This window comes from Mercurialis annua, linkage group LG6 (genome assembly GCF_937616625.2).
Source record: "Mercurialis annua linkage group LG6, ddMerAnnu1.2, whole genome shotgun sequence".
NCBI lineage: Eukaryota > Viridiplantae > Streptophyta > Magnoliopsida > Malpighiales > Euphorbiaceae > Mercurialis > Mercurialis annua.
The window spans coordinates 1,965,511-2,036,608 of record NC_065575.1 but is presented as its reverse complement, the minus strand read 5'-3'; the positions used below and the strand labels follow the sequence as shown (position 1 = coordinate 2,036,608).

At 31.0% G+C, this 71,098-nt stretch overlaps 8 protein-coding genes and 1 non-coding gene across 14 annotated transcripts in view; 4 read left to right on the top strand and 5 right to left on the bottom strand.

The window, feature by feature from the left end:
• Window positions 1-17,609: 17,609 nt before the first annotated feature.
• LOC126686836 (uncharacterized) lies at window positions 17,610-23,957 on the bottom strand. Its single transcript, XM_050381097.2, has 4 exons — window positions 23,809-23,957; window positions 21,255-22,528; window positions 19,132-19,248; window positions 17,610-18,635 (listed from the first exon to the last, which is right to left on the bottom strand). Exons 2-4 carry the CDS (start codon window positions 22,518-22,520, stop codon window positions 17,766-17,768), a joined length of 2,253 nt encoding a protein of 750 aa, XP_050237054.1. The 5' UTR covers window positions 22,521-22,528; window positions 23,809-23,957; the 3' UTR covers window positions 17,610-17,765.
• Window positions 23,958-29,171: 5,214 nt separating this feature from the next.
• On the bottom strand, window positions 29,172-33,185 carry LOC126653548 (RHOMBOID-like protein 1). 2 transcript variants are annotated; one of them, XM_050347460.2, is made up of 6 exons: window positions 32,623-33,182; window positions 31,671-31,834; window positions 30,774-30,937; window positions 30,411-30,670; window positions 30,159-30,285; window positions 29,172-29,520 (listed from the first exon to the last, which is right to left on the bottom strand). In XM_050347460.2, exons 1-6 carry the CDS (start codon window positions 33,036-33,038, stop codon window positions 29,392-29,394), a joined length of 1,260 nt encoding a protein of 419 aa, XP_050203417.1. In that variant the 5' UTR covers window positions 33,039-33,182; the 3' UTR covers window positions 29,172-29,391. The 2 variants fall into 2 exon arrangements, with proteins under 2 accessions (XP_050203417.1, XP_050203418.1); XM_050347461.2 differs by lacking the exon at window positions 29,172-29,520 and having other exon boundaries at window positions 30,406-30,670; window positions 32,623-33,185.
• Window positions 33,186-36,947: 3,762 nt separating this feature from the next.
• LOC126688077 (probable xyloglucan galactosyltransferase GT11) lies at window positions 36,948-38,973 on the top strand. The gene has a single exon (XM_050382651.2). It carries the CDS (start codon window positions 37,179-37,181, stop codon window positions 38,877-38,879), a length of 1,701 nt encoding a protein of 566 aa, XP_050238608.1. The 5' UTR covers window positions 36,948-37,178; the 3' UTR covers window positions 38,880-38,973.
• Window positions 38,974-39,904: 931 nt separating this feature from the next.
• TRNAG-UCC (transfer RNA glycine (anticodon UCC)) lies at window positions 39,905-39,976 on the top strand. The gene has a single exon. It is a non-coding gene; the product is annotated as a tRNA-Gly (tRNA).
• Window positions 39,977-40,540: 564 nt separating this feature from the next.
• LOC126654044 (PGR5-like protein 1A, chloroplastic) lies at window positions 40,541-43,378 on the top strand. The gene is made up of 7 exons (XM_050348084.2): window positions 40,541-40,912; window positions 41,001-41,063; window positions 41,161-41,247; window positions 41,671-41,908; window positions 42,478-42,551; window positions 42,755-42,853; window positions 43,003-43,378. Exons 1-7 carry the CDS (start codon window positions 40,664-40,666, stop codon window positions 43,081-43,083), a joined length of 891 nt encoding a protein of 296 aa, XP_050204041.1. The 5' UTR covers window positions 40,541-40,663; the 3' UTR covers window positions 43,084-43,378.
• Window positions 43,379-44,044: 666 nt separating this feature from the next.
• Window positions 44,045-47,253, bottom strand: LOC126654109 (uncharacterized). Its single transcript, XM_050348176.2, has 4 exons — window positions 46,844-47,253; window positions 46,431-46,534; window positions 44,782-44,911; window positions 44,045-44,399 (listed from the first exon to the last, which is right to left on the bottom strand). The coding sequence occupies exons 1-4, from the start codon at window positions 46,976-46,978 to the stop codon at window positions 44,361-44,363; spliced, it is 408 nt and encodes a 135-aa protein (XP_050204133.1). The 5' UTR covers window positions 46,979-47,253; the 3' UTR covers window positions 44,045-44,360.
• A 1,054-nt stretch (window positions 47,254-48,307) lies between these two features.
• Window positions 48,308-53,425, bottom strand: LOC126687173 (O-fucosyltransferase 30). 3 transcript variants are annotated; one of them, XM_050381606.2, is made up of 7 exons: window positions 52,985-53,425; window positions 51,242-52,397; window positions 49,971-51,111; window positions 49,748-49,843; window positions 49,223-49,269; window positions 49,069-49,128; window positions 48,308-48,508 (listed from the first exon to the last, which is right to left on the bottom strand). In XM_050381606.2, exons 1-2 carry the CDS (start codon window positions 53,380-53,382, stop codon window positions 51,323-51,325), a joined length of 1,473 nt encoding a protein of 490 aa, XP_050237563.1. In that variant the 5' UTR covers window positions 53,383-53,425; the 3' UTR covers window positions 48,308-48,508; window positions 49,069-49,128; window positions 49,223-49,269; window positions 49,748-49,843; window positions 49,971-51,111; window positions 51,242-51,322. The 3 variants fall into 3 exon arrangements, with proteins under 3 accessions (XP_050237563.1, XP_050237564.1, XP_050237561.1); XM_050381607.2 differs by having other exon boundaries at window positions 49,971-50,052; XM_050381604.2 differs by having other exon boundaries at window positions 49,971-52,397.
• Window positions 48,467-50,446, bottom strand: LOC126686714 (6,7-dimethyl-8-ribityllumazine synthase, chloroplastic-like). The gene is made up of 7 exons (XM_050380913.1): window positions 50,392-50,446; window positions 49,971-50,052; window positions 49,888-49,912; window positions 49,748-49,843; window positions 49,223-49,303; window positions 49,069-49,128; window positions 48,467-48,508 (listed from the first exon to the last, which is right to left on the bottom strand). The coding sequence occupies exons 1-7, from the start codon at window positions 50,444-50,446 to the stop codon at window positions 48,467-48,469; spliced, it is 441 nt and encodes a 146-aa protein (XP_050236870.1).
• Window positions 53,426-67,238: 13,813 nt separating the features above from the next.
• LOC126686813 (telomere repeat-binding protein 5) overlaps window positions 67,239-71,098 on the top strand; it is a 5,186-nt gene continuing 1,326 nt past the window's right edge. For 2 of the 3 annotated variants that reach the window (XM_050381063.1, XM_056106173.1), the window contains exons 1-8: window positions 67,239-67,450; window positions 68,454-68,611; window positions 68,710-69,373; window positions 69,495-69,704; window positions 69,789-69,851; window positions 69,931-70,010; window positions 70,122-70,363; window positions 70,740-71,054. In XM_050381063.1, the coding sequence (XP_050237020.1) occupies window positions 68,531-68,611; window positions 68,710-69,373; window positions 69,495-69,704; window positions 69,789-69,851; window positions 69,931-70,010; window positions 70,122-70,363; window positions 70,740-71,054 (1,655 nt within the window). In that variant the 5' untranslated portion in view covers window positions 67,239-67,450; window positions 68,454-68,530. Of the gene's footprint in view, window positions 67,451-68,288; window positions 68,312-68,453; window positions 68,612-68,709; window positions 69,374-69,494; window positions 69,705-69,788; window positions 69,852-69,930; window positions 70,011-70,121; window positions 70,364-70,739; window positions 71,055-71,098 lie in introns of those variants that run through there. The other variant, XM_056106172.1, reaches the window with a different exon arrangement.

Sequence of the window (71,098 nt, the reverse complement as noted above, 5' to 3'; positions counted from 1 at the left end):
ACCGTTAGCCGATACTTTTGCAAAGCAAATTTGCTTCAATATTAGCCTCATAATAACAAATAACTATGTTATTTTTCAATAATTTCTTCACACCAAAACTACTTATCAAATTTATAAAAAAAATCATTAAGACATGTGTTGATTTATTTAAATTTAATTGTTTTCTAATTCAGTTTTAAATATAGATTTATTTTGATTTGGCATGATTTTGTATTAAAAATATTGCACATTAAATAAATTAAATATAATTAGAATAGATGTTTTTATTTTATTTTTTAAAATTATGCATACATCATTAATGTTTAATTAGGGTTGATTTTTTACACCACTAAATAAAACAAAATAGTTGGTTGTCTTAATTTCTAAATGATTGTGCCCAAATAAATCCATATTATAAACTCGTTGATATGTATAATATTGTACCTAGCTTGTTATATAGGATCAAGGTTCTAACATTTTTGTTTTATTTCTGTGTTTCACTTGATATTCTTTAGTTAATTTTTTTTTGAAATAAGTTAATTAATTAATTATGGTAACACATATTTCAATATTTGGTAAGTTTAGTGAGTTGCTCCTTTTTGTCTTAGCTTCCATAACATACATGCAAGATGATTGATATGATTAGTTGGTCACTCTACACTGTGCCCTATTCATTTGTAATTTAGCTATTTGGATTTTATTTGTTTAACCATTTTCTACATGCATGTTTTCTAATTGGAATGCAAAATTAATTTATTATATTTCTTTTGTCTCCACATATTGGTAGTTTAAATGTGACTGAGACGAGCCTAAACAACATTAAACTCAAACTTGAGTATATTATATAAATTTTTTTTTGGATAAATGATCGGTGTATTAGCACTATCACAAATCAGTGATAGGCAAAAGAGTCAGAAAAAGAACAAATACTAAATGTAATTACAAAAATAGTCCATGGACCGAAAAACATCAGTACCCGAATAAGGGAAACCCGACTTTTGATCTCCATAAAAATCAACTGCTTTGCAAAAGGTTTTAAAAACCAATGTATGGATATCCGTCTTCTTGTCCTGAAAAATCCGATCATTTCTTGCTTTCCACAAATGCCAAACGGCAAAGAACCAAATAAGCTTCCATAGCTTGCGATAACGGCTATTCGCAAGAGAGACCCATGCGATGAAAAAATCCTCAATCGAACCCGGAGAAACCCAGCTGATACTACAGTTTAGATGAATAAGTGACCAAAATTGCCATGCAAAATCACAATGAAGTACAATGTGAATCCCTGTCTCAGGATCCCCGCATAACCCACACTTAGCTTGATCTGGAAGAAGCAAACCACGACTAACCAAGGCAACATTGGACGAAATACGGTTTCTAGCTAACAACCAGATGAAAAACTGAATACGAGGGGGCAAAGACTCCTTCCACACTCGACTGACTAAGAAAGAAGAATGCGCTCGAATGTTACCTGTAGATGCCGCGATCAGATCTGCCATAGAAGCTGCAGTATAATTATTTGAATGTCTCCAAATAAATTTATCTGTTTGGCTAAGAAGCTGCCCAGAAGCCGGAAGCTGCTGAACCATTGACAAGAATTGCTCCTCTTCTCCAATGCGTAACCGACGAGACCAGCTGAAGTTACTAAAACCAGTTCGATTATTGAAAAAAAAAAGAACAGGCTAGAGCATCTTTTTTCCTACATAACCTGTACAGGTCTGGATATTGACAATGCAGCGGACTAGTCAGCCATTTATCCTTCCAGAAGCGGATGCGGGTGCCATCTCCCAAAGCCATTGAAACCGAATCCAAGAAACATCTCCAAATATCAGTATTATTAACACAAGAATAATAAATACCTTTCCATAGGTGAGAAAGTTTCAAAACATTCCTTGTCTCCAAATCAAACCAAGAAAATATAGATGAGCTGTTAGAAATCACTATATACCAAAGAGAATTCCTATCACTCTCCATTAATTTCCACACCCATTTTAAGAGTAAACACTGATTCTTAGTGCGCAGCGAAGTAATATTCAGCCCTCCATATTTGAACGGAATACAGACATCTTCCCAAGCAACTTTACTAAAACCTTGATTGTCCGTATTTCCCGTCCATAAAAAACGCCGCATAATACGCTCAAGAGAGATAACGACCGACTGAGGAATGCTGAACGAACCCATAAAATAAACTGGTAAGCTACATAGAACAGACTTAATGAGAGTAAGCCTTCCCGCTGGAGAAAGTAAACTACCTCTCCAAGTAGAAAGTTGCGAAGTGAAGTTAGAAACCACCGGATCCCACAACTTAGCTCCAACTTTTCTTTCTGACAAGGGCATTCCAAGATAGGTAATTGGCAATTCCTCAATTTTGCAATGCAGAATGTCAGATGCTCGTGACAAAGAAGCTTGATCCACATTAATTCCAACAATGGAAGATTTGTTGTAATTAATCTTGAGACCAGAAATCAACTCGAAACACCTTAAAATACGCAGCAGGTTCTCTATCATCGACAAATCATTAGGAACAAACAAGAGAGTGTCATCCGCGAATTGCAGGATAGAAATCGGATCTGTCAAACCATCAATATGAATACCCGTCAAAAGGCCCAAGGTGGAGGCCTTAACAAGAATAGCTCGCAAGCTTTCAACTGCCAGCACGAACAGCATAGGAGAAATTGGATCCCCCTGTCTCACTCCTTTGCCCATAAAAAAATTTTCGGTAGGGCAGCCATTCAAAAGAACTGAAAGCTGAGCCGAATCGAAAAAAGAAGAGACCCAATCAGTCCATTTCTTGTCAAAATTCATCCTGTGAAGCGTGTGTAAAATAAATTTCCAGGATATAGTGTCAAAAGCCTTCTTAAAGTCAAGTTTAATAAGAAAAACTTGTTCTCTCCTGCGCTTAACAAGATGAATGATCTCAGAAGCTATCATGTGGCAATCATGAATACTTCGCCCTTTAATGAATCCAAATTGGTTCTCAGAAATTACCAATGGAAGAATAGGAGAAAGTCTATTAGCTAGAATCTTGGAGAGCAATTTAAAGACACCATTGATCAAGCTAATTGGACGAAAGTCTTTGATCTCAGAAGCTCCATGAAATTTCGGAATCAAAACCAGGAACGCTGTATTTAAACCAATAGGGAAAGAAGCCGTATCATAAAACTGATAAAACAAAGCGAGAATATCCTTCTTCATAATTTTCCAAGCCTTCTTGTAAAAAAAATAGTTAAATCCATCCGGACCCGGCGCTTTATTATCGTCACAGCCCAAAAGAGTGGCGAAGACTTCCTCCTCTGAAAAAGGGACTGAAATAGAAGCAGATTGAAGATCTGATAGATGCCTAATAGGGAGAGTGTCCAAGGAGAAGCTGATATCTGCAAAGCTGCGGTATAAATCCTTGTAAAACAGATGAACCCGTTGCTTGATCTCCAAAACATTATTATAGCAAAGCCCGTCAATATTAATTTCAGAAATGATATTGCTTTTAGAATGGATCGAAGCAACTGCATGGAAAAATTTGGAATTCTTGTCGCCATGTAAATTCCAATTAACCCTTGATTTTTGATGCCATAGAGATTCTAAGTTCTTTGAGATTTGACAAAACTCAGCATTAAGACTAGCAAGCCTCGAGCTGTCCCCCTCAGAAAGTAAATGAAAATCGGAAATAGATTCCAAAGTTGTGATGTCAGATTGAACCCTCAACAATTTAGCATTCATATCCCCAAAAATCTCACGATTCCAAATTCTGATAGAATTTCTGAGTTGTCTTAGCTTGATCACCAAATTTGCTTCAGGAAGCCTGTTGGAAATAGAGGACCAGGAAGCATCTACAAAAGAATAAAAATCCTTATGACTCCACCAAGCGTTTATCGACTTGAAAGGCTTGGGACCCCAGTCTGTCACCACATCCGAACAAAAAAGAAGAGGAACATGATCTGAATAAGATCTAGGCAAACTTTTCAGGACGCAATTCGGCCAAACCAAAAAGCCAGAGGGAGATATGAAACACCTGTCAATCTTTGATCTTGCAATGCTGTTTTGCCAAGTAAAAAACCTGCCCTGAAGATTGCATTCAACCAAATTGGAAGCTGAAACAAATGCTGAAAATTCGAGCATAGAAGTGGTATAGCTGCTGCCATGAAGCCTCTCAGAAGGCTCTAAAATCTCATTAAAGTCTCCAACTAAAATACAAAGAAAATCAGTTGCAAGCTCCGGAAGAATATCACACCAAAGAGTTGCCCGTTCCCTAGGACAATTACTTGCATAAACAAGAATATATCTGATCTGAATAGTAGACCAACTGAAGTCCAAGCTAATCCATCTATTAGCTTTGACAATTCTAGAAGGAGAAATATGTTTCGGATTCCAAACACAAAGAAGACCACCCGAAGCACCAACCGAAGGGACAAAAGCATAACTGAAATCAAGATTAGGCCATAGAAACCGGACCATAAAGTCATCAAAAGTCTCCTTTTTAGTCTCAACAAGACCTAAAAGGGATAGATTATTCGAAGAAACTAACGAACGAATAAAACGATTCTTACGAGCAAAAGACAAACCACCTCGACAATTCCACGAAATAAAATTAAAAGGGGAAGACATGAAAAATCGATAACCTGAATAAGAAATCCCCCTAGGAGAAGTTCTTGATGCCCTGGGAAATAAGTGATAAAATTTGTTGTTCATTCTCCTCATCAAACAATCCCAATTTAAGGCCAACTGCCCAAGTTTTTCGTGCCTCCAACTCAATATCTGAATGCTTCAAAACGTTACTGTCAGGTGCGCTATCTTTAGATCTGAATGACTGCTCAACCAAGTCTTTTCCCCCGTTACAAGGCTGCTTAGATTTCCTCCTAAGAGTGATATTAGCAAGGACCTGTGTTGATGTGTTTCCTGATTCCTTAGTTGCTGAACCTGCTGGAGGTGAATGTAGGATAAATACTGGACTGTTACTTGAATGTTGCTTAAAGCCAGGAGGGAAATCTGAGGTGACAGAATCCAAATGCTTTTCGCAATCATCCATAGAGCCAGCAGGAAGCTCGGAGGTATTCGAATCTGAGTCTGAACCTGAAATGTCAGCATTATCTAACGACAGAACCATGGGTAAATCTGATTCCCTAGCCTTAATCATAAATTCCTTTCCATTGATGACAGCTGGAAAAGAACAATCAATAAATGGTAAAGATGTAGATACAAGCAAGGAACCAGCATCCATGCGTTCTTTAGATAAGAACAAATTATTAGCTGAAATAACAGTGCCAAAACGATTGCCCATAATAGTGAAAAAGTCCTCATTCCACGCACAAATTGGAATCCCAGTAAACGTAATCCAAGTATAACGTTCCTTAGCCACAAAGAAACCATTCCAGGGCTGAATATCTGAGAAAAAGGACGGCAATAAAACTGCAGAATTCAATTTAAACTCCTCCAAGTGAGCAGACTCATCAAAATTCAGCAATAGATGTTGTCCCCCTAGGTACGAGATAGAAGCAAAGGAAAATCCCTTGTTAATCAGCATAGCTTTCACATGTATCAAGTCTGAAATTTTTGTGAGTGAGACGAATAGACTCAGGTTAACTTCATCAAGCATCGGTGGCGAATTATAAATCACAGGTTTGTTGGTGAGGACATTAACATATGATCTTGAGTCTCTGATGGAATCCTTGTTGGTGTGTCTGGAAACTAAATACTGATTGTTGTGTAGGGCAGTCGGTGATCTAGGGTTTTGCATGGGGACCTTGTTTTCCTTGTTATCGTGAAAAATTGGTTTGGGGAACCTTGAGATGTATGCCCTAATTCTGAAAGACCCAATCGATACTGTATTCATCCGATTAACCACATCACTAATACACTGATTCCTATCAATGTGTAGAAAACCAAATCTCTTGTTCATCCTATTCCTCCTCCTCGTAATAATAACTTTTCCATAAACCCCAAATTTCTCGAAAGCATTCTGCAAATCTGAATAAAACCAATGGTCCGGGTAATTCTCGAAGTAAATAACAGTGGCGTTATCCCAGGTGAATTGCTGGTGATCGGAGCGATTGAGGCTGGCCGGAGTTGGCTTAGGGTTAGGGTTGAAGCTATCGGAAACCATCTCTCCTCGAGATAGTTTGTTGTATCTAAAATATTATTATATTATATAAATTTGAATAGGCTTAAATTTACAACGAGTTCGAGTTTAAACGATATATGAGCTACTCAAGGTGAGTTTGGGTTTGATTTTAAATTCAATTACCAACAAAACAGTTATTATAAAATTATTATATCTACATATTTAATTTTTTACTATAAAATATAGAATTCACCCGATTAATTTGACACACATATAAATCTCAAGGTATAAATATTTAACATAGTAAAAAATAAATTATTATCTTTAAATATATGAAATGCTCGTCTAGGCTCACGGGCTCACGCATCTCTTAATTGATATTTGAGCTTGGATCGAAACTAAACTTGAATAGTTCAAGCTCAATTTTTATTTTCAAATTGATTTTAACTTTTTTTTAATCGATCGATACTCGTTTGCATATCATTTATATAGCTTAAATGTTAGGAATATTTAATAAAATTTCAGTTTAGATTCTTACTTCGGAAAGAAGTATATTATCCTGGGTCTTATTCTGTGCGACTCACATAGAATAAGACCCAATGTGACCCTTATTTAGTGGTATTTTTTTAATTAAAAATAGTCAATTTTCGTGTTAATAACATTTCAAACTATCATTTTATCTACTTGGAATTCCTATGATATAAAAAAAATTTAGAACAAAACAATCTTATTTTTATCTATATATTACTCAAAGAAAAATAATGATATAAAACAAACCTTTATTTCATCTAGAAGTTTGATTGCATAATGTTTATTATTTACATGCTAAGTGTGTACCTAAAGTTTGAATTCATGTCACCTTATGCCAAATTTTGTAAAGCATTTGAAGAAAATGACTACCACATGGGGATATACACCTTATCTTATGGGTCTAATTGCATTACTTATAGGGCAGTATGTGAGCAACTACCCCTCTTAATTGAATTTTGACTTTGAATTTTCTATTTCTTGAAGATTGACTTTCATTTTCAGTATATTAAATTAATCATGAAGGGGAAAATTGATGGTTTGGTCTTATGATTTGCCATCAATTTAGGCATGATTTGTTGAAAATATATATTGGTTTTATTTTATTTTATAGTCAATAAAATTTCATATAGAAAATAAATATTTACTTGATTTTTTTATCATATCATTCATAAATAAAATTAATATTATCTGTATTACATTATATTATTAAATAATATGTTACAAATATAAACCCGGGTTGAATTGAGAGTTTTCCAATTCATATATTTTTCTAAATTATAGATTTTTAAATCTATAAAATATAAAATATATGAATTATCTTAATCTTTTTTTATACTATTGACCCCCTTAATTTGGAAATCGACATTTCACCCCTTTTATTTTAAATTCCTAGCTATAATACTGATCTTAATGCATAATTTTACCCATAAAACTTTTACTTATTTAACCTCTTAAACAACTATTTTAATCTATTGTATATTTAAGTTTTTATTATTTGTCAATTCAACTTTTAATTTCTTTAATTTTATAATAATGAGATACATATCGAGCTAATATGGATGAATTACTATTTACAAACGCTTCTAAACGTATAAATGATGGTTTTATAAGCTAATGCGTAAATAAATAAAACAAATATTTTACCTTTAGACTTTAACATTTTAACCCTCGACACATATAGTCTAAAATTACTACATTACTTAATTTTATTTGATTCAGTTTCATTTTTAAACTTCTTTTATTTTATTTTTTAATAGACATATTACCAACTGAAAATATCATGTTACACTCACGTGTTAGTAGTATTTTAGTTTTTTCGTGTTTATGAAACTAAAATATGTAATATTTTAACTCCATCACTTGCTCTATATTTCCACTAATCTTAATTATTATTATTAATTGCCTGAAATACTTTAAAAATCACGAATTATCGTGTGTATTTAGTAATTAACACAAAATTTTAATTTTGCCATAAAAATACACGAACTATCTGATTGAGTTTAGTTGGATTTGATTTTTTTAAAATTAATTAATAATTTTAGAGGTATTTTGATCATTTTGGAAGAAAAAAAATTTACTGGTCCAATTAATAAAATTTAGGGAATTTTTTTTGTCAAAGTTAAAATTTCCATTAATAATAACGAAAATTATATGAACGGTTTCTCAACTCATTGAGTCAACTATTCTAGAAAAAATGATGAGAGCTGTAAAAATACAGTCATCGAATAGGGCTAAATCAACCAACAAGAGTCACCCAAATATATATGCTAATAACTATATCTAATTAATAGATCTATACGTTTTGAACGTTCTAAGAGAGCCCAAGACCATGAACGTTCCAACATAGAGCTTTAGGGCAGGATCCACTGCATAATCATTTTCTCCACCTGCATAGTTCCTGATTTGAGAGAATGCTTGTGGTCAGTTTCACTAAAAATTCCACTGGCAGTCTGCTTCAAACAAAAGTTTTCTTCCCTTATTTCAAAGACATTAGTTATATTTTTAAATAGTACCGTTCTGGTGGTAGTACTAAACTTGACCTTTTTTGTAGTGGGCTTTCTAACTCTTTTATCTTTAATTTTACGCCCAGAAAAACTTTCTTTCTCCAATTTAATTTGTTTTGTGCAAGCAAATAATTCTCTTTCTTTTGGGTCAATATTATTATCCACCTCAACTACAATCAAATTTGAAATTGTTAGATTTTCCACAAGTTCCCCTGATTTCTCTCCCTGATTATTTTCCTTTCTAGTTGTTACCCGGATTTCCTGGGTGGATGAGGATTTGATTATATTCTTCCCACTTAACCCGCTGTTACCATCTCCATTTCTTTCTTCTCCACCAAACTTTGTCAATGACGGTTTTTTCACAATCCTGTTAACTTCTTTTTTTTTAGAGTTTACTCTTAATCTCTTCCCTCGAGCATTAAACTCTTGAATAGGGCAATGCCCTGATCAAGTTATTGTACTTAAGGATCCAACTATTTTGAAAATTATTGCATTCCAAAATAGAATGTCCTATAATACCACACTTATAACATAACTCAGGTAGTCTTTCATACCTCAAGCAGTTATGATCATTGTTCCTTTATCGTCAACACGGACCTTTAAACTACATTTCAAAGGTGTTGTAATTCTGATCTTAATATGAACCTTTATATATTTTCCCGAGTAGTCCCCAGATGCTCCAGGATCCGCATCTTTTACTATACCGATATGAGCTCCTAACGATAGCCATGTTTCTTTGTTCAAGCGCATTAGAGGAAGGTTATGAATATGTACCCAAAAGGACACAAATTCAAACTTCATTTCAGAGTAATCTCCCAGCCTAGTACGGATCTTCAGAGCAATCAAAATCTCTTGCTACTTCCATAGACCTCCATTCATGATTCTCATCTTGTCTTCTCGGTTATTAAAATGGAAAATAAATGTATTTTTCCCCAATGATTCCACAATCAAAGGTTTTTTTTCGCCAGAGAAAATTCAGAGCAGAGATGACACTTTCTCTATTAACTTTTTTCGTAAAGGAATTCACAACTTTCTTCTCCAACATTCCTTACTTTCTCACCTAGATCGCATACAATAATATCCTCCTCATCACCAGATTATAATAAAAATTGCACAGAGATGCTAACTCCATGATAACAGAAGAATACTGGCAGAAACTAAACACAAGGGCTTAAGAAAAACTATTCTACATAGCAGAAAATCAAAGTGAACTAAACAATTTAGTGATGCTTCTTTTTAGAGTTTTTTTGTGGTAAGAGGCCCTAAATTGAGGTATCATAAGTGATTATTAGCCATTAATATCAGCAGATAAAATAATTGTTTTTTATTTTACTTATTTTATCCTTTCATAAATGAGGATACAATTATTCTTTGTTTCTCTGAACCTTGCAGTTAGTCTTTGGTCAAAAATTTCCAAAAAGACTCATAAATGTTGCAGATTTCAATTTTATTGTCTTTATTCTTTTCTCTTTTGATGCAAAATTTCTGTTACATCTAACAATGGAATGTGTGAGTACCACATGTGTAGTTTTGAAATAGAAATGAGCATTGGTTCAACTGAATCGAACCAACCGGTTCATTTAGTTTTAGATTTAGTTTGATTTTCTTTTTTGACAGTTAAATTTAGTTTGACTGTATCAGAAATAACTGATCTTTTTACAATCAAATTTGAGCCAAACTGAAAATTAAAAATATTATAATTTAAAACTGAATTTGTGAATCGATATTGTACACCCCTAACCTTTGTGGAAGCAATTGATAAAAATATGAAATTACTAAAAGATATTACTAGTTGAGTAGCGGACTAAATCGCTTTTTTTAAAAAACATAACGCGGTTTTGTAAGACAGACTATCAACCACGCCATTAACAAGATAAAACAATCGTATATACAATAACCATTACACTGTGAATTGTCTATATGTATCACTCTTTACTATTGTTTAAAAAATCAGTTTTCTCAGAGAATAAAATATACTCTCATTTTTAGGGTTTTGTAAAATTGTATCAACTGAGAAAGAAGATATATGTATAGATAATATAAAATAAAAATACGACAGTCTATCAATTACGCCGTTCTCAGGACAAAACAATTGTATATAAAGCAACTATTACACTGTGAATTGTCGATTTATATCACTATTATTACTTAAGAAATCAATTTCTCAGAGAATAAAATATAATGTTGTTTTTAAAATTGTAAAATCATATGTATCGACTTAGAGAAGAAGATGAATGTATGTAAAAAATATGATACAAAATGGAAATACGTGTCCAACGATAAAATGGGGAGCAAATCAAGATATTTGTTTTTAACAAAAAATCATTATAAATATTTTACGTTTAAAAATAAAAATAATATTAATAAGCGCCCGGACCAGACTAGCCAACTAGACGGACCTCGTGCGAGGTTGCTCGGGATAAATTCCAATCCCACTCACAAATCTAAGTACCTTTTGGGTTCAAACCCTGAGATAGAGTCTGCCTATATAAACTCATTGAAGAGTCTATTCCTAAGTAATATGAGAATTCCACGAAACACAACCAAATACTTTTCTTTTTAAATCCAATCAAACACCAACAAGCTTATGTATGTGTTTTAAAATGGGTCATATCACGCGAACACAATTTACTTACGGAAAAAATAGCGATGAAAGTTGATATTAATATATGTTAATCATAATTGTCCAACTTGTTTATTAATGTTTTAAAATATGTTGTATCCTGTTTGACATGTGAATTCATTGAACCGTTGACACGTTTTAAAACAAGTCATATCTTGGGTTGTCAATCCGACCCTATATTATTATTATTATTATTATTATTATTATTATTATTATTATTATTATGTCGTGTTGGTGCTATCTATATTCGATCCATTTAAATAAATATAATAAACATGTCATTTTTATATTATCAATATTCAACCTATTTAAACAAACGAATTAAATGTATCATGTTGATATAATCCATATTAAACTCCTCTATAATAATTGAATTGTGTTGTTATCACTCATAATTGATCCAAAAAATCAAACAGTTATAGTTATGTGGATTGATATGTATAAACCGTTTAATTTTTATATCGCGTTTGTGCTGATACGATTACTAAATGAATTGTGCTCATATGAATTCTTAATCGACATGACATGAACAAGATCCATCAACCACTTTTCAAACCCCTAATTTTATGCATTCACTAAGCTTATCTCTCCATTAAATTTTAAGAATAGACTATCTAAGATAAGAGTTAAATCATTTGTGAAAATGGGTATATTATACTTTGGCCTGGCTTGCAATTGGCTGGAAGCTTGAATTAGGTTAAGTTCAATTTTGTGGTCTAAGAGTGGTCTATATTTAGAGACCTAAAATATTATTATTGGATTGTTCAGTATAGTTTGGTGATAGGTTGCAATCTGTCTGTCTCTATTTGCAGTCTTTGGCAAATCATATTATTAGCTTAATCCTTCACATTGATCTTTGTTCAACTTGGTGCCTAGTTCCTTTTTGGGCTAGTAGCATGAAAAATATATTCTTGGAGTAAAAACATTGCTTATTTAAATAAAAGACTGTCCCTATGTGAAAATTTATTTCCATATATGTCCATGCAAGATTTGATTTATAAATATAAATTTATGTCTTTGTTAGGCAAAATAAATTATTGATGGATGATTATTACAACAGTTAAACTAGAAAATAAAAGAGATAAAAAAAAGGACAATGAAAAAATTATAAAATAAAATGATTAATATGCAAAATAAATAATTATTGAAAGTAATGGTTGAGTAATAGATGGAGACATGATCATATAGACTATAACAATTAACATTGCGTAAAAGATGAAAAGTTCTTAGTAAGATCTAATATGTATAATCCAACTAATTAAATATTAGTTTTTTTATATATAATTTCATAAATTTTTGTTTTTTAATATTTAATTGGCTCATATTTATTAATAACAAAAAGAAATCCGTCTGAGGAGGGATTCACGTTTGATTAGTTAATTGGTGAGCAAATAGAACCAAAGTGATGATTAGTAGCTGGTCCGAGCGAATGATCAGTTACCATAAGAATAAGACACGGCGCAGACTCCTACAGAGAAAGCAAGATTTTTTTTTTCATAATTAACAAAAACTAGAAATTGCAAGGAGAAAAGACTAGAGATCATAAATTTTCTTTTTTTAAAAGAAACAAAGTGAATCTAAGTATTATATAATCACATGTTGCGTCATAAATAAAGTTGTTTATAGATTGCGTTTGGATGAATTCGAGCCAAACAATTGCATTTGACTCGTCCAAAATGCAAGTTTAAATCCGGCTCGAATTCGATTCAAGCTTAATATGTGTTATTCAATTTTAGGGTTTGGATGAATTCGAGCCGAACATACTGAATTTGACTCTTTTAAAATACAAGTTTAAATCCGACTAGAGTTTGATTCAAACTTTATGTTTACTATTCAATTTCGGCATGTACGAAAATTATATTGGCTCGAGGTGAGCTTTTTTAACTCTACATTAAAATGTAACTAATGGTAAAATTCAGATTAGCGCGTTAAAAGAAACAAGTTTAATACGGGTTTAAATTCATATCGAATTGAAACGTAAATAATAAATATGCAATTCCGATCCAACAACCAAAGTTAAATCGGCCGAACAAATATCCGACCGAACGATCATCTCTAGTCACAAATAAAATACAAGAGTGAGAAGGTGATAAAAGCTGAGAGAGGATATATGTTGAGAATCAAAGACAGATTTGGATGTGAGTAAGGAAAAGAAAGAAGATAGAGATATGATAATCAGAAAGCATGCATGTGGGCACTGAGTAAACTTGGCAAAGAGGACAAGTGTTAAATGCCCCCACAAATATTCTTGTCTATGCTCCTTCACTCCCATGTGATCTTCATTTATGCTATAAATCCCCAAAATCCTTTATCTAATTTGTCTAATTTATGTAGGATATGGCCCATTTTTATTTATGGGAGAAACAGAATATCATTAGATAATGAAAATCCATCTTCTTTCCCAACCATTGGATTGGATGAATGAAATTTAATTGAAAATCTTTTAGATATCTTTGTAAAATTGACCATTTTTTTTCTAAAATTGATTTGTGTTAGAATTTAAAATTATATAATGTACAAATAATTAAAAAAAAAATCAGTTTTTTGATGATCAAATATGAATTTTTCAATTCTAAATTGGTTTGTATATTATGGAGCGAAGGATCATTTTACTCCCTCAACTTGGCATAAAGTATAAAAAAAAGTCAAAAGTAGAAAGAAAAAAAATGATCACTTTACTCTGAATTTGACAAAATAAGGTCAAAATTTTTCCCCTCTTCACTCTCACCCAAGAGAGCGAGACACATTTTTCGGTTGAAATGATGATTTTTTCTGTGCGGTTTTTTATGACAAAAAATTTAAAATGGTCCTAATGTTTTTTTTAATATTTTTAATTGATGCCTTATAATTTTTTAGAAATGATTTAATCCTTTTAATTTAAAACTTAAAATAATAAATTAACCGCCCAAAGTTTGTATTTTAACAAAAAAAATTAATTATTTTATTCTTTTAAACAGACCGGAGCAGCAGCTCCTTTCTCCGGCGAGGATGAGCTCCTCCTCGCCGGAAATTGAAAAAAATTGATATTTGTGATAAAAAGTTCAAAAAGGTCCCTAAATTAATTTGGGTGTTAGTATAATAAATTAGGATTTAAGTATGATTAACTAGAGTAAATTATGATTAATTAAAACTTACTTTCTAATTAAGGTGCCACGTCAGCATATGAAGAGCTTTTGACCCGGTTTTACCAAGTTCAGGATAAAAGTGATCAGATTTTTCAGTTTTAGATTTTGTTGATATTTTGTGCCAAGTTGAGGGGGTAAAATGATCCTTTGTTCGCATATTATGCAATGGAAAGAGTTATCTTTGTATTACCCGGCCTTTACTTTAAGAGAGTATTTCAAAAATACTCATACTGTGTATAAATATTTTGAAAAATACGGTTTGACCAGTCTGGGTTGATTTTTACGGTTTGACTTTTAAAAGTTGCGAAATTACACTTTTTGAGTTGAAAAATATGGTTTTTTATTTTTAAAAATACATTAAGTTTACTATCGGGTTACTAACAGTTTACCAATGGTTTACAAACAAAATGTTTACTAACGGTTTACTAACAATTTACTAACGGTTTTTATTTATAAAAATACGGTAAATCTCCTATCAGTTTACTAACAAAAAGTTTACTATTAATTTACTAACTATTTACTTATAATTTACTTAGAAATCAAATTTACTATTAATTTATTTCTTAATCGTATAGTTAATTTATTAGCCGTTTACTAAAGGATAAGTTAATTTACTATTTGTTAACTAACATGTTTACTATAGTTTACTAAAAATAAAAGTAAATTTATTAAATAGAAAGTATAGTTAATTTATTAACCGTTTACTAACAGTTTACTATCAGATTACTAAAAGTTAAATTAATTTACTAAAAGGATAAATTAATTTACTGTCCGTTTACTAAAAATCATGATCATACATTGATTTTATGGCAGCGAAAAGAGCAGCTTCAATATCATACCCATCTTTTGAATGTTCTGTAACTATATTCATTGAAATTTGTAACCCCAAAAATTCACTAACAACGTCATAAAAACAAATCAAATATTTGTCTAATAAGCATTTCATCAAACGGTTGGTGTGCATAATCCAACATACATTTAGCAGCTAAATAAATAACATAATTCAACAATCAATCCCATCAAAACCAACAATCGACAATCCATCGCTGCCGCCAACACTGTTGCTAACAAACCCATCAATCGACAACATACAAATAAGAAATTTGTCAATATAACAAAAATTTAAGTTAGAGATCCATCTTCTTCATCATCCGCGATCGACTCAACCGGCTCAGCAGCGGAAATTACAGCGGCATCAGCGGAAGATGATGCACTAGCAGCGGCAGCGGCGAAATCATTGTTATTTAATCGGTAATTTTCTGTTCCCGTTGGAGCTGTAAAACCACCGTAATTTTCAATTAGAGAAAGTATGAGTGCAAACTAACAAAGTATATTTCAATACGGAGAAGACAAACAGTATTAATCAAAATAAGTTGGGGCTTGACAGTGTACCATCTAATTTGCTCTTACTTTAATAAAAAAAAAATCTTCAACAAAATATTATTCAAATTTTTAGCTTAGTTTGTTTTATCCTTAATTAAATTTTAACTGAATCATACACATCCTTAATAACATGCATTTAACAACAAAACTTATACAAGCTCAATAATTACAAAAGAAAAATGATAGGATTTGTGAGCCCAACTAAGCAATAAGAGCACATAAAAGTATTGATGAAAGGGAAGACCAAAGTTGAGGTGTAGGGTTCCAAGCTGAGCAACAGATTTGGTGAGCAAAAATGTGATATGCAATAAGTAATCGATAGTGAAATATTTCTCTTTAAAATCAAGTTTTGACCAAACATCTCAAACACAAATATTGTCTGATCAGTGATTGCTCTAAAATCAGACACCAACCCCATCATTTGTTTGTCACATAACTACTCCCTGCTTCTATTATTTGTGTATTCTCTTGTCAAACGGTATGGCCATCTGTATGCCAATCTCAGGGTTGCAGGCAGTCTTTTAGAAGAAATTTGTAAGTAAACTTAGTCTATTAGGTTATACAGAATCAATCACGTCATAACACGTCACTAAAATGATGGCAAGATAGAAATATTATTATTAAAATCTATTACACATTTATTACAATTTTATTATTATTTTAAATACGTGTTACAATGTGAGTAACTCAGTCCACAAATACATAATGGACTAAATCTACCTGAAAATCTTTTCCTGTTATTGATTTAATGTTTAATATATACTTTTTTTTTGTTTTAAAGCAAAAGGTAGAATTATTATTGCTTACAACATTCTTCACACTTGTAGTGGTAAAGGCCAACTGCTACAACTACCACCTTATATGGGTGTGTATGGTCCAAATCGAACCAAACTAAATTAAATTGAAATTTTAAAAATTAAGTTTTTCAGACAAATCAAACTAATCACTTCGGTTGCTTTTTCAATTTGGTTCGGTTATTTCAATTTTCACTAAAACTCTTTTTCTTAAAAACAATTTATATCCAAAACCATATCAAATATTTTTCATATAATCGAAGTGAACCGAACTAAATCTATCTATTCGATTCATTTATACAATTTGTTTTCAAAAGGGTAGAATACTGCTTGTCCCCAAAGCTAAAGAATTCAATTGATGAAAATAATAATACTTTTGCCAACATTCACTTGCAAGCAAAAGAATGATACATTATGGTCCAACCCACATTCATTTGTATTTTCTTTTGTTATACTCTTTATTCATTTTGAAGTTACTATGAATTATAACCAGAAATTGGTATCTTTATACCTACCTAAATTAGTTGGGTATTTTTTTAATTTTCTTTTCTATACTTTTGATCAAGGGTGTTCAGATTGTTAATTTCTTGAACATGTTCAAAGACACAAGGACAGTGATTAAGCTTTGTATTAAGTATTGGAAAATATTAAGGTTGTCAATTTCGCGTTATCATCATAAATATAGCGTATCAACACATAAATATAGCATATATTTAATTAATTCTACATATGATACATTTAACTAATTTTGTCGAAATTATAAATACAAATATTATACGCTTATTCAATATGTTAATAAGACACGAACTGCTAACGCATTTACGAATAAACAAACCATAATAGATACAAAAAAAAAAGCTTATTTAACCCTCTTATTTACTTAAAATAAAACATAATACATTAATAGAAATTTATAATTTTAAATGTCTAAATGATTCGAAATTAACTAAAGAATTTAACCAAAGTTCATAGAAATATGTTGGTTAATTCGGATTCACAAATTTTTTGATCACCTTATGCACCCATGAAGAGCCACAAATGTATAATGGCACAGGTAATTTATTCAGTAATTTAATTATGCTACAATTTTCAAACTAAAGTCAGAGCGAATGCAAATAAGCATCTAAACTGTTAAATATCTTATTAACACGTTAACTTTGAAGCAAATACAAACAAGCATCCATATGAAATGAATAAACATTGTTCTGAATTCCCGGGATGATCAGTAAACTTCGACATTTCAACTGCTCGATGCTCATGTAAAAAAAAAGTTTAATACCGGGACCTATAAGAACCATACTGGTCATGTCGGCCTGTATCATGCGGCGTAGCCGCATAATGAAGTGATGTCCTCGGATGAAGAAGGTATTCAGATTGCGGGGCAGGCGAATATGAGAGATTATGGTACAAATGACGGTCACTGTACACACGTGGTTCACGGTATTCAATCTCCCTGCGTTGCCTTAATTCCGAGTCTAGAAACTGTGCATCGCGATGCTCGTTCAATCTGTTCCTCCCTAGTTCAATATGCCCTTGATGCCTAATCTCCGGATCCCTAAACCGTCTGTCCTGCTGCTCATCGAGCAGATCCCTTCTATAAGGGTTACTTTCTGAAGGCCTTCCATAATCATACTCCAGATCTCTAAATCGTCTCTCCGGCTGCTCGACGGGTAGATCCCTTCTATAAGCATCACTTTCTAAGGTCCTTTTGTAAGCATATGATCGCGGAGGGAATGTCAGAGCCAAAGGCGGCGGCGGCAAAGCTGGACGAGAAGTGGCGGGAATGGCAGGAGACGCATAAATTTTCCTTTCATATGCATCGCGGTATCGCTCCGCAGTCCAGTCCCGATTTTCAAATGTGCGATTTTCCACTCCACGGTGTTGCTTTCTACTCCTTCCCGGATCTTGAAATCCGTAGTTCTCAGCTACCCGACGCCGCTTTCTGCTCCTCTTCTCATCTTCAAATGTGCGGCTCTCTACTCCCCGGCGCTGCTTTCTACTCCTTGCTGACCCAGCATCCCTTCCAGCCTTATGTGATTCACGAGGAATTGATTTATGTGTTCGTGCTCCAAGATCTCTGGAAGACACTTTCAGTTTGGAGCCTTTGCTAGCAGATTGAAAAAGTTTGCAAAGATTATTCACCTATGAACCAGCAGAAGAAGCAAATACCAATTGTCAGATGCAGAAGTATACTATACTATAATATTAAAGTAGATTACTTGAAGCCAGCAAGGTATTCGATTCTCAGAGTATCCAAGCTTCACCTTATTTCATTTTGGTAATTAAACTTTAATTTCATTTCAATGAGGCTTTTCGGCCAAAATTACACACGTGGTAACCAGTTTTTATGTATATTTATCTTAAGACTTGCCACATATTCATAATTTAGCCTAAAAACTTTCGGCTGAAATTATGATTATGCATATGTGGCAAGTTTTCAGGCAAATATAAGCAAAAACGGAATGTCACGTACATTTTTAGCCGGAAAACCTCCCGATTAAATGAAATTAAAATTTAGTAACTAAAATAAAACGAATTAAAATTTGATCACCAGATTAAAATAAAATGATAATTTGGATACCCTAAGAATCGATTACACCCAATTTAAATCTATAACAATGGTTAAATGAGGCCAAACCTGTTTTACTGTTAATTGATTATGGAACTTGTTGTTCTTGTAGTAATTATCCTTAATGACCTTTTTAAACTTCCCCTCTGGCACCGGCAAGCAGTCTTCATAAACATTGAACCGGACCTAACACAATAATCATCTTACAAAAATATAAGGTGAAAATAAAAATGATCATGTAACAAATGAAAAACTGATGCTACTATCTTAGATTGCATTGTAGGGAGCAATGGAAAATACATAGAGGGATTTCTTACATAATTCAAGCAAACATCTCTACATTTTTTAATTAGCAGCAGAACTAGAGCACTAATAAATAGATAGCAGCATAGACATTCTACACATTAATATCTCCTGAATGACACATAATTATGAAAATTCAAATTACATGATAGAACTAATTGATCTAAACACAATTATAGCAACAATTTATCACATAACTTCTAACACACTGCAAATAACTTGTAATTTAAAAATTTTGTTTACAACCACTAAAGTAACGAAATAACCCAGAGATGTCAGATATAACCAGATAATTCAAAAATCAATTAAATTGCATTTATTTTAGTGTATCTCAAAAAAAATTACAAATCAGTTATTACCTGCGTGTGGCTATCATGTGTCAATACAAATAACAATGTTAAAATTATTTATAGCATTTTTTTAAGTTTTTTAATTTTTCTTAAAAAATTTTGTACTTAATAACTGATAAATTGATTGTTTTTGGAGATATTTTATGCTAATTTATATTTGAATTTATTTTATTATCAAATAATTACAATTAGTTATCATAATTTTATTTTATTTTATTTGGACTAATTGTATATAAAATTAATTATTATTATTTTGAAAGATATTAAACTAATATTAATAACTGTTTATTCAATTGAATAATAATTTATTATTTTAGACTATTGAAAAAAATAATCAGAATTACATAGTGCATTTTTTAAATTTAATTTAAGATTAATATAAACTAAAAATCAGTTCATGGCTAAATTGAACTTCATTCCTCACAATTAAAACCTTAACTGACATTAGCATATATCCAACGGAAAAACAATTAAATAACTTAAATGTTAAGGGAAAAGAATTCACTTCTATAAAAGCACCAAAAAGCTAATAGTTATAACCTAATTTCATATGATTATAGCAATTATTCTCAACTTTAAATGGTTCATCAATGAGCCAATATATCATAGTTTAAAAAGACTCCTAAAAGAACACTGCAGATGCTCAAGCAAAAACAATAAATCCGAAGTACAAACTTCCACGGCAGCCTTCTTAATTTCTTCGAAATTCAAACATCACAAGATTTAATTTACTAATAAATAAATGACTGCATGATTTACCAACCAAGACTAGATGATTGGAAGCTCAAGTTGTGAGGAGCAGGAAAGCCTTAATTCTAAACTAGGCAAAGTGGCTCTATCCTATATGTGAAATTAATGTCAGGATAATTGCATATGTAAAACACTCTTCAAAGTTTGAAGTACAAGTCATCCATTCTTTCATACAAACTAGAATATTTATGTTAGTATATTATAAGCTCTGCATTCCAACAGAAACTCTCATATGTTTAAACTGTATGTTTATTTTAGTTTATCTACAGCTTCTCTGAGCACAAAAGAAATTAAAAAACAATGGAACCGGGACAAAGGGCTTCCTTAAATAGCTGTAACTAATATGTTTCATTTTTCTGATACACAAATATAGCTTCAATAAGCATAAAGTCAAAATAATTGAAGAGACTTGCCTTTTCCTATAAGAAATGGTAATAAAACAGACTGCTGTCTTAGTGAAGTTAAGCGAAGCTTTGAAGTGTAAGAGTTGAATGAGATAAGGACCGTCACAAAAGAGTTCCCTACTTTTACATTTAAGCTCATCTGTAAAGTGCCTTGCCTATATTCTAATCTAATTAATAATTTGTTGTAAATATTATTTCTGAGTGAAGCTAAAAAAAGACAGAATTTGGAGTTTTCGAGTCATCACCGGCTCTTGCACAACAGTGAAAAGATAAAGAATTTTTTATAATTATTTTTTTCAGATGCCTAAACCTATGGCTCATGAAATCTATGCAATGATCCATCAGAAATTGAAAGGAATTTGCAATGTAGAACAAGGCCGCTAACCTGAGAAGGAAAAGCAGACTTGAAAGCCTTGGGTTCAATGTTGTAACCCCCAGGACCTGCAGCTTTGTAAATGCCATGCAACTCTTTCAACTCAACATCAAACAAGAATAGCTTCATCCCTTCACGAATCTCTAGAACAACATCTCTCTTGCTAGAAGGCAAACCAAAAACTTTGTAATGGTAGCAATCGTTTTTCGTCTTAGAACTACACATAAATATCATCCCTGCGACCTTAGTCCTCTCAGATGCAATTTTGTTTGAAGCCCCTTGGTCATTTGTGCTCTTGCTGATTACTTCGTTTACACCCTTCAGTCCTATCTTATTCTTTAAGCCTCTTTTCTTCATCTTGCCCATTTTCTTCTCCACAATTTTGTCTGTTTGTTCTGCATTCTTTACCACAATTTGGCCTGTTTGTTCAGCCTTCTCACATGCAACTTTGTTTGAAGCCTCTTGGTCATTCGAACCCTTGTTGGTCAAAGCTAACTTATCCTTTAAGCCTCTTTTCCTCATCTTGCCTATTTTCTTATCCACAATCTTGTCTGTTTGTTCTGCATTTTTTACCTCTTGTTTTGCATCTTCATGCGCCACTTCATTATCATCACCGTTTACTTTGTCATTCAACTCTACCACTGTTTGACAATTCTCCTTGGTTGAAGGTTCTCCATTATTTGCATCAATCACTTTATTCATAGCATTGAAAGCTGTCTTCTTTTTTAAGACCTTTTTTTTAATCAATTTTCCTTTTTTCTTCTTGGGAATAACTTCCGTATTCTTCACTTTTTGTATACTGTCTTCTTCATGCACCACATCACCATTAGCATTCTCTGTGGTCAATTGCAGCTCTTCCATAACAATAATTTCATTTGATTCTTTAGCAAGCTCTTCCTTCTCTTCGCCGCCCAGGATCAAATCTGATTCTTTGCCATTCAGCTTTGTTGGCTCTAAGGAAGCTGGCTCGATTCCAACACTGTCAATTTTATCATTTTGTATCTCCAAATTTGCTTTTTCCTCGTCCTCTTCACATCCAAGAACAAAATCAGATTCTTTTGTACATTCTTCCACTGTACTATCAAGAATCAGAGCATCTTCTTCACTGCTTTCCTTCATTAGATAAAAGGAATCTAACTCAAATTCAGCAGCGCCACTCTTATCACTATTAACCTCCTCATCTGTCTCAATTTCTTCCTTTATTTCACCATAGATATTATTGTCACTGTCAACTTTGTGTTCAGAGCTGAAAGCATACTCATTTTCCATTTCATCCATTAGAGACCCTGTATAGTATGAATATGAGTCTTATACGTCTGAACTGACATTTTAATGTTCAGACACAAGAAATAGACTCCGACAACTGCCACATATTATTGTCAAATTGCTTCCTTGTACAGGGGGTTCAAGGAATTATATTCTGGTACATTGCTAAAAATATCAAAGATCTCAGAAATAACCTAGCATTACGACAATATGGCAGAACCATATAATCCAATAAGAAACCATTCTAGCGGAGAAAAGAAAAACATCTGAACTTCAATTTAAAGCTAACAAAGTTTAAGCATTTTGTTACCGCATGATTAGGGGCTTAGTTCGAGAACAATGGCATAAACAAAGGGAACGGGCAAAGGCTAAAAGGGTTTGAGAGATTTTCTTAAGAGTTGAGCCAACCAACCATTCATGTCTTAGATTTCGCTTGAGAAAGTTATTAAACAAATTTTATTGGTAAAAAAAACATGTGTTCTCACAATCCAATCGCCATTCTCGCATACCATGGCAGCTTAAGAAGGCAAGTACTTAGTGTAACGTCAGTAAACCAACAAATAATGTTTGGATATACCCATGACCCAACTACCACAATTGAGTTCACTACTATATACCCTTAGTTTACAATTACAACTCGACTTAACAAAGTTAAAGAATAAAAATCGATATTTATATGGAAATAGCAGCCTATTCAATGATGAACCTAGCCTTTTGACTAAATCATATAATGTACCAAATAACGAATCACGTAAATCACAAGTCCACCTAATCCCAAATCCACGCTTCTCGATATAAAAGATCTCGTATCGTTGTTAGGATGTTGCAAAAGCTCGTAAATTGCTCTGCTACTAGGCTATACTCTTCTCAGAGATTTTTCACGTCAAAGAAATTAAAATTCAATTCACAAATTTTTTTTGCTTGGATACAAAATCATTATTAACAAGGACTACAAATATGCAATTCAATTCAATTCTTGTCAAAAACATGTTAAATGCGGCACAACATATCATTTTTTTCAGATCTTTCGATTAATTTTCACATCAAAAACAAAAAAAAATTACAGAATCCGAATTTTCCGAATTAATGAAACAAAAATACACTTAATCTATCAGTAATTAACCATATAACAGTAATAATTCATGTATCATACGAAATAATGAATCTAATTTCTAATTTCAATATCTGATAACAAAAACACCACAAATTAAATCAAACACTGCCGATTAAAATCGCATCGAATGCAAATTTGTAACGATAACTAAATAAATCATCAGCACAATTACAATTAATAATTTACCTTTAAAGTTTTGAAGATGAGATTTTGAAATCAGGTCATAGCGTCTTCAAGCGAACCTGAGAGGGAGATGATGAATTGCAGGCTGTTTCGGGTTAATGAAATTAGACCCATCCTGATTGTTTTTATTTATTTATTTGATAACATATACTTTGATTTAATAAAGTTAACTAAAAAAATAAATTACTTTTATACAATTTATTAATATTACAGTACTTGTTTTATATGAATTTATTGACATATTTTTTCTCCAAAATAGAGTGATACACAATAAAAAAATCGAAACCAAAAAAAAAACTAGACATGAGTTCCGAACGTTTACACAACGATTTTTTTGAGAGAGTATTACAATATTTTTTTTCGATTTGTCATTTGATCCGCTCGATCTGTTGAAATCTATTATTTTCTATCTTCATCTTCACTGAAACTCTAAAACGATAGATTCATAAATTTTTTATTTCTTAAATCTATAAGACTTAAAATTCAAACAAACACTAAAATTTCTTAAAAGATCTAAAAAATTTAACTATAGGAAATAGAAAAGACCTTAAAATTTATTTTAAAATAATAAAATTATAAATCCAAATCGAAAATAAAATTTTAACAAAGATTCATTGAAACAAAGAGTAGACAAGAGTAGACTATAAAAATTAGTAATGTGATCTCCCACCATTAAAAAGATGAAAGAAGTGAGAATTTCTTTTAGTGAAAAATGAGAGTACAAATAATAAAGATGAATTTATTAATATTACTTAATAGATATAATTAAAAAATTTGCACAGTAGTTAAAAAAGATTATAAAAATATACTCTTTAAACATTTAAAAAAAATTATGATAGTTTAAAAATTCTATGTTCACATGAATGCGTAGCCATTTATTTTATATACTAGTCATATATTCGCGCGGTAAAACAGACCACTATATTTTTTTAAATCATCATATCCACTAAATTTTAATTTTTTGATATAGTTATTTAATTAATAATTAAAAGTAAAAGATATTGTTAAATAATTCATTTATTCATTGTTGTATGTTAATATTAAAGTAATAGTTTATTTTATCAAAACAAATAGTCGTGACACCGTGTTGGACACTTAACACTTTATTCAATCAATTTTTTTATTTCGGAAAAATGTTGGACACTTAACGTTTTGCAAATCGAACATTATTTTTTACATAGATAATTTTAAGATAACGTGTTCGTCTTTACCTGTGCTTATTATTCCGTGTTTGTGTTAGTACTATTTAGCCAAAGTATTTTTATATATATAACTTATTTAGCCAAAGTATTTTTATATATATAACTTATTTAGCCAAAGTTATAGTTTATTATTGACAAATTGTATTCTAATTAAAAATTTAAACTAAGAGAAAAACTAAATATTATTTATAATGGGGTATTATATAAAATATAATTTGTAATAATTTAGAATTTTAAGAGTGACAAATAATATGGAGAATTTTAATTTTATAATATTAAAAAATAAATATATAAAAATGATGGTTCAGTATCGGACCAGTTTATTGACCCGCTTCAGTAGCTGCGTCTATGCGAGCTGCGGGAAGATGTAGCGCCGTCTTGGGCTGAGGCAGCTTCGGCTTACAGCGGTGCGGCAAACTGCGAAGCCGGAAACCTCTATTCTTCGGTGCTCCAACTGCTCCATCATTATATTGTCCCCTAACTGGGCCACAGGCCTGCGTTATTAAGCCCGACGATCAAACCTTAGCTGTACCAAAACTATAAACTGCTGAAACTTTTTGTTATTTGTCGATGTGGGATTTTGGCCTTTTCTGTATCATTAATATCTGATGGGATTTTCGGAGGTTGCTTTTTCATTTTTGTGGAATGATTATTTTATTGAAAGTGGATATTGCATAGTTTTTATAGATTTTAAGTTGGGTATGATAAAATTGTTTAAATGCTGTTTCTTTTATTGGTAATGCAAAGTTAGTTTTTTTTAGTAAATAATTATTATTTTAGTACGATCATAAGGAGTGGAAGACAAAATCGGGACTAATTCTTAACAAAAATGCAAAATTAGCTTACATTAATAATTTTGTAACATATGATTTACACGTTTTAAGGAGATAAAAATTCATGTCGACTGTTTTTTCTACACATGTTAAACGTGCATTTTATTTTTTTTTATTATATTTTTCATTACAAAAGAACAATAATAAAAAAATAGTCATGTACATAAATTGATAGCAACTATTGCTTTGAAATTATATTTGACAGTGTCTGACAATTAATTTATCATATTAATTGAAAATTAAAAATTAATATTTTCTTTATTGAATGGTGTTTGATGACACATATTCTTTTAATTTTTTAATTTTTTAATTTATCTACCTATTTAAATTTATATATTTATAATTACAAAAATGATTAGAATTTTTTTGTTTTCAAACCAATCGCCCTTTTGATTAAAAAAAAATCTTTATCAATATACTCTTTCTTCTACACATTTTTGTCTATTTAAGATTTTAAAATGATTTTTACTACTGTTTTTCAAAATTTTCCCTCCTTATTTCATACAATAAATCAACGTATTAATTAATATAGACATAGAGAACAAATTTTTAGTTTATGTGTTATATTTTTTATATTTTATTCTTTTTCATATTATTGATTATCTTACTCCTATATATATATATACTATAATAATGTGATTATATTATAATTAGAACAGTTAAAATCAAAGAAGTACATTAAATATAGTTAATATGTTATGTGGTTAGAGTTATCAAAAGAATATTACATTCAGCATTTAAAAGTTACAATATTTATTATATTTAGTACCTAAAATTTATTGCTTAATATTCAGTTTTATTAAACACCATTTTAGTCGTTAATTATCTATACTATATATAAAAGTACGGATGGGGGGGACAGGCAAATTTACTAAATAATCCTTTTCAGTTTACTACTAAATAAAGGTTTTATAGTCATTAACTAATTAGTTATTTAATTAATCACTATTATAATTAAAGTCCTAATTAGAATAGGTAGCTAAATTATCTCCAATTTAATTTTTAGTATATAAAAAACAACTAAATTGTCTCCAAATTAGTAGGAATACTTATTTTTTAGTTAAATTGAACTACAAAATTAAAATACTGTATTTGGTGAATATATTATTATTTAAATTTTTATTTTAATATTTTAAAGATATTATTAATAAAGTTAAGTTAATTATTTAATTTGTTCATTGACGAAGTACGTTACGAGCCACGTGCATAGCACGTAATGCGAAACTAGTCTTATAAATTGTATTAACCGTTAAGATACAATGAATGGTTAAGAAAAAGGAAAATGTAAGCTAAATATTTATTAGAAATTCCAATAAAACTTCTAAAACATGATATTATTAAAACGACAATGGGACAAAGTAATTTACTTTGTAATTATGGTAATTATATCGAAATAACAGTAGCTTCTTATAAATAAATCACTAATTTATAATGGAAGTTGGAAAAATAAATATAATAATTTATTACCAAAGAATATAACTTTACTATATTAAGAGAATAAAATTCCAGCAAAAAAAAAGAGAATAAAAAAATAAAAAATAAAACAAAATACTGTATTTGGTGAATATATTATTATTTAAATTTTTATTTTAATATTTTAAAGATATTATTAAAACGACAATGGGACAAAGTAATTTACTTTGTAATTATGGTAATTATATTGAAATAACAGTAGCTTCTTATAAATAAATCACTAATTTATAATGGAAGTTGGAAAAATAAATATAATAATTTATTACCAAAGAATATAACTTTACTATATTAAGAGAATAAAATTCCAGCAAAAAAAAAGAGAATAAAAAAATAAAAAATAAAACAAAAGGCTGATGGTTCAATATAGACCAGTATCCTTGCCTGCTGGGCCATTCCCCATTCGGTACAAGGGCCTGCCTCATCTTTAGCCAACTTGTCCAGGGCCCGTCTTGGGCTGAGGCTTCGACTTACGACGAATCTCCATCGCTGCGAATTTCTCTGCCTCTACTTGGTCTTATCCAATTGTACCCATCACCTTAATGTCCCCTCACTTGGGCTACAGGCCCGCGTTACCAAGCCCGACGTTAAGTTGCTCGCTGCACCTACATTATAAACTGCTGAAACTATTTGTAATTTGGCGATGTGGGATTAATCTTTCTCCATTAATTGGTTAATACTCTGTCGTATTAATTTTTGCGGAGCCATAACTCCTTTACTTTGTGGCTTATTCATATGTGTCTTTTGATAGTTTCTAAATAAATACGGTACCGTTTCAAAAGATAAAAGCTTAACGATTCACTGACTTTTTTCGATATTAGTTTCGTATTATGTGTTACGGACGTGACTCATCAATTTATATATTAATTAAATTTATTATAGTTATTTTAATATATTATATTTATAATAAAAATTAAATTAATTAGAGTCTTCTTATAGAAATAAATAGAATACGTCAATTTATTAATTTTTAAAATTAGTTAACTTTAATAATATTTATTCATATTTATTAAATTTACAATAGCTATACCAATATTTTTTATTTATAATCAATATTAAATTAGTTAGATTTTTCTTATATTAAAAAACATCTTGTGAGTTTGATTAAATTTTTTATATTAATTAAATTTGTTGTAAATATTAGTATGTTTTATTCATAATTTATCTTAAATTAATTAGAGTTTCACTCAATTAGAAAATATCTTACAAGTTAAATTAAGACTATTAATTATATTGATTAATTATAGTAATAATTAAAATAGTACTACTAAGTGTATTATTATTAATAATAATAATTTAATTCGTCATAATTATACTAATACATTTTAAATAAAAAAATTATTACCATTAATTTATTTCCACCCATTCTAACTAGTAATGTAATTTAGAAAATTAATATAACTGAGAGTTTTTTTAAATAAAAATAAATGACTTAAATAAATACCTTAAAAAAAATTAGAAATAGATGGTTTTTTGATGTAGTTTTTTTTTATAGAAAAGAGACAAACAATGATCACCTTAAATTTTACGCTCCTTTTAGAAGATTTCTGGCTGTCACTGAGTTCGTTGTTGATTCATGACACAGATTAAATAAGTGAGAAAAAAAAAATTTGTTTACCAAAAGTATCAATTTTGAGTCTTTTAGAATTTAAGTATTATTGTTATAGACATTATTGAATAATGTCTTTAGATTTTGTACCTCATATACATTGCTCAGTTACGTACGAGCCTTGAGTTACTCAACTTAAAAAGCAAAATAAACAAATAGATCATTAACCATTTGAATATATGTACACTAGTAAGTACCCATCAAAATTAAATAATTTGGAATAGTGCCTTGCAAATCTAAAACACAATCTAATTAACGTTTAACTAATGCTATTGATTATAAAAATGGTGAATTCATCCAACAGAAGGACCTAAGAGTAACCTGGAAAACTTAATCTCCATAAATTTGGATCATTACTACTTTAGAAGATACACAAATGGTGTGTATAGATACAACAATGAATCATATACACTGGTTCGTTAAACAATATGGTTCGCTTAATCCTCTACCATCTCGTATATAGTCACCAAGGTCAACTGCAGAGTTGAGAACACAACTGATTAATCTGGGATGGGGAAGATGAAGTATTCAACAGTGGATAGATATGGCTTCTCCCATTCGTCGAGCATGTCAAGTTGAGTTGATTTCCGAATTCTATCATCTGGAAAAACAACAATAGATTCAGAAATGGAATGTAAATCAGAAGCAGGCAATGGTGTAAGCGCTATGGACGAGCAATGTTCTGCAACGCATCCATAAGGCTAGATTTTGCTTTAGCTTGAGCTGCCTCTAATGTAATACTCTCTCTCACATCATTCCTCCGTGATCAGAAAGCGTAAAAAGATTAAGACCCCAAAAGGACAGCCGGACGAACTGTAATTTATATGTTTTGGGTATAATTTTACTTACTTCTCCCCAGGGACCAGAAATTGAAAAAAGATTTAGCCTCCAAAGCAAAAATTGAAATGCAGGTTGACAACCGGATTAACTGCATTTTATATGTTTCGGGTTTATTCACTTCTCCGGGATCAGAAAGTGAAAAAAGATTTAGTCTCTAAAGCACCAAAACGCAAATTAAATGCAGGTTGCTCATACATCGTTCTACTCAATGAGCGAGCGCACGGTCTTTCGATAATTTAATAAATATAAAGTTGGAAAGGAGCACTTCACATCTATTCTCAACAATTGCTTACAGTTACTTGCAGCAACTGCCTTTTAACTCTCTGCCGACTCTATTCAGTATGAACAACATATCTATCTCAATGAAGAAAATGTAAAAGGAGAAGAGCAATCGGTTACCTCACAAGAAAAACTTTTAGGGTTGCAGCTCCAAAATGAAGTTGGGACGCAGCTCAGATAATGACACCAAGAACAACGATCATTCAAATTTATACCACGAAGTAGCGTGATCAACCCAAAAGTGAATCTGAAAAATTTACAGCATGTAAACAAACTTTTAAATATGCTGATAATTCATATGCTAAAAACAGCAGTGAATTTCCAAGAATTCACAAATTGACACGGTATATATGAAAGCAAAAAATACCTTACCCAGCAGTCAATATTATCAGAGATACAACCCATAGTACATACTGGTAGGTCTTATGTTTTGATTTAGCAGGGGGTGCAGTGTACCCCGGAGGACAAGCCTTTTGGTTAATCCACCCAAACTGAGGTCGTATTAAGAAGACAAATCCAAGAAAAAATCCCGAAAGAAACCCTCCAATATGAGCAAAGTTGTCCACATGTGGAAGGATTCCAACGGCTAAATTTATTATAATGATCAACATGAGAGTTGACAAAGCTGCAACCTGCACGTAGAGCTTGGCACGGTAAGATAAATGGGCTGCAGATGTAATTGTAAAGTGAAACATTTCCTTCAACCTATTTTTTATCAAGAGTAATAGAATGTACCTTATTTGCATATATTGTCCAGTTTGTAATAAGCTCCGAAAGCATCCCTCCTAGTAGACCAAAAAGAGCACCAGATGCACCAACGGAGATTTGTGTCTGAATAAAAAGGGCCGATAATAAACTCCCACCAAAACCAGATATCACATAGACCAATCCAATTCTGACTGTAGACATGCATATCATGGAATTAAATTATAATTTGCAGCATAACCAAAGGGAATTTATCTTCAAATGGAAAATGAAGAAGAAGAAAACAAAGCCCCCAAAAATTGAGTTATCATCCAAACCGTATTCAAGAACTCAAATGTGGTAGAAAACTCTATGACTGCAGTCCTAAAGCTAAGCCCGTGAATGTATGTTCAATTTCCAAGGCTTTCTTGTAATGTTTCAGTTTTAAATCTGTGCTATACGATTGCAGAGTTTTAAAATTCTTAGATAAATCTCATACTCACAAGGTTAAAAGATATTCACATCGGTAAATATCATAAAAACGCACTAGACAGGATTGATATGGTAGAAGAAAGAGAACTTTAAGAAACTTTTCTAATGTTTCCATTGAGCAGAGTACGCATATGTGAAATTTACCCGATTCATCAGCTAAATGCACCTAGCAACTTTTGCTCTCTTAATTTAACAGCTAAACTTAAATGAGAAAATAATAGACTCGAACTAATTCTTATAAGCATCCAAAAGAGTTTGCACTATGGCTATGAGAATCTATTATTTCACATCTCCATCATCAACTGGCAACACTCACACAACCATCTGATGCTGACAGTTGCGATATTAGCAAAGTAATTGCACTTTCAAAAGGAATTTTTCACATATGCAGGCTCATCATATTTAAAAACATAAGAACATTTAAACAAAAAGCGAGTACGAAAACCAGATACATACTGAAACCAAATTCCTGCTCAAGCCGAATTCCAATAAATATAAGACTCAGCATGTTAGCAAGTACATGGAACACCCCGGCATGCAACCATATGCAAGTGGCAAGGCGCCAAGTCTGGTGCCTGCCCACCACTTTATCCACATCTAGCGCTCCCATCTTCTCTAATCTGAAGAACAAACAAACATCACGACGAATTAGAAACTCTTGTTCTCCATTGCTCATATCCAAAACAGAGTTGTAGATGGAACACAACTCCATCTACAAACATCACAAAATCAGCAAATGTAAGCTCTGAAGGTCTCAACTTTAAGCAAACCCATCAGCCAACTAGTGAAAAATCAAAACTAAATTTAAAATCTCAGTCTTAATACCACATGCAAGTAACTAGTAAGCTAGAGTCCAATATAAAGAATCAGCCATCGTTCAAATCAAAACCCAAAAACTCTACCAATAAACAAAAATAGGAAAGAATTTACAATGGACAAAGAATCATCAATCACCATTAAGCTATAGCTCAAATGGTACCAAGTCCTGGACAACATTCTGCTACGGTTGTGGTCTATTCCTCCCACAAGCTAGGTAGCACGGACACTTCATTCGATCAATGTGTCCCATTTCGAAAACGTTCCGGACGCTTGATGTTACAAACACAAAACTTCAAATTTTACATAAAAACCTTTAAATAACACCATTTTGCTGTATCCGTGTTCAAGTATCCCGTTTTCCGTGTCCGTATCCGTGCTTTCTAGCCCATAAGAGCTCCCCCTCCCCGATTATATAAAAAAATCATCAATCATTTTAATCAAAAAAACTCAAATACCCACCTAAGAACAAACAATGCAATACAAAATAGCAAATAAAGATTAAAACTTTAAATCATTCCAATCAAACCCCACATCCCAAAGATCATAAATTCAAAAACAAATCAAAATAGATAGAGATAAAGGTACGAACGTTGAAGAAGAAGGGCCAAGTAGAGGATTTTCCTTCATGGGCTGAAAAGAAAATCTACCCAAAAACTTCACAATACAAGAAGAAGAATACGGCCCTGAATTGTTCTTAGGACAATTATTAACATACATAGTAATTACAAACATTAAAACATTCGCCACCACAAAAAACGGTACCAGCCATGGCTTCCACCGTCTAAACAGCCTAAACTCCTCCGTTCTTGATACCACATTACGCTGATCACGAGAGGAAACCACCGGTAACGGCGTTGATCCTTTAGATGACGGCGGTGATGGGTGTACAGCGTTGTCCCTCCCTCCTCCGCTTCCTTCTTGCCGGGGATGTTGTACATTGATCTCTAGGCTAGTGGTGGTTGGTGGTGGCTCTCCTCTCACTCTCATCGTGGAATTTTGATTCATAAATGATGAAGATATATTGGGTTTTAACGGTACATTGAATCAAAATGGAAAACAGATGAGAAGAGAGGAGAGATGGGGAAGGGACAATTATAATTTTGTTTTGGTTAATTATGAAGATGTGGAACGAAATGAAATGATGGTTTCTTTTAAATTATTGTGGAAAAATAATTATGATGTTTAGAAATATATATATATCAAACTTTGTAGTAATTGATTTGATTTTACATGTAGAAAAACAAAAATCACATGATTAATCGATTTTTTTATGAAAAGACAATATTTTTTGGAGTTTAATTTGAATAATTGAAGCACATTTATTGGGTGAACTGATTCATTTTACGGTGCGGCCTAAAATGTAAACTATATAACCGTAGGCCAAACATCACATGATACATTAAATTAAAAATCCTAAGCAATGGGTTAAATAGTTCCATTTCACGTATATATTCTATATTGTACTCATATTTTTCTAATGTAAGATTTCAATACACTTAATATTCAACAATCTTAGATTTTTAGTCGGAAGTCATCATCTTTTAACTCGTTTGTTTCTAAGTTTATTTTATTTTTTTCGAATAAATTGCTTTGTTATTTAGAGTTTTGTGTCTTTTTTTGTGTGTTTTGGTTAGAATTGCAGTTTGTTTGCATAGATTTTTAGATCATTCAAAACTTTTCACCATTTGTCCAAATTTCAAATTTAAATTGCTTGAAGGTTTAAAATTTTGATAACATTGTTTGATTAATAGCAGAACAAGAGATCAATAGAAGGTAAAAAGTGTAACTAGTGTCAGAAGATTTTCAACACTAAATTTTTTCATATTTATTACTCCCTCCGTCCCACAAAGATAGACCAAATTGCTATTTTCTACGTCCCAAAATATGGGCTAAGTTTCATTTAGTTTAGTTGAAATGTCAAATTTACCCTTAATCAATTTAACCAATCAAATTATATTTTCTAATTATCATTTAACAATCACTTAATCCCAATCAGAAAAGGGAAGTACCGCCGTCTAGTTAATCCAATACAAAAATTAATAATAAATTTAATTTTTTAAATTTATTTGTAATCTCAATAAGCAATTGATGTTTTCAAAAGATATAATTAAAACTATTTGAAATATCTAGATAATTAATGTAAGAGTATAATAGGATTTTTTTTTTGGTACAGAATCCATGAAGTTTCCTGAACGGGTCTCAACTATGAGACGGCACCTTTAAGCCTTCCACATTCAGACTAATCCCCACTCGAGTCGTGTAGGTCCCTTGCGGGAGGCAAACTCTGCCCCAAGTTTTAAACGGCTGCATACATGAGTACGGTTCGAACCCGCGACCTCACTTAAACTAGAAGAGTGCCTTACCAACTCACCTACGCCTTGGGGTTATAATAGGAAATTGACTAGCAATAACTAATTTAACTTTTATTTCTTAATTTTCGCGCAAAATCAATTAAACCTATTTTTGTGTGACGGAGGGAGTAGGTCATATGTAAAGTTTGTCTATTTACCTTCCTATTATTGTTTCGTTTCCGTTCGTAAATTAATTATTAATTTATTTATTTTTTTTATAATTTTGATCTAAAATATATTTTGATGTTTAGTTGTAACCAATTAATCTATTAAAATAATTACCACTTAATTAAAAAAAAGCACATTTATTAATCATTTTATCTGTAAGTATTTTAACATATTTAATTTAATTCTTCTCTATATTTTAATTTATAAATAAAATGTTATAATTTATTTGATTTGAAATAGTTGATTATATAAATTAAAATTAATGTTTAATTTAAATATACTGTTTATTTATAGATTAATTTATAAAGTTATTTTAATCAAACGCTTTTAAATTTGATCAGGAACCTAATAACTTGTATAAATCAAATTAAATTTGATATTATTATTCTCCACTCAATCAAGTGAGATTTTCAAAACTATCCTATTTCTCAAAAATAGTTGTACGAATGCATGACATGGTTTCTTAATTACAATCGCTATTTCATTTTGAAAAGTAATTTTAAAAATAATTTTTCTTTAGTTAATAATTCATTCACATAAATAATAGTCACCGTCTCAAATCTCTAATTTCTCTCTTCCTCTTTTCCTTAATCTTCTCTCTTTTCTTTTCCTCTCAAGCCTCTATATTTTAATTTGTGGTGTCTACAAGAACGAAAAACCGGCATCGATTGCATCAAAAAACAAAAATAAAATTTTATTATCACCGTTTTTCTTTTTGTAGTATTGTGTGCAAGAAAATTTCATCGTCATCGTCTTCCGGTGGCGTTATCACTAGCCTGCTCCTTTTACTCCGTCGTTTTTAATTTCTTTTTTGTACACAAATTAATTAAGATTTCTTGTTAATATGTTTAATTGTTTTACTGTTCATATGTTCAATTGTTTATACACAACGAATTGATTTATAGTTTTCTAAGTATGTCATAAATACACCAAGTGTTTGTGTATTTAAATAAAAAAAACCATATAAATACACCATATAAATACACCATAAAAATACTATAAGAGTACACTATAAAAACACTATAAGAATACACTAAAAAAAACCATTCAAACACTATAAAAGATACCATCAAAAATACTAAAAAAATGATAGAAGAAAGACGTTAAACATAAAAAATAAAAAATGTATTTTTATAATTAAAAAACAAAAAAGGTAGTTTACAAAAAAATAGGTCTGTAATTAAGTTGCAATATAAGATATCTTGAGAAATTTCCTCCTCAATCAATATGCAGACTTATTTTTTTTTAATATTAACTTTATTTTATTTGAAAGTATATATTAAAAAACAGTTAAAAACATTTTTTTTGCACATGTAAAGTACCCATTTATCCTTAATTGAATGTTCCTTGTATGAGTTATTTTTACTTTCAGAATCTCAAGTTGAATCTCATACTCAAAAAGTTATTGGCTTAATGTTCACTTTAATGAGCAATTTATAATATATTGATTATAATGAAAGTTCTACAAATTCCAGCATTGGTGATTCAATTGTAGCCATTTGTTCAATTTTGAAAAAAAAAAGTTAAAATATTTTTTTCATATTTTTTCAATTTACCATTTTATCATTAAAAAATTCAAATACAAAGCATATTTAAACATATTTTTTCATTCAAGTTTAAACAAATAACTGCAATTCAAACTGAAAATTAAAAAATAAGTTAAAATTGACGATTTTAAAAATTTATGTCATAAACTGAAAAAATAAAAAAGATGAATTAATTTTAATAATTAAGATTTAATTTAGTTAAGTGAATTAAAAATCCTTTTATTTATTATTTATTTTGATGTTATCCTTATGATCATGTTTCCTCTATGACCTTTAAGAGAAATTGGTAAGTCATTCTTAACGAGTGAGAACAGTGGAAACTAATCTAAAATTCATTTCAATTATTATAAACATGATTAATTCACAAATTTAAAATCTAAATTTTTCAAATAAAATTTTAAGTTATTTATATTTATTTACAAATAGATTCTATTAAATTTGAGAAATTTGTTTGAACCAAATACATCTTATAGTTTTTATTTTTTAATCTTAATTATTTAATAATTAAGGAATAAAATATTTTCTGCTCTCTTTAAATGCTGATTTTTATATTTAAAGTGTTAAGATGAAGCTGGCCTTCCTTTTATATGAAACTAATTTCCTTCTTTAGTAGTAGTATTTATTAATCACAATGAAATAGAGGAATATTCTAATTTTAGAATTCCATATTTAAATAATAGAAATAAATTCCCTTTCTAGTACTAATAAAAAAATAAAAACTTAATTAGTAAGAAAATCAAAAATATATATGTTAATAAGGAATAAAATCAAAACTAACTAATCAAGAAACAAATTATGATTCACTCTTAACATAACAAGACAAGTATATTTATATAAATAGAAAAAAAATTACATTCCTTGAACAACATTCAAACAGATCCATTTTCTTAGAATTCTTAAACTCCATTACAAAATTTCTCTTTTAATTTCTCCTTAAACCCCAGAAAATTAAATTATAATTTTCTTTTCATCAGTTTCTTGCCACTCAAACAATCCTTAAGAAATTCCCTCTCTCGTGCATTTTCATATTCCTTGTTTGATTCTTGCAAATATGGTGCACACCAATTAAAGGTGCAAATATGGTTGGAAAAAATTCCAAGAAAATCTGGTATTTTATTTTATCATCCTCTTTTTTATGGTTTTTATTGGTTTATTTCTATTATTCTGGTACAAAAATTGATAAAACCCAATTAAGAAATAATTTTGTTGGTACACATGAATCTAAATCTGTTCAAGTTCATGAAAATAGAATTAAAGAAAAAAAATCTGATAATCCAATTGAAAATTTCTTCATAGGAGGTGATTGGGATAGATACATTAATGAAATAATATCAGAAGAGTCACATAATAATAATTCCATTAATGGAAGTTTTGGTTTAGATAGTAAAAATAATTATGAGGTGGAAAAAAAAGTTGATTCTGAAGTAGTTACAAATGAAGAACAAGAAATTTCAAATTCCGATTCTGATTCTGATTCGTGTTCGGGTCGATATATTTACGTTCACGATCTTCCGAGCGAATACAATCAAGATTTGCTAAAGAATTGTCTATCGCTTAGCGAATGGTCTAACATGTGTTCTTCATTATCGAATTTCGGTTTAGGTCCGAAATTACGGAATTCGGATAGGATATTTTCGAATTCGGGTTGGTTCGAGACGAATCAGTTTACTTTAGAAGTAATTTTTCACAATAGAATGAAACAATATAATTGCTTAACTAATGATTCATCATTAGCTTCGGCAATTTTTGTACCTTATTATGCAGGGCTTGATGTTTCTAGATATTTATGGAATTCTCATACTTCTTTAAAAGATTATTATTCACTTAATCTTGTGAAATGGTTAAGAGAAAAACCTGAATGGAAAAGAATGGACGGTCGAGATCATTTCTTGGTAGCCGGAAGAATTACTTGGGATTTTCGAAGATTGTCCGATTCGAATTCGGATTGGGGAAATAAATTAATGCTCTTGCCTGAATCAAGAAACATGACGTTGCTAACAATCGAGGCTAGTCCGTGGCATCAGAACGATTTCGCGATTCCGTATCCGACTTATTTTCATCCCTCGTCGGATAATCAATTGATTCAATGGCAGAATAGAGTCAGAAAAATAAAAAGACGGTTTTTATTTTCGTTTGTAGGCGCTCCGAGGCCTAATATGACCGATTCAATTCGCGGTGAGATTATTTCTCAATGTCAAGCTACAAGGAGTAGAAAATGCAAATTGCTTCAATGTGCCTCAGGTTCTAATAAATGTTACAAACCTGTCAATGTTATGAGAATTTTTCAAAGCTCAACTTTTTGCTTGCAGCCTTCAGGAGATTCGTATACGAGACGATCAGCTTTCGATTCGATCTTGTCGGGATGTATACCAGTTTTTTTCCATCCAGGGTCAGCTTATGTTCAATATTTATGGCATTTACCCAAGGACTATACAAAATACTCTGTTTTTATACCAGCAAATGAGGTCAAAAATGGAAGTGCAAATATTGAAAGGATTTTATCAAGAATTACAAAATCAAAAATTGCTTCTATGAGAGAGCAAGTGATTAATTTGATTCCGGGTATTGTTTATGCCGATCCGAGATCGAATTTGGAGAATCTTGAAGATGCATTTGATATTACAATTGAGGGTGTTTTTGAAAGAGTTGATAAGATTAGGAGTGAAATTAGAGAAGGTAAGAATGTTAATGGGTTTGTTGGGGAAGAATTTTCATGGAAGAAAAGATTTTTTGGAACAATTGGGGAACATGAATGGGATCATTTCTTTGTAAAACATTAAAATTTTAATGGTTATTTTAGTAGGAAGAAAGATTAAAAGAAATGTTTTTAGTTGTACAAATCCTTCATTGCAGAAAAAGAAATAATTCAATTCTTAATTAGTATTCCCTTGTATTTAGATCCAACTGAACTGAATTTTTTTTTTTAAATCCACTAGTTGATATGAATATGATTAGCCAGTTTGGTAGTTTTTAGTTTGGTTTTTTATTCTATGTTATACCAAAAGTGAATTAAATCTTTTACTTTCAATGTTTAACCGAACTAAAAATTTGATTTTTTATAACTTCAAACCAAATTAAATTTTTTTTGTCAATTCTCCTTGATTCGGTTTTTGCACATTAATACAGTAATTTTCATCACTCACTTAGAAATTTAAAGTGCATTTCATAATTGTAAAAATTGTCTTTCATGTAATTTCAACTCTATTTTTTATCGGAATGTAATAATATGACGAGCAATTAAAGTCTTATACTAGATCATATTAAATGACTTTATTTTAAAATTCATCCGTTCAAATAGAGATCTAGCTAGATGATGCATTATTAAATTTTGTCGGATATAGAGCAGGAATGATAATAATATAGAATAAGAGGTTAACAAAAACATAATTATGAATTGATCATTTAGTATAATGAAAGAGACGATACTTGATGAACTATAGATAAAATTATTCACTCTATATCAATCAAATTATAATTCTTTCAAATTTATTTGAATATAAAAAAAGGTCAAGTTTGATGACTCTATACCATCGTTGTAAACGAAAAAATATATAAATTAAAAAAGTTTAAATTAACTTAAATTAGTCTACTCCTTTTATCTTTAATGAGTGATGTAAATTTGACCTATCATTTTCAAGTAAACTTAGAAGATCCTAATCGCAATCAAAATCATAGTTAGATGAAAGTTAGTACTAGTAAGGGTTTAATGGTAGCCAACTTGAATTGAAACAAATCCACAAGTAGAAACCGAGCTCGATTTAGTTTCCAATCTAAGCTGTTTATATTTGGTGATATGAACAACAAGGCGTTTGTAGTCCAACGGTTAGGATAATTGCCTTCCAAGCAATAGACCCGGGTTCGACTCCCGGCAGACGCATTTTCAATTATTTTTTTGAAATATTTTATTCACATCGAAAATATGTTTTTATTGACAAAATTTTTACTTATATTGAATGTAAATTCATTTAATGATTAAATTTATTTTAAATATTTTAAAAGCTTTGGAAAATTAAAAATATTCACTACTTTAAGAAGAAAAAAACTAACATATGAAACCTAAATTTTAAATGAGCACCGTATGAAATAATAAAAGTGACTAATAATTGATAAATAAAAAAATTATAACTATTAAAATCTAACGGTTATTTATGTAAAATTTAATATCTCAATTTTTTTATATAAATTAAATAAATTTATAATGCCATAAACAAAAGTGAGAAGTTGTATTATTTGATTTTCAAATAAAAAAGACTAGAATATAAATTGTGTCTAATATGAGGGATTTCATATAATTTGTTTAAAGATTAATATTAATAAATGAAAATGTTGGAATTTAAAAATAAAAATATGCAATTTGCACTATAGAAAACAAAGCAAGGAAGCAAAGAAACAGTTGGATATTTAAGCGCCAAAAACCAACCAGGACCTCAAAAGGGCAATACTGTCCCACTCAAAAAAATCAAATTCCATGGCTCTTATCAATTTCTTCTTCTCCAAACTCTTTTCAACCTCAAATTATATCTTCATAACCAGTAACCTTCCCTATTCTCACTAAAATAAACGCATGGCCGGCACGTGCACTTCAATCTCCCGTCGCGTGATCGGATCCGCCACCGTAATAGAACTCTCCAGAACCGGCGCCAACCGTAACGGAACTATTTCATTTTCCGCCAGAATCTCGATGAGAACTAACGGCATCCACCGTCAGCCGATGGTAGCAGCAGCAGCAGTAGTAGCAGAAGGACCGTCGTGTATATTCGTCGGACCGCTTGAAACTGCGAGTCAAGAAACCCTAGAAGCTCTCTATTGTCAAGTGAGCTTGAGTTTTCATTTTGTTTTTACTACTGCAGTAATTACTGAATAACCGATTGAATTTGATGATTTTGTTGTGAATTTGTCAGGCAAGAGATGCGTATTATAGCGGTGAACCGTTGATTGTTGATGATATGTTTGATAGAGTAGAGGTAAGCTTGTAAGATTGTAAATGTTCAATTTTATTATTTTATATTTTTTATTAGATTAAGTTTGTGTTGTTTATTGATGAGTAATTGATTGAAGCAGTTAAAGTTGCGGTCCTATGGTTCGAAATCTGTTTTAAAGTATCCTCGTTGCAGTATTAGACGACATTCCACTTATGCGGATGCTGAGGTAATTTAATGAATCTCTCATTGTTCACAACAATCTGTTGTATAATTGGTGAATTGCGTGATAACTTATGGAATGTTGAAATGAAAAAAGGAAATGTGTTCGATATGAGTCCTGTAAAATAGAGTTCATGCTACATGAGAATTGACTGTGTAGTGTGTAGACTTCAACGGAACTGAATTCTTGCACTGTCAATCTTTTAAAACCTTGGTATATTGTTTTGTTCTCAAGTTCAAGAAATTGAATTCTCGCAATTATAACCTTCAAACAAGAAAATGGACTTATAATTTTTATATTTTTGGACGTTTCAAACTCTCTATCCAAGTTCATAATTCATTTGGTTGTTAGCAGTAAGTGAATTTTCTTAGGATTGCTAGAAATATACTTTCCTCAATTTGAAGATTAATTGACATGGATGTAGGGCAGGAGGATATAGCACAGGCGTTTGCACTAGCTAGTATTTGGATGGTCTTTCTTACTATTGGCGGTACATTATGTGTTGGGCCTATTCTTTACAATATTATTCTAGCTTATCAGGATGCAATTACTACCAAAATTTCCCAAGGAAGTCAAGCTTCTATGGTGCAGTTTCTTGCTACTATGAATGGCGTTCTCTTCATGGCAGTGGGATCTCTAATTGGCTATCCAATTGCGTCATCTTCTGGTAATAACTTCTAATTCTAAATGATTTATATGTAGTTGCAAAGTCACTTAAAACTAAATTTTATTTGATTTTCATTTTCTTGTTTTTTTCCCTCTGTGTTGTTGCTACAGCTATAGATTTTAATCTTACCCAATGTGCAAAGTGCTTCCTAGATAATGTAGGGGTAGGGACCCAGTGTGATGCATCCTCAGTTGGAATATTGATATAGATATATGTCAGATATACCATATACTTGGAGATTTCATTTACCTATTTCCCTAGTTTTTTCCACTAATTTGAAGTTTGAAATTGATGCTGAAATCTTACTTATTACCTTTTTCTGGGAGAAACAGAGTTAAAAACATTTCAGTAAGCATATAATGTTTCATGTCCTAAGCCACAACGAGAGACAATGTGGAACGTGATATAAAAGGGTGGAACAAGGCAAACAAAAAGGAATAATGATATTATTAGATTTCAAACTGGATTAAATGGTTATATATCTTGATCATAGTAAACTGAATTTAAGGTGTTATTAACTGAGTTATCTTTGTATATATTATTTTTCATTTGTGCAAATATTGTCACAGTTAAGGTGCTCCAAGGGCTATGGAGAAATGACTTGGTGGCGCTTAAGGGGCCATGCCCAAATTGTGGAGAGGAGGTCAGTACTGATACCTCTGAGCTCTTTGAATATGGAACTGGAAACTTATTATAGTTTTATTTTCTATCAAACTGGAAATTTTCACTCACTTTTTTTTGTATAATCGTATGTACTTATATTAATAACTTTATTCAACATATTATATCAGGATCCTAGTCATATTTAGTTCATCGATCCCTACTCATATTTGTATATTTGTACAGGTGTTTACCTTTGTGAAATCAAATCAATCCAACAACTCTCCACATAGAGCAGATTGTCATGTGTGTGAAAGCTTATTAGAATTCCGCACGAAAGTTGAGGTATTGCATTCTACTCGATTTTAACTGAGCTTTAATCTTACTTTTGGGGGTGATTGGTTGTTTTGGATGCAAATATTTGTTTCAGAAACCATTCATTTCGTGTTAAAAAATTGGATGTTCACCTCAAAACCCTTGCTATGATTGTGCAGAGAACCGGTTCCAGACTAGGTAAACAATGGGTGTATGGTCGGATATATCTGGTATCTCGAAGGCGGCAGAAATGGAAGTAAGATCTCAGCTATTGTATTTAATTGCAAAGCAACTGTACACAACATCAACATTTTTTTTCCAGAATTGTTGAAATTAGCATTCATCACACGACAGTAAGAGCTGATGTAAATTGGAATGTAGGAAGTAAAATTCGACAATAAGGTGTTATGACGCGTAGCAAATACAAGCTTATATTAAAGATAAATTCTTTTGTTCCTCTTACGAGACTTGATCACTTTGAACAAGAGCTATTGTGTTACTTTGGACTGATGTAAACCAATTCTTGAAAAAACTACGGCCACTCTGCTATTTTTATCTTTTCCGTCCCATAAATATAGAAAAACTTGGTATTCTAAATGTTTCGTAATGTAGGTAAATTTACTATTTTAATTCGAGAAATATAGATAAAATATCAATTTTATCTTATCAATTTATAACAATTTTATTAAACTCTTAATTATGATTAATACTAGTAATTACTTCTTTTAATATAAGATATTACAAATGTATTCTTTTTAATTTAGATTTAATCTCAAGAAATAATGATGGTTGCGATTGAGTTTCATGAAATATACCATTAATAGCACTGAAATAATTTAATCAAGAATACAATAGAATTGTTAGCAAAAAATTATTAATTTAACTAATATTTTTCGATTAGAGTAAAATAAAGTTGACCTACTTTTACGGGATAAAATGAGTTGCTTTTTCTCGAAAAAACAATGCATAGGCAGCCAAAATTCAAAAGAGTATTTACCCATAAAATGGCTGTGCCGTTTCATATTTCCACAATAAGCATTTGTGATACAAAGTTTTTCAATTATTATCTATCTTTTTAATCATGAAAAATTTCCACATGACTAATGCATTATTGGTTTATTGCACAAATAACATAGCGCAACTAATTTTCCGATTCAGAAACATGAATAGGAAAAAAAAAAGTCTACTAACAGATTACAAGATAAAAAGAGACAAAAGTAATAATTCGCAAGTTCCTGAATACTAAAGAGAAACAAAAGTAATTATTCGCACAAGCCATGATCATAAATATCGCTGGTATCTTTAGCAATATTTGTAGAAAGAAAAATTGAACGAAAAGATTGCTTTTCCATTGAGGAAAAGTTAGTATTTTGGTGCTCAGCAAAATCAATATGATTCACAAACGAAGGCAAATTGAAGAACTTTCTCATTGTTTTCAGGCAGAAATACTGCTGCCTCGTGTAGTTGATTAAGATCGATCGCTAAACGCTTTAAGTTGTTTGAGGTTGAAACGGCGAACATCAGTAGAACAAGCGAATCAGAAGTGTGACAAGCTGTATACTAGGATCCATGAGAGCTGAAGAACGTAGCGGGAAAAAAAAAACACCACAAGCTTGTCAGATATAAGATCAACAAAGACAGCAACTAATGAATCGATGTAGGTGGGTCAGAGAAATTAAGGTTATCAAACTATAGTATTACATTTATGCAGCCAAACTTCAATTTTACCAATAACGGCAGAATTTCTGCTTATTTGGTTCCTTTTCTGTCGGACACGTAAGTAATTTTTCACCTAAATTCATTTAGTGGATTCTTGCTGTCGGTAAAATTGAAGTTTGGTTACTATAATATAAGAATTCAAAAGTCGGTATCTGTTTTGTAGAAATGCTATAGTTTGGTTACCACACTTAGGTAGCTTCACTTCAAGGGAGGAAAGAAATGCAAAGAAGCCAAATTACCAGAAAAAGGGTGATAGATGCAAAAAGTCCCTCTTGCAGGAGGGCTCCGTGACCGCCATATTCTTCTTCGTCAATCTTTAATATCAAAGAATAATAACCATATACAATCCCAGAGGATATCAACAGAAAACTGCCGAAACAAAAAACAACAGCAGAAATTAGCAAAAATTAGCCGTTTGGAATATGTACAGATAAAACTTAATCATATCGATTCCTGATTCTCAAGTCAATAATCAAGCATTTCAATTCTCGATTTAAATCTAAATTTGACAACCATGCTATCCACACTCGGCATACTTATGCGATTCCAGTGCACCTATACAAATATTAGGTCAAGGGGCCCATTAACAATTTAACAGTTCATACCTACACTTCAAAGTTAATGCCTACAATCATAGATTTACACATCATGGCCACTATGAAAAGTTTTTGTGCAACCATAATTTCACACCATTATCAAGTAAAGACCTCTCACAGTGTCCATTTCTTTTTTTACGAACTCGTAAAGGTAAGCCCATAAATTGCGGAGACCGTCAAAGCCGAGCAGCTAAAATCAAGAAAAGTACTAAACCAACTTCAGAGTGCTATATTCATTTATCTTAAAATATATTGCTCTGCTACTAAGTCTTAGCCATATCTTATGAATTGCTATCATCACCATCTTGAGCTCTGTAACTCTGTTATTAAAAAATATAAATTCCCTGAGTTTATTTCACCTAAAACCATGTGCAGGCTAGCATTATAGTAATTTTACATATAAAAATATAGGCTTAATTAACAGAATCCAGCTCGTGAGGACTTAACATAAAAGCCGACTATATACTGCAATTTCAATATCTCATATTTCTTGATCCTTAAGAAACTCAAAGCGGAAGCCGAGTGTTAACTACAATTAAACTCTCTCAAATTTCTTCACTCTTATGGTCAACCAAGCTAGCTCTAGAGAGAGAAATTTGTTGCCAGGGATTTTTCAGCTAAAGTACATGATTCTAGAGTTGGATCTTCAAAAATCAATATGCAAGAACTGGACCTTGAGTTCCAGTTATAAAAATAATATACGACCTCAACTTTGATGCAGCCCAAGTTAATGAATTCTATAGAGAGAATCACCATTGTGTAATATCACAACAAACGATGTCCCTCACACGGCTAGCTCTAGAGACTGTCAGATGTCCAAACTCCCACTTGCACTTTGAGGAAGATGTTTCCAAGAGTTGCGTACATGACACTTAAGTCCAATTACAGCAACCATATATTACAATGCTTATGGATCTTTTCTTGCAATACGTACATAAGAGTAAGATAAAAAGTTCATTGACATGAAAAGACAAAACTAAAACCGATGCTTATTATTCTCAGACATTATTTAATTTTGAGCGGTAAGATGGAAAGTACCCCGGTCTATAAGTCAAATTAACAGCCTACTCTACCATGAAACTACGCTGCTGGCTATTCTAACAATGACATCAAGAACATAAATAACAGTAAAATAAGTTTTGATCATATCTATGCAAGGCCTAACAGCTTCGTTTGCATATTCACTCATCTCAGTTATAAAACAGCGATAAGAATGCTCGAAGGAAACACTATGATAGGCAATTAAAAATCGCATTATCAAAGTTCTCAAAGTTAAGAAAGCTCCAACTTACGCGGCGATCCATATGCCCCCAACTAAGGGTATGGTACCCCAAAGAATTCCACATAATACGGCCGCTACTTGCCTAATCCAATGCAAAGCATCACCCAATTGATCCTGAACCAACAGCAAGAGGAAACAAACAATCAATAACTTCACTATTTGTTGATAAACGATTTCTCAATCAAGCATTGCACATCGGTAACCTAGGTAGCACGGACACTTCACTCGATCAACGTTTTCAGTCTCCGAAATGTGTCGGACACTTGTGTTCCGGACAGGAAACTTCAATTTTAACATAGGAAACTTTAAAACAATGCCGTTTATCCATTATTTTACAATATAAACTACAATTAAACTGCCAAAACACTATAAATATTCAATATTTGATAACTTAAAAGTCTTAAACTAATAAAAGAAATTTACTTTATCCCAAGAAGCTTCAGGATCCAACAACTTGGCAAATCTGAGAGGAGAAAAGTGACTGTACTGATGTTCTTGATGCAGAAGCTGCTGATTGGTATTACCATTATTCAATTTACTTGATTTCCCTTCTTTCATGGCTACTACAGTTAAAAACCCTAATTTCAAGACTTTAACTTTATTTGACAAAATCGAAATTAAGAGCTACCCAGATAAGAATTTTCCTTCAAGAACTGAAATTTTTGAAGTTTTTGACTGAATTGTGAAGATACTGAATTGGGCGTGGATAGCTATGGGTGGGTCAAAACACTAAAAAGAACCGATTTGAAAGAAATAAAAAAATATTATAGGTTTGATTGGTTGTATGATTTTATCTACAGATCTACAGTAACGATTTGGATTTGGATTTGGTTTTTCTTTTTTAGTGGAAATCAAATTTTTATGCACTGCACGTGCTCTTGGTCTACTTTGTGGGTAAATTTTTTATTTTATTATAAAAATTATTATTTTATCTCGTCCAAGTTTTATATAGGCCTAATTATTTAAAAAATCCCACCTTAAAATATTTTTTCATTTATACCCTAACCTAGGAAAAAGTTTATTTGTACCTTTTTTTTGATTTTTCATTTTCAATTGTACCCCAAAATTTTATTTTTTGACAAAATAATTAATTAAAGGATGAAAACATTAAAAATAATTAAATAGAAGGGTTATATCATCTTTTTTCTATTTGAAAAAATACAAATAAGTTAAAAAAGTGAAGGATTATTTTAAGCTTTTTTCTAAATAAAAATAGTTCAATTTAGTGCTTTAGGGTAGAGTTGAAAACGAAAAATCAAAAAAAGGGTATAAATGGACTTTTTCCTAAGTCATGGTATAAACGAAAAAATATTACAAGGTGGAGGTTTTTTAAGTAATTAGGCCTTTTATATAAATATTTTTAAAATATAAAATTTTATTAACTAACTTAGCAATTTGCTCTCTCAACTTGTAAATAATAAACAATTAACATATAAATTAATTTTGCAGAAAAATTAGCCATAAATTCGATGATCAACTATTTTTATTTTGCCAAATTAGCTTTTAAGTTGAGGGAACAATTGTTATTTAATTGTTAACTCGTAAGTAATTGACAATTCGCAAATAAATTAATTTTGTAGATAAATTATTCCTAAATTTGGAAATTATGGTCAATTAATAGAACGTGTTTTAAAATTAAAATCCTCACACACAACAGAACTTTGTCCATGGTTGCAGTCTAAAATGGCACTTTCAGCGAGATCCACAACTTTGAGTGTTTTTATTTTCGATTGATTTTTTATTTGCTTCCTTTTTTGTTTCACAAGTTTTTAATAGATTAGAGTTTGAAAATTTATACTTTTAAATTTTGTTATATGATTTTCTTGATTGTACTTTAATCTTTATTCAATGAATTCTAACTTTGTAAAAAAAAGTTAAAATAAGAAATTAGGGTGCAAAATTCTTTTTTTCATGTGTGGAAGCAGTAGCTTATTGAGTACAGGCCAGAACTGAGCTGATTAGAGTTACATAATTAATAAAAAATAATCATATGATATGATTCACAACATCAAAGGGACTGATTCAGATTTCTTTGTCACAGCAGGATCACTGCTTCAAACGGTGCTCAAAAAGGGATGTCATCTCAATCTGCAAATTACAGCATCAAGTGAATAATGTAATTTAGTTAATTAAATTTTTTTATATATTTAATAATATGGTGAAATATCATTGGCTCTGTCCACATATAACGTGGTGGACAAAGTTTATGTAAGTATTTCTCCATCGCCAAGACTGAAACTTCAATAGGCATAAAACAGAGCGATAAGTGGAGAGTGATTCCAAACTAAACTGCAATTTTTACATGCGTCATGACGTATATTAACCGGGACTAGTTTTCAAACTGGCTACGAGCGTGCATGTAAGTGCCTAAAGACGTGAAACTCAGATCAGATGTTTAAGTGGAATAGACTTGACTGAATCATGATACTCAAAAACATATTATTGTCTGACAAAAGAAACTGGCACAGCCTTTTTCATAATGATTTACCCCTCATGATAATCTATTAAAGTGAGAAAAAAATAGTTCAAACTTTATAGTAGTAGCAGCAAACCCACAAAGTGCAAAGATTAAGATTCTGAAAATCAAAAATGAACGTGGGAACTTCATGGATTTAATCATCAAACAACATCTTTCAAATATAACTTACAGCAGTCAGAGCAGCCTCAGCGCCCTTGTTCCCAGCTTTTCCCCCAGCTCGATTTAAAGCCTGTATTTATCATGGCGTGTAAGATTGTCAGATGATTCAGATCATTGTAGTCCATTTTTATGCAACTGTTTAAACGTGTTAGCAATAAGTTTACCTGGTCCATGTCATCACATGTTAGAATGCCAAATATGCATGGAACTCCTACAGCATCACCAAGAAACAGCATCAGTTTTAACTACGATGCCATGAAATTCAAGGTAATATTACTGAAGTAAATTTTTAAAAGGTAGACAAAGACGATGAAAATGCATTTTTAGATTTAATATAGCGACTCTATGCATCTTCCATCACTGCCACACAGAAATGCAGGTTATGCAGCATGCCTCTTTAAGGTTGCAAATGCTTTTAAACATCACGAAACATGTATGAATTGCATTTCATGTTTCACTATATATGCAAAAGAAAAAAGATGACAAACAAAGGAAACAATCAACAATAAACTAAACTAAATTATCGCTGAGAATTTAAGCTTGAGAGATTCTATAATAGTTATAATGTAGGTGCATACTGTGATTATTTTGTTTTTTTCTCACCACTGGATGAATAGCAATTTCTTTTATTCAATGATTATATAGACAAAGTACACTAAAACAAAGTAACTATGTAAACAGTTTCATACATCAATATCTTCTTCTTTCACCGAGTATCTCTGGAAAGTTTCCAAAGCTCCCTCCAAAAGCTTCTTCATCACAAGTTCGTTAAAGCGGACTATAACCTAATCAGTAAATGAGAACCAATTCAAAAATATTAAGAACAAACCAGTGCCTTTTGCTTAAAATTTATCCTGAAACAAGTATAATTAAACGAAAATGAAATTTACGACAACGAAGCTAAGGCCCTACGTTTTGGTGAGAGATCCAATCAAATGCTTAACAGCCGCCGTTGAACGCTCTTTCCTCGTCTCAATTGCAAGTCTACCAAATACTGTACATCCCAAGTTACAAAAAATAAATGAAACTGATGTTTAGTTACATAATTTAGGTATAAAAAGAGACAAAACCTGAAGACGAGAAAGATAGATTCAGAGGTCGGTGAGAAAGAAATCCATGGCAGACTACATTATTAAAATTATGAACTGAGTAGAACATGACAGACGCAGACGCGAAGCAGAAGCCATCGGTTACTGTTTCAGGCTTTCAGCTACCATGGCGGCTATTCTAGTAATTTATTTGGATATTGAATTTTTTTTCTCGTTTTTGGGTGTTGAGTTCTAAACGACACCGTTTGCTTTTTTTTTTTTATAATGATACAGAACGTAATCACCTGTAATCTTGCTTTCTGAACATAAACTAGCAAGTAAGAACACATCTAAGTCCATGTTCCGTCAACGGTATCACGAAGGTTTTTGCAAATGCAGACATCAGATAGGCTAGTGATGGTATTACTTAAATATAATATAATATACTATGCATGCATTATTTAGCTGAGTTTGTTTACAGCATAAAATGGTAATTCAGTGATCAACATTCTTGGAAAAACCGTACTTGCTACAGTCAATAATCACTGAAAACAAATAACTAAAACATGAAAAAGTATATATTTTGTGGAGAAACATACAAGAAGAGTGAAGATTGCATATTGATAAATATATGCTGACCAATAAATATCAAACTGAGTCAACAACTGCAGGCCAAAGAATTTGCAAATAATGACAGTAAAAAATTCAAAGAAAACATATAATTAGATTGGAAAAAAAAAACCGCCTTCAAAATTTTAAGTTTTGAACTATAAAAGCTAGCAAGTGGTGAAATTTTCTGCAACAAATACAAATTTCATGGACAGTAACTGAATCGTTATTCTTCGATCATAAAGAAAAACTGAATGAATATTCCCATATATGCTTGATAAGAAAAAAATAAGAGTGCTGAGAATAAAGACAAAAGAAAGCCTATCTGGAAAGAGATTAACAAGGTATGTATCGGAAAGAGATGTTTCCAGCTGTGCAGCTAAAGATTGTGGGGAACACGAGTACAAGAGTCAGCACTGTAAGGATAATATTCATCAGTTAATAGAACTATGGATGTCCAGTTTGCTACATCAAAGAATAATGGTTACAGCAATACCACTGCATTTACAAGCAGAATATGCAAGTAATAGGCTTAGATTAACTGACCTTGCATTACTGGGATTAAACACAACCCATATCGTATCTACGCTGAACTTAACAACATCCAGATAATATGTCAGATTTCGACTATGAATTTATACATACATTAGATTTCCTTGTAAGCTCTATACTTTCAGCAATAGTTGATCCAGCAGTCCCAATAAAACCGAGCGAAGCACAAGCACAAACACTTTCCTCAACATATAAAAGAATATCAGGGAATTTTTGATAAGAACAATGCATATTCATCTTGCTAATTCCATCAAGACCTCTTAGATTGGATCCAACCCTCAAGCCATGGCCTGCAGTTGCGAGTTTCTTTGCTGTTTGAGTCACCAAGTCATCTTCTTCTCTCAGAAAGTGCAACTTAAAATGGTTTGGATCACTTGCCAAATCCCCCAAGTAACTTCCAGTCCAATTACCTTGAGGAAGATCTGTCATGACAAATATATGAACGGGAAGAGAATCCATCGCTTTTAAAGATTCTAACTTTTGTTTTAACCTCAAAAAAGTAGTTTTCCGGTGGTTCTTAAACTGACCGTCTAACAGTCTGAGCTGGGCACAAAGAAAAGGAGCCTTTATGGTCTCTAAAGCAAACTTCTTCCCTGCATTTAAGATTTCAGGAATAAACGGAAGAAATTGAGTTTTTTCAATCAAAGATTGTATCCTTTGATCTCTCCGTGCTTCATGAATATCAATATATAGCTCCGAACCCTTGTACGGTGCAGTGAAAAGGCTTCCAAATGCCAAAACAGCAGCTGATTCAGATTCAGATTCAGAGCCAGAGCCAGAACCAAGTACCTTGTATACGTCTTTACGTCTCCTTACATATGAAATATTCTTTTTCTTCTCGAGTTGCTCATCAGGTTGGAAAGAATCCAATACTCCATCCTCTTCATTATTCTTGTAAGTCCAAACTGTGGTTCTGCAATCTTCATCTACAGTATATAAACACGTATCTATATTACCAGTAAACCCAGATAATATAGATCCGCACTGTCTAAGGCTATCAAATAAAGCAGAGTCGGCATTCAAATCATGTGAGCATATCAAATCCTCATTCACACCACACCATATGGATGCAAAAATCCTAAAATCTATGGCTTGAAGGGAAGAAGGAACCAATGATGAAATATCAATGATGTCAGCCATAGATACATACCTGCCATGGCATGATATATAGGCTAATATGAGAAAGGCACGCATATACATAAGTTCAAAAATTCCATAAACATAAAAAAAAAAAAACAAGGCAATTCATTCGCAAAATCCTTTTAGCATAATTTTATTCCCATCAAGCACTCGGTACAAAGCAAATCAAAATGTCAGATGGTTTCACGACTGGTTGATTAATGCATAATGATATCATATGCCCTAAATTTCAATACATATTCTATGTAAACAACACTAATACTCGCTGAATCCAACAAGAGTTGTTCCTTATGTTGCATACTGACTTCTCCGGTCCTATGTTCGGCATTTCCTTTCCGTTTCCAGAAACAGTCCAAATTCTATATTTATAATCTATTTTCATAAAACAATATTCGTTTGTGCAGTTCCACGTTTCGGTGTCTTCATTTCCGTGCTACATATATTGCTTCTGGTTAAGCTAAATATCTAATTTTCACACCACAATCCAGCATTAAACAAATATTTGATTTTCAATTTTCAATTTTCTCTCCCACAATAATATCCTCACCAAGCAAAAGAAAGTAAACAACTTTTAGTAGTTAGTAAGAAATTACTAACCTCCCAGTCTTAAGAAGCTGAATGGCATGATTCCAAACAGAAACCCTAATCTCTTTAGCTCCCAAAACCCTAAATTTAGGGCAACTCCCAAGCGCAACAGCATGATGATCAAGAATTGGAGGCACAATTAAAGTTCTGTTCAAAATGGCTGCCATTAGTATTGCATTCTTGAACTCCGACAACTGATTGCTGAACCCACTGTGCGGCGCATACCACAGGAATTTCGTTGCTCCGGTGAATCTGCTGCATTGTGAGATCGGAGATTTTATGGAGTACGAAGTGAAGTAGACAAACAAAACTGAAAGTGTAAAGACACAAATTAGTGAAACAAAGAGTGGAGATCTGTAAGGAAGGGGTCGTTTTTTCGATTTAGCTGTGTTTTTGTGAAGATTGTTCATTGCTTTTGTCTAAAGTGCTGGACAAAGAGAGAATACTCTCTTCATTTAATTATATGAATAAAGGATCATTTCACTCCCTGAACTTGGTACGAAGTATCATATAAGTTCAAGTTCGTAAAAGTGGATCAACTCAATCCAGGATTTGGCAAATCGTATCAAAAAATATACAATAAGAGTTAGGATATCACCCCATTCGACTATGCAAAACCGGATCAATTCGCCCGTCAATTTCCATCGGAAACTGCTGCATCCCAACTTTTCGACCGCCGCACACCCACCAGAAACTGTTGTCGACACCAACTTTTACCGTCGGAAATTTTGTTCCGACCGATATGTTCTTCACGAAGAACAGCATATATGTTTTTCATGAAGAACAAAAAACATGTTCTTCTATTCTTTTAAAGAACAACAAATTTGTTCTTATGAAGATCATCATATCTGTTCTTTGACCTACCATCGGAAGAAGAAGAAAAATCCGGCGATGTGTGATGGCGGCCGGAAAAATAAGTGGCGGGAGGTCGGTGGCATTCAATTGGTGGATGGATAAAAAAAAGTAAAAAGTACAATAAAATCCTTAAAAAAAACTTAAAAAATATTTAGTATATGAATTTTTGAAATTGTGTGAATTATTTATTTTTAAAAGAAAATTTTCAAGTACTAATTTGAATTTTTTAAAAATATTAAAAATTATTTTAGACCATTTTTTTTAAACGGAGAGTGTTTCAAACACATATGAGAGTGGGCCGGGGTGGGAAAGGGGTGAAACCAATCCTGTTCTGCCAAGTTGTGGGTTTATTTGACCTGATTTGATGAAATTGGATCTTTTATATATTTCGTGCCAAGTCGAGGAGGGTGAAATGGTCCTTTATTCATTATACATATAAGGTTATGGATGCTTTTAAAACACATTCTATAGTTTCTATCGGTTGTCTACTATTTGTTTGTCAGTATAGTCAAATTCAAAATCTGATCAAAACAAGAAAATTGTTCCTCTAGTTGACACGAGTCCACTGATATGAACAGAGGTCAATTTAGAGTCTAAATGAAACGGAGAAATGTCGAAACAAGTTGATGGGCCGGATATCTAGCATCGTGGCCCATGATGCCATTAATGACATGGCACCACAGAGTCATTGCCGACGTGGTAGAGGTGCGCTGACTGGGAAAGGTCCGAAAAATCATACAAAAATATCCTACCACTAAATACATGTCTAGTGGTTCAAACGGTGAGCGATTTTGAGGCCGGATGAATCTAGAAACGCGAAAAACAAGGCTTAGAATCGAGAAGAAAAATATGGGAGAGCTGACGAATTAAGAATACGACGATAAATTCATTGTGGCGACGACACCACCTTTGTCTGGTTCGTCTGGGTTTGGATTTTGACATAACATACACAAACGACGAAAAAACACGTAACTAAGTCTTTGAGATATTATTATAAAAAAAGTCTCTCGGACTGATAATTAATTAAAATAACATATAAAAAAACAATCAAAAATACCCTAAACAGTAAACATGGATCTAGGATTAAAATTAATGGTACTATGGATAATTACTCAAAAATACTGGGGAAAAAAACTATTCATACATGCTAATAAATTGGAACTGAATACGAATACATGAATTCAAAGTAATTGATGTTTAAGAACTTGAAGCATAAAAGCTTTGTTTGATTGATTAAAAATGGTGAAATGATGGCTGCAAATTAGTATTTGGTGGCTGGAAATTTTTATTTTATACTTCTTAAATCTGCTTTTTTATATAATCATTCATCAAGTTGTACTCTTTTTCTTCCTTAATGAAATATTCATTATTATCAAAAACAAAATAGAATAACACAACTTGTACAATTAGTTTTAATTAGTTAAACTAAATTAGTTAGAATCATCATCAAAAAAATATTAACCAATTAGGAGAAAATAAAATGAAGAATTATCTTCATATTTCTCTATGAATAAGATAATTTTCAGCACTAAAATCTAAAATCAAGTTTGAAATTAATATATAGTAGTATTTAGTTTCAAAATTATAGCCTCAAATCCAAAAAGAATTCCAGTAAACAGATATCTTTTTTTTAGAGAAGAAAACAAATATCTTAAAACAGTGATTGTAAAAGCTAATTTACTTCACTAAATTGATCAATTTAATTAATTCAACTGTTCGCTCTTGTTCTTGGTTTAAAGTTTAAGGTTTACGAATATTTATATATGAAAATAAAATAAAAACTAACCTTAAGCTTACCACAGAAACAAAACCCTAAACAAAATGAGTAAACTTAGACATACTAGTTAAACAAACTTAAAATACAAATTAGTAAATTCAAATGAGTGAATTTGGCTCAAAAGAGACGTATAACATGATAAAATTTATGAGTACGGATTGGTGCCCATTTTTTTTATCAAATATGACAAAAATACACATAACTCGTACGATTCAAATAGAAATAGAATTATAAAAATTCAACCGGGCTAGATTTTTTATACATTTTTTTTGTAAATTTCAAAACTACATCTAAAGTCGCATCATTAATTAACATCAAAGTGTTCATATTCTAAAGAATATATAGAGAGAAGTTGAAAATTTGTTATAAGGTCAGTGTTGAAAGGTGCAAGAAAACAGAAACTAACAAAGGGAAATCACACCATCTCTATTGACCATAGAAATATGTTTAAATTTGCATAATTTTATACAAAATGGATGACATGATTTATATAGTCCCCTTTACGTCAAGCAATCTCACTCTCATTTTTTTTATGGAATTAACCCTTAAGCTACGACACTCTCTCGTTAATATTGCAATCATGCCATTCAAGACGAGACCAAAAATTAAAAAAGCTAAAAAAAATTAAACATGAGACGATGATTCTTAAAATAAAAATGATAGAGAAGAACCGATGACAAACATCTAGAGAGGCGGCCGCTCACCCTACCCTCTTGATTCCGCCTTGATTCCCGACTGTAATGTATACATAATGATTTAGCTCATCCAAATTAATGTATGAACCATCTGCTCTGAACTACTTTCTGTAGATTAAGAATAAAAAAATGGATGGTTTTATCTCTTTTTATTAATGTAAAAATCAAAGTATATATATGTTCACTATTAATTAGTAGGCTAAATCTATCAATAGATGTTTATACTATTAGTTTTTAATTTATTTAATCTTTAATAAAAACGAATGTATACATGTAAGGCAATCCATATTAGTCTTTAACAATTCATTTCATATATCCTCAATCTCTTATGGACGAAATTATTACAAACACCAATTAGAACGACGAAGTTTCATTAAAAAATCATAAATATACAAAAGAAATACATAGTTAATGTAGCACTTGAATACAAAATGTTATAAGAAAATCAAATAAAATGCATAAATTTTAAAATAAATTTAGATTGATTAAGACGAAGTATATGCAACATTTATTTAATCAAGTAACCCTTAATGCCGAAATGGAAAAAAGCGGTTCCTTTTCCAACTTAGGCCAAATATCGTAAAAAAGCCAAATTTTTCATAAAATTTTCATAAAAGTCCTGAACTTTCAATTTTGTCGATTTTGGCCAAAAACAGATTATTTGGTTTCAATTATGGCCAACTCTCAATTTAATTTCAATTTGCCTATGTGGCGCCTACGTGGCATGCACATATATTGAAAGGTCAGGACTTTTGTGAAACCAAATAATCCATTTTCGGCCAAAATCGACAAAATTGAAAGGTCAGAACTTTTGTGAAACCAAATAATTAGTTTTTGGTCAAAATCGACAAAATTGAAAGGTCAGAATTTTTGTGAAACTTTTGTGAAAGGTTTGGCCTTTTTACGACATTTGACCTATATATTAGTATGATAGTATCTAATTATTAATGTTATCTTTTTGCATTTAATAATTAAGCTTTAGTTTGTTTTGTTTTTATTATTAAATTTAAATCTTATTTCAATAAAGATTTTTTTGGCCAAATTACATCTATGACAGTTAGATTTTATCATGTGTCAATAGAATTTTGCTAGTTATTTTTAGAATTCGTCGCATATGTATAATTTTATTACGATAGAGAGTTTTTAGGTAAAATTATGCATGCATAATAAATTTTCAGGTGAAAGAAAATTAAAATTTGGTTGCCGCGTAAACATTTTTATCTGAATTGAAAGTTTAATAATTAAATAGAAAAAAGTTAAAATTTGATAACTAAATTAAAATATAGTATTAAAGAGTAGTCACTAAATTATAAAAAAGTGAAGTTTGGACACCCACATGATCATTTAGCCGGCAATATACATACGCTTATACTAACTAGTTTTGCGTTACGTGCTATGCACGTGGCTCGTAACGTAACTCATCAATAAACATATTAGTAAATTTATTTGGTTATTAAATATTTTTTCATGCTGAATTTATTCTTCTTTTGATTTTATAATAACTATAATTAAATAATTAACTTAATTTTATTAATAATATCTTTAAAAATAATAAGATATAAATTTAAATAATAATATATTGACTAAATACAGTATTTTAATTTTGTAGTTAAATCAAACTAAAAGATAGGTATTCTTAATAATTTGGAGACAATTTAGTTATTTATTAGTATATACTAAAACTGAATTGGAGATAATTTAGCTATCTATTCTAATTAGGACTTTAATTACAATAGTAATTAATTAAATAGCTAATTAGTTAATGACTATAAAATCTTTATTAGTAATAAACTGAAAAGGATTATTCGGTAAATTTGCCTGTCCCCCCCATCCGTGCTTTTATATATAGTATAGATATATAGGTTAAACCTATTTTCAGGTCTCTAAACTATGTATTTTTGGTTTATTAGGTCCTTTAATTTTTATTTGATTTCTTTGGGTCCTTAAAATTTCATTTTTCGGTTCATCAGGTTCTTTAATTTTTATTTTCTATTTACCTTTCACAAGTTCCTGATTATTTATTTTTTGCACTACAAGAAATCAGCCAATTAGCGACGGAAATTTCCATCGCTAATTGGCTATAATCTGTCGCTAATATTGATTAGCGACGGATTGCCGACAGTCGGCACATTTTTGGGTCGCTAATCATTTAGCGACCCAAAAAGTGAACCGTCACCAAATTACCAACGAAATTTCCGTTGGTAATTTGGCCAAGTTCAGTCAGTATTTTGGTCGGGCCAGCCGACCAAATACCGATTAAATAGCGGCGGATTTGTCCTAAATTGTAGATTGGATACATATGAGCCAAAATATTTTGGAATACATTATTAGTAGTAAGATACGATTTAAATGCATTTTCGTTTAAGGAACTAATGAACCTAAAAATAAAAGTTTAAGGACCTGAGAAAAAAATAGAAGTTGAGAAATCTGATGAACAAAAAATGAGAGTTTAAGGATTTGAAAAAGCTAAATAAAAGTTGAAAGATTTGATGAACTAAAAAATAAAAATTTAAGGACCTTAAAATGGATTTATCAAAATATATATACCCACATAATCAATGCATATGCAAATACTTTACTTTATACGTCACATTTGTTGTAGCTAGCAAATGCAAATGCAAATGCAAATACAAAATATGGATATGAAAGGAATAAAAATAATAATTAATATAAATTCCAGAAAATTGTTAAAACTTATGAGAAATAAAATGGTTGCTTTGTTGGATTGACAAAGAGTACATGAGCTGTGAAGGGTTTAACAGATCATAACTCAACTGCTAACATGTTCTATGTCTTTTACAATTTAACCAACATTGAGCTGTCCCAAATCTGCATCTTACTACTAATAATGTATTCCAAAATGTTTTTGGATTATTTTATTGATTTCCATTAATTTTTTAGATTTTTCAATATTATTTTAATAATAATAATCATCACTTTCAATGAGAAATTAAGATATATATGAAGATTCTAAAAAGTATTGATTTAATAGTAATTTTATAATTAAAAATTGTACTTGTTTATTTACTATTAACTAATTTTATTATAAATAAATTTTAAGGAAATTATATATATATTTATATATATAACTAATTGGTCCTTTGATATCAATTATAAGTATTTGATTTCAATAGAATATGGAAAATGTTACTAATGCAATTTGATGTTTAACCATTAATGGTTTAAGTCATTATATTTTCATCAATCTTTTATCTTCATTTTCGTTTATTTGATTGAATGTTTATCATATACATTGGTTCTATCATATCGTATTTATAATAAGCCGATGAGTATTTGGGATAAAAAAAGTACTTATTTTTTATTTTTTATTATTAATTTTTTCACATGACTGACGTGTCATTAGTTTGTTGCACGGATGACATGGCTTAACGGTTGCATGCAATAATATTTCTTATTTTATATATACAGTCAATGTAAAATTATACTCTCTATCAATTTAAAAGTTCCCTCAAATCAAAAGTTATTTGAAACATTATATACCATAAAATATTACGGAAAGGTGTTAATGCATCAAATTTCTGCTCATGACTGATTTGGTAAAATCACTATTTTCATATAAGGTGGTGTTGTCAAAACATAGAAATTCATAACTTGGTGTTGATTTTTGTCTTAGTTTGAACTTTGGCTAACAATCCTAAGTGCGCAATTACCAATAATTTTAGCACTTAATAGTATTTGCATTGTAAGACCGACCATTTTAATTGTGCAATTTGACTTCTTAATTTATGCACATTCTTTAACCAATTTCCTAAATCAAGTTGATTAAATATTCATATGATAATATTTCATTAATTGAGTAATATAATTTTATCTAAAAATGTTACTTTAACTATTCATTTAATGAAAAGAATAACCTGAATCATACAAAAAAATACAAAGAGAGATACTTAAAATTAAGCTTGTAGAACTTTTATAATATATTTCTTATCTTGATTCATTACATTTTCTAAAAAAAAAATAAGCAATAGTTTTAGCTTTTGACAAAAAAAATTGAACAATAAATTATCCTAAATATATATATATACAGTTTGTTGCAGTGACGAAGCCAGACCCTAACTTGAAGCGGGCACAATATAATTAAAAAAATTAAAATTTAGTATCATAAAAAATATGCTAAATTATCAACAAAAAATTTTCTTAAAAATTTAAGACATGTGCGTTCTAGTTTCCTTATAAATTTAAAACCTATCCTAAGAATCATATACTTTTCATTTTTTTATTTCGTCCCCATGCGCTTTTATTTTTTTACTTAGTACTTGTACTTTTAAAAACTATTTTATAAAGTTCTTTTACTAATAAAAGTGTAGAAGTGTTAGATATCAAATAAATTATTTTTAAAAGTACACGGACTAAGTAAAGAAATAAAAAGACTATATAAAATTATCATCGAAAGTATAGGGATTAAATAAAGAAAAAAGAAATTTAAAGACGAAATAAAAAAATGAAAAATATAAACTTTTTATAATAAATTAAGCCAAAATTTAGTTGTTTTAAGTTATAAGGTAGAACATTAGTAGTATTAAAATTTTATTTTTTTAAGACAATTTTGTTAAAAATAAGGGTTTGAGGTAGGGCCCAGGCACTGCCTGGCCCTACCTTGAATCCGTCATTGGTTTGTTGAATTGAGTAAGATATGCATCGAGTTGAAAGTTAGAGTCCACATATATACATGATTATTAAAATGAGGCTTTACATTATAACTATAATTTTCAATCTTTAGATATAATATCACTAAGACCATTCTATAATTCTATGTATTTTTTAAAATTATATAACCTGATTTCCGAAAATATGAGAAATCGTTGGAATAAATTAAATATTCTTTTAAGTTTTATTTGGAAATTATAGCCTTTCTAACCTATTTATCACTAACCAATAAACCCTTTAAAATTAGTTACTCTTGGTGAAGATTAATGTTGACTAGTTTAAATATAAAAAACTTAAGCAGAAACTTTTATTCCATTTTTATTGTGTTAAATTTGGAGGAGAAAAGCAGCATAGTTTGTTACGCTTTAAGTAAATAATCTCCACAAAATTGCAATTTCTTGGCATGTAAAAGCTTAAAACGGATGGTTCATATTACTCTTAATACCATTTTAAACACTAACCAAGTGTACATAACCACCATTTTACACTATACATTCGGCTAGAGAATAGAATATCCACCAATGCATACCCTCTTCGCCACGTGTCCCTTCTATTCCCTTTCTTAAATAGATTAATAATTATATTGCCAAGAAAAAACTTAATAATCATAAATTGATTTTCATTAATTTTTGATATTTGTGAGTGGATGATGGAAATTTTGACCAAATAATAGAATGTTATAATAAAAATGGATTAATAATGTAAAAAAATCATAAACTTTAGCATATTTTATAATTTTGAAAATTAATAGACTAACTTTTAATTTTTATAATAAATAGACTAACTTTTAATTTTTTACAATTTTAGTACCGATCAAATTTCTTCCAAAAAATAGAGAAAAATGTTGATGTGTACACTGGAATAACCACTGCCGGTGTCCACATCAACATTTTTCTGACGAAAAATTGCTCGGTATTAAAATTGTAAAAAAAATTAAAAGTTGATGAATTAATTTGCCAAAATTAAAAGTTTATGTTAAATTTACAAAACAGGGTAAAGTTTGTGATTTTTTACGCTATCAAACTTAATAAAAAATTTGTCTTATGAAAAATATATTTTATATGATTTTTTTTATGGTTTTTTATGTTTAGTTTACTTTATTTATTTTATTATCAGATGACAGTCATTATAATCCGACAATGATAAATGAATAATTCTTTTTTTCAAAAACAAAGTAATCGTAGCTATACATTTGATGGCAGAGTAATTTTATATTATGGCTATGATTGGACATTTTTAATTTTGGCATAGGAATCAAAACTTTAAACATATATTAAAAAATGTTGGTCACAAATATTTTTATTTCATTTTTAAAGAAAATTATCAAATTTTATAAATAAAAAAATTTCTCTTTATTGATGAGAGGAAATTGAAGTAAAAATTTGTTTATTCTAATTTTTTAGTTTCTTTAAAAATTGAGTTCTTATTTGTACAATTTACGTGTATTTGAGTTGTCTATTTGATGGCTAATATAGATAGCGGCTGTTTGAAAGTATCATTATTTGATCTTAAATGACTCACTCGTTTATAAAAATCATTTACGTTTATAGTATTATTTATATTTTAATTTTTGAAGTTTAGTTTATAATAAATTTATTTTTTAAAATAAAGCCCTCACGTGGCAACTCACTTTTATCGGTATCCACGTGTCAGTTCTACTGTTAATTTTTACTTTTACCACAAAGTAAAGAAATAAAATTTGAAAATGAATATTTCTTTTAGTTTACGTCTAAAATTTGACCTATTATTCAAAGTTTATCATTTTCAAGTTATAGGGTCCACATAGAATTTGGTCCCACCACCACACTACTTATCCTTTCAAACAAAACGCCGTTATCTATGTTGGTGCTTTACCTGCCACGTAACCCGCTCCGTCAACGATATCTATAACGGAAATGCTTCTCTCGCCGTCACACAATTTCTTAAAAATAATTATTGGATATTTTTAAATGATAGTGACCGTACCATTTTCTATACGAAATAAAGCATTGATTATAAATTAAATGATTTATTATGAGATAATGCTGACCAAAAAGCAACCAATAGAGACCGACACTTTTGCCACGATGGAAAATCATCTCTTTATCCGACTTGGCACAAAGTGATAGAAATATAGTGCATGACATACTTATTTGCACAGTGATGCGACACTTACAAAAATTATATTTTCTATTTAAAAATAGATATGATCCAATATTTTATTTCATTTTATTTTTTTAGCTTTTTTATTTATCTTGGATGTAATAAACTAAATCAAATAATTTAATTTATTGTATTAAATTTCAATTAAATTTTTAAATTCATATTAATATAAATAATAAAATCTGTATATCTATAAAACTTTATGATTTAATGAATTAATTTTTATTTATTTTCTAGAACTTTTCCATTAGTAATACTTCACAGCTATATGTTTATACTAAATTAATGGGCCGAGTTAGGACCGGTGGGTTTTTTAATTTTTTTACAAGGCTAAGTCCGGCCCTCTTCTCGGGCTTTACATTTCCTATCCAAACCTGACCCTAACACAATACTTTTGCGGGTTTGTATCGGGTTTGGACGGACTTACGTGTAAATTTTATAAAAATGAAAGCCAAAATTCGTCTATAAAATAATGGACTTTTTGCGGGGTTAGGCTAGGTTTGGTACAAAAAATCATTGTCCAAGCTCGGCCCTAAGCACCGGGCTTGTACGAATACCAAGCCTATGAACATGTATAGTTTATACACATTCCACTTTATACTAAGTAAAACAGAACTTTCTAAATACATTACTGTATAAGTTCATCATTAAAAGCATAATCTAAATCCTATTATCTTCCGTAAAAGTAAATCACACCCTCCTACTAACCGGAAGCTCAATACCTAGACATCATCGAATAAAAGCCAACATAAATACAAGCACCGGAACTCCAAACCTAAAGAACGATAAGTCAGGTGATAAAATATGCAGATAAGCACTAAGAGTCGTACGATAAAAAAAAAGCCAAAAATACCCATATCATCGGTCACTCGATAAACCTGTTATCGCACTAAACCAGTAAAGTACACCCAAACCCTAACGAGGACACACAAAAAGCATATGGAAAAAACATAGCAATCAAACCAAGCAGCAAAAAAATATACCCCCACGAGGGTAATCCCCGTGCCGTTTACAAGCCCATTCAACATCACGTACTACATGATAGCTCGCAGGAACTACTAAAAGAAACAAAGAAATAATTATGACAATTGCACCAATCGTATGAGCTAGTCGTACCTCGTATCGATGCCCGCCCATGTCCTCGAACATCAATGTAAGTGCAATGATCGCCAGCGCAATAATCTCCAATACAGCCCACAAATAACATATTTATATGTTGTCGCTACTGACAATAGCTCTGATGAACATCACGTACTGCATGATGAGTCGCAGGGACTACTAAAAGAAACCAAGAAACTATAATGACAATTGTACCAACCGTATGAGCTAGTCGTACCTCGTACCGATACACTGTTGCGACACTTATAAAAACTATATTTTCTATTTAAAAATGGATATGGTTCAATATTTTATTTCTTTTTATTATTTTAACCTTTCTATTTATCTTGGATGTAATAAACTAAATCAAATAATTTAATTTATTAAAATTAATTTCAATTAAATTTTTAGGTTCATATTAGTATAAATAATAAAGTTTATATATCTATAAAATTTTATGATTTAATGAGTTAATTTTTATTTATTTTTTAGAACTTTACGTATCCATTAGTAATACTTCGTAGATATATGTTTATACTAAATTCATGGGCCGAGTTCGGACAGGTGGGTTTTTTTTAATTTTTTTACAAGTCTAAGTCCGGCCCGAGCCCGTCTCGGGATTTACATTTCCTATCCAAACTCGGCCCTAACACAATACTTTTGCGGGTTTGGACGGGCTTACATGTAAATTTTATGAAAATGAAAGCCAAAATTCATCCATAAAATAACGGACTTGTTACGGGGTCAGGCCAGGTTTGGTACAAAAAATTATTGTCCAACTCTAAGCACCGGGCTTGGACGGATACCAAGTCTATAAACATGTATAGTTTATACACATTCCACTTGATACTAAGTAAAACATAACTTTCTAAATAGATTACTGTATAAGTTCATCACTAAAAGCATAATCTAAATCCTATTATCTTCTAACACAATGTAAAAGTAAATCACACCCTTCTACTAGCCGGAAGCTCAGTACCTAGACACCATCTAATAAAAGACAACATAAATACAAGCACCAGAACCCCAAACTTGAAGAACGATAAGTCAGGTGATGAAATATGCAGAGCAGCACTAAGAGTCGTACGATAAAAAAAACCAAAAGTACCCATATCATCGGTCACTCGATGAACCTGTTATCGCACTAAAACCAGTAAAGTACGCCCAAACCCAAACGAGGACACACAAAAAGCATATGGAGGAAACATTGCAATCAACCCAAGCAACACAAAAATATACCCCCACGAGGGTAATCCCCGTGCCGTTTACAAGCCCATTCAACATCACGTACTACAGAACGGCTCACATGGACTACTGAAAGAAACCAATAAATAATTATGACAATTGCACCAACCGTAGGAGCTAGTCGTACCTCGTATGGATGCCCGCCCATGTCCTCGAACATCAATGTAAGTCCAATTATATTCTCATAAGTCAAAATATCAATAAATAATTTTATTGGTACTATAAATAATTTAGGAGTTAATGTTGTTGTTATAAGTTAAACTTAGAAGTCTAGAGAATTTTAAACCATGATAATATAAAGGAAAATGCTATTTAACTCATAATTTTATGTCATTTTTAATGTCTCTTTTGATGTGACAAAAATTCATTAATCCAATTTTCCTTTAAAATTATATATATTAAAAAATAATTATTAATGTATTTATTTTTTATTGGCATATAAGGCGGGTTAATGTAAATTAGGTATATATATCTTAAATAGGATAGTATTAATATGTAATGCAATTTTGTTACGTGGGGTTAATTTTCAAAAATAAAATCAAGAAAAAAAATATTAAACCAAAAAATGTTATTTGATCCGTTAACATTTTACATTATAGATATTCTTTAAAAAATCATATAAATTAGTTTATATCTCAATAAAATAAATTAAAATATAAAATTATTCTATTTATTATAAATAAAGTAAAATTAAATTATACTAATAGCTAACATACAATAATACCATATAATTTGTTACAATACTATATCTCAATGTTTGTCAAGAAAATTATTATATATAGTGCAATTAATGGATGATTGTTTAATTGTATTTATTAAAATTTAGTGATTTGAATATTTTTGTACAATTTTAAATTTCTGTCATTGTTAATTACTTTTGTGACTTTATTGATAATATAATAATTTAAATTTTGGCTCACTAATAAACATCTATATCAGAAAATTGATAAATATATTTTTAATCTAAATTTAAATAAATATTTATTACTCCAATAATTAGCTATTATTACATATCTATACTATATATAAAAGCACGGATAGGGGGGGGGGGGGGACAGGCAAATTTACCGAATAATCCTTTTTAATCTATATTAAATAACGGTTTTATAGTCATTAACAAATTAGTTATTTAATTAATTACTAAAAAAATATTATAATTAGAGTTTTAGTTAAAATAAAATTGTATCATGATAGAGGAATATTAATTGAGTATAGAAAAAATAGCTAATTTTTTCCAAATTAATAGGAATATCAATCTTTTAGTTTGATTACACTAGCAACCCAATTAATATTATCCAAATCTTTGTTAGTTATGTGTAAATTTACAAAAAAAATTAATTTGATTTTTTTAATTTTGTTTTAAAATAATAATACATGAATTGACGAGTTACGTTACGAGCCACGTGCATAGCACGCAAAGCGAGACTAGTTATTATAAAAACAACTAAGGTTAAGTTATTTTTTTTCAACATAAATAATAATTTATATATCAATAATGTTTTTGATACAAATAAAAAAATAAAAGAAGAAAAGACAAAAATCCTACACTAGTGATGGAACGTTTTTCTCGTAAAAAAAGATAAAAGATAACCACAGGATTCAAGCAAAAGACACACGTGTCAGTATCTCAAACTGATAAACATACTAGTGGGTCACCCAAAAAGGAAGAACCGGTCTTTAGGTAGTTTGAAAAACCGGCTATAGCCGGTCCACTCCGAACCCATTACCGATAGGTTCGGTAATAAAGGGTCAATGGTATAAGAACTCTGGGTTTAAGCAACATGGTTGGGTGGTTTTAGAGGGTTTTGCAATCACAGAGAAACTTTTTATTTATTGTTTGGTTACTAAGAAAATTTTAACAATTTTCTCGGAGAATTATGGGATAGAAAATGAGAGAAAAGTTTGTGGAAAGTTTTGATCTTTTTGAGAAATTCTGTTGCAATTTTGGTTTGTAAGGGTAAAGTTGTGACCTTTGAACATAAAAATCATAGTTAAGAGGTAAGTTTGTGGGTGTTGATTCATAATTTTGTTTGAAAGTTTCTGTTTTTTTTTTAAATGGGTGTTTGGTTTCTGGGAAAATGATGGGAAAGTGAAGGAAAATGTGAATTTTGGAACCCAAAATATAAAAGTTTAAGCCTTTTTAATTTTTTTTCACTTTTACAACTTGTTTTTATAAAATGCACAGTAGATTTGTGTTTTTGTTTTGATCTGATTTGTAGATCAAAATTTTGTTGCAAAAATTCTATAATTTGTGTTTTAAAGTAATAAATTTTGAATCTTTATCATAAATTGGATTTGGGGTTTAGATCTTCTAAATTTAGTTTTGTCTGAATTTCAACAGAATTTTCTGCACAACATGTCTGAACTGATTTAATTTCTTTTTATTAATTTCATTTTTAAACAATTCTCTTACTTCTGATCCTCTATGTAAGGGTTTTGTTGTGGTTTTACTACTTAATTCTAAATTCTTCTGATTTTATCATTTTTCAATTTCATGAATTTTACTTGATTATTATTTTTCTGTTTAATCAGTGAGTTTTGCTTGTGAAATTAATGTTTTGGTTAGATCATAAGGATCTGATCATCAAATTGTACCTTTCTGTCATGTTTTATTGTTTTTGTGGATTAGTTTTCAGATGAATATTTCTGTGAGGATTATGAGCCTCAAAATTATGATAAGATATTTTAATTTGATGGATTTAGCAAATTCCAATTCCATGATGTCAATTTATAACTGAAGATATTTATTTGCCAAAAGAAATGATTTTGATTGCTTCCACTGATTGTGATTTTCCTTTTCTTTAACATTTTCTTCTTTCCCGAACAATGTGTAAAGTATTGATCTTTATACTTTAAATTGTGAGTTTGTGTGAAATTATATCTTCTGTTGTTGGACTTTCTATTTTCATAAATGTTCATCAGCAAATTTTGTAATTAGTTATGAATTAATGGAATGGGCCCGCATCCGATGCTTACGTTCATTTTGTTGCAACTTTTTTAGGTTCTTAGAGAATTGGAGAATCTGGAATTGCTGTTTCGCTGTTTGTGATGTTTCCTTCGTGGTATGATCCCTGAGATATGGTGTTGCAGAAGAGGTTAGATTACGGATTTAATGGATACCAGGTTCCTCCTACACCTCGCGCTACCAGATCGGTTAGGGTAATCCATTCTGCCGTTATTACCTTTATGATATGCTCGATATCATCGTCTACGATCGAAAGCCTGATAAAATTTTATTATATTTGGATTTGTTTTAGAGGCGAGGCTCCTTTAAGAAGAAAGCTGACGAGAATCAAATGTGCGCATTTGACTTATTGGCCATTGTAGCCGGAAACTTGTTGCATGAGAAAGTAAGTACTCCTAGTTCTAGTAATACTTCCGCGGACAAAGATCAGTGCACTGTTGTGAATAATACTGTTAAAAAGGAATGTAAAGGAAATGGTATGAAAGTCGAAGCTCATGATCATGATAACCGTGGTAGAAGTTTCTTTGTTTCCGAGATTGTCTCCCAAGGTAACGAACAAAATCGATGTTCTAGTGATCTCAATTTAGGATTAGCTTCTCCGGTAGCAACTTCTGACTGTGCAGAGAAGTTTGATGCCAAAAAGTTGAGCGACTGTAAATTAGAGAGTGAAACTAAAAAAATAATTAAAGATGAGCCCCCAAAATCTGTGAAGGTGTTTAATGACACTGTGGCTAATAAACATGTTTCCCTTAGTTCTTATCCCACAAACAGGGATGATGTAATTGTAGATAGTAGAGATGATGACGAAAACTCTTCTGGGTGTACTCACCCTAGCACCACTAAAAAATTCTATAGGCCAGGACCACAGAGTGGAGATCGAAGAATAAGGAAAATTTTGGCCTCGAAATACTGGAAAGTAGCTCCGAGACTGAAGGATTTGACGCTTACCAACACAGGTAAACCGAGGATTTATGTTTTAATTTTTAAATAAATGCTCATGCTTTATATTGGCATATGCCGATTTCTACTAAATTCAATCATCCATTTTCTTAATGGAATGTCTTTTGGTGCATGCAGATGGTGACTTGAAACCTCTTTACCATAAAAGGAAAAACTATTACAATTATCAGAGATCGGAAAGGTTATATCCTTTCAAAAAGAGGAGACATTTTGTCTGCGGTTCACAATCAAATTCTGAAGAAGGAATTTGTAAAAAATTATCGTCTGATTCGTCCAAGAAGCACAATAACAGAGATGCTGCTGTTTTCTATCATAAGATGCGTGAAGGTATATTTTACGATGTCTGATTTATTATCTGGGATATTTTCTTATATAAATTCTTATGTTAAGAAATCCTATTTTGTTTTGCAGCAACTGCAGCCTCATCTTCAGTTGCAGGTCACCGCAATTCATTCCAACCTAGGGATTCCCACGGTATGAGGAGTCATTCATATGTATGTGCTCTTTTGTACTCAAAGAGGTTCTTAAATCAAGGTGTATTGCTTTTACTCAGTGAAGCTTAGGATAAAGTCTTTCAAGGTACCGGAGCTGTTCATTGAGATTCCGGAAAATGCAACTGTTGGTTTATTAAAGGTATAACAGTATTATTTAATTGATGGACTACCTCATAATCTGCTGTTTTTTTTTTAATATGACGCTTGATCTCTAATTTATATTCTGATATTGTGTCATTTTTTTCCATAGAGGACTGTTATGGATGCTGTGACTGCTATACTTGGAGGTGGACTACGTATTGGTGTGCTTCTTCAGGGAAAAAAGGTTCGGGATGACAATAAAACGTTAACGCAGACTGGAATTGCTCACAGTAATCAGTTGGATGCTTTAGGTTTTAGTCTGGAACCTAATCCTTCTCAACCTCCCCCTTCTTTGAGTCCTCAAGACTCATCATTTCTGCTTTCTTGTGATGCACCACAACCTTTAAGCAGGTAATTTGGAAATATTCCGACATGCTGAGAATTTGACCCTTTTTATTATCAGCTGTTTATGGTTACATTTTATAATTCTTATTCCTGGTATACTTTTTGACGTCTTTCCCCTGAATGATGACTGTGATTAATTTATGGGGAAGTCTAAGTTCTTTGAGTGCGCTTAAGTTGTAATTGCAGGGCTTGTGATATTTTTTTTGCAGTGTTGAATTGAAAAAATATTATTTCATTGCTGAAGAACTGAAGTGCTTATCTGTATTATGAATGTGTGTATGAATGATGAAACTTGTCGACGGTGAGATAAGTGTTATATGTGGCTCCAGGAGTAAATTATCAAGTTGTGCTGATGAATAAGTTTGATGCTTCTTTTGATCAGGTATTCACCTGTTCGAAGTATGATGCATCAAGCCACATCTTGTGGTTCTCCAGAGCATGCAGCAAATTTAGGGAATTTCATGGAAAGTGACCATGATTCCGCTCCCTCTTCTACTGATATGTCGATTGACAGAAGCACAATCGGCTCAAAAGCTTTGATTCCCTTATCAGAAATGCATGTAGAGACGCTAGCTGTGGCTCCAGCACACCGGAAGTCGAAACAATCCGAGATTGTGCAACGCCGAATTCGTCGACCTTTCTCTGTTACTGAAGTTGAAGCATTGGTGCAAGCAGTTGAGAAACTTGGAACTGGGAGGTATATGTGTGATCCATTTCAGTATCTGAGATTATCGAATTAAT

Coding starts and splice junctions, on each gene's coding strand:
- LOC126686836 (XM_050381097.2), bottom strand. CDS start 22,520: ATGGATGAAATGGAAAATGAGTATGCTTTCAGCTCTGAACACAAAGTT. Junction 19,249..21,254: donor AGTCTGCTTTTCCTTCTCAG/GTTAGCGGCCTT, acceptor TTATTGTGTTAG/GTCCGGTTCAATGTTTATGA. Junction 18,636..19,131: donor ATCAATTAACAGTAAAACAG/GTTTGGCCTCAT, acceptor GCTGGTTCATAG/GTGAATAATCTTTGCAAACT.
- LOC126653548 (XM_050347460.2), bottom strand. CDS start 33,038: ATGAATCAAAATTCCACGATGAGAGTGAGAGGAGAGCCACCACCAACC. Junction 30,286..30,410: donor CTGATAATATTGACTGCTGG/GTAAGGTATTTT, acceptor TAAATTTTTCAG/ATTCACTTTTGGGTTGATCA. Junction 29,521..30,158: donor CTAAAAGTTTTTCTTGTGAG/GTAACCGATTGC, acceptor TTGTTTTTCCAG/ATGATAGAATTCGGAAATCA.
- LOC126688077 (XM_050382651.2), top strand. CDS start 37,179: ATGGTTGGAAAAAATTCCAAGAAAATCTGGTATTTTATTTTATCATCC.
- LOC126654044 (XM_050348084.2), top strand. CDS start 40,664: ATGGCCGGCACGTGCACTTCAATCTCCCGTCGCGTGATCGGATCCGCC. Junction 40,913..41,000: donor TAGAAGCTCTCTATTGTCAA/GTGAGCTTGAGT, acceptor TGAATTTGTCAG/GCAAGAGATGCGTATTATAG. Junction 41,064..41,160: donor ATATGTTTGATAGAGTAGAG/GTAAGCTTGTAA, acceptor TGATTGAAGCAG/TTAAAGTTGCGGTCCTATGG.
- LOC126654109 (XM_050348176.2), bottom strand. CDS start 46,978: ATGAAAGAAGGGAAATCAAGTAAATTGAATAATGGTAATACCAATCAG. Junction 46,535..46,843: donor CTGAAGCTTCTTGGGATAAA/GTAAATTTCTTT, acceptor CTGTTGGTTCAG/GATCAATTGGGTGATGCTTT. Junction 44,912..46,430: donor GGGGGCATATGGATCGCCGC/GTAAGTTGGAGC, acceptor TTGTTTCGGCAG/TTTTCTGTTGATATCCTCTG.
- LOC126686714 (XM_050380913.1), bottom strand. CDS start 50,446: ATGGACTTAGATGTGTTCTTACTTGCTAGTTTATGTTCAGAAAGCAAG. Junction 49,304..49,747: donor TGAAAGAAGAAGATATTGAT/GTATGAAACTGT, acceptor ATGGCATCGTAG/TTAAAACTGATGCTGTTTCT. Junction 49,129..49,222: donor CATGTGATGACATGGACCAG/GTAAACTTATTG, acceptor TGATAAATACAG/GCTTTAAATCGAGCTGGGGG.
- LOC126687173 (XM_050381604.2), bottom strand. CDS start 53,382: ATGAACAATCTTCACAAAAACACAGCTAAATCGAAAAAACGACCCCTT. Junction 52,398..52,984: donor CAGCTTCTTAAGACTGGGAG/GTTAGTAATTTC, acceptor ATGCCATGGCAG/GTATGTATCTATGGCTGACA.